At 40.3% G+C, this 72089-nt stretch overlaps 1 protein-coding gene and 1 long non-coding RNA gene across 3 annotated transcripts; both read left to right on the forward strand.

The window, feature by feature from the left end:
- Nucleotides 1-28800: 28800 nt before the first annotated feature.
- On the forward strand, nucleotides 28801-47882 carry RAB18 (RAB18, member RAS oncogene family). Of its 2 annotated transcripts, none has more exons than XM_026084163.1 (7): nucleotides 28801-29114; nucleotides 30914-30969; nucleotides 40293-40354; nucleotides 42090-42162; nucleotides 44020-44138; nucleotides 44219-44285; nucleotides 44894-45978. In XM_026084163.1, the coding sequence occupies exons 1-7, from the start codon at nucleotides 29047-29049 to the stop codon at nucleotides 45061-45063; spliced, it is 615 nt and encodes a 204-aa protein (XP_025939948.1). In that variant the 5' UTR covers nucleotides 28801-29046; the 3' UTR covers nucleotides 45064-45978. The 2 variants fall into 2 exon arrangements, with proteins under 2 accessions (XP_025939948.1, XP_025939946.1); XM_026084161.1 differs by lacking the exon at nucleotides 44894-45978 and adding an exon at nucleotides 45985-47882 and having other exon boundaries at nucleotides 28821-29114.
- A 5365-nt stretch (nucleotides 47883-53247) lies between these two features.
- On the forward strand, nucleotides 53248-67308 carry LOC112974814. The gene is made up of 3 exons (XR_003256391.1): nucleotides 53248-58796; nucleotides 64102-64445; nucleotides 66986-67308. It is a non-coding gene; the product is annotated as an uncharacterized LOC112974814 (long non-coding RNA).
- The last annotated feature ends 4781 nt before the right edge of the window (nucleotides 67309-72089 follow it).

Below are 72089 nucleotides of genomic sequence, written 5' to 3' on the forward strand. Positions count from 1 at the left end.
TTCTGAATGCTAAGAACACCATTGTAGTTATGGACCAAACTGCACATTTAAAATGCACGTTTTGTTCTTAAAGCTCATGTATATCTCCAATTAGAATTCGTACAAATTGCTTGAATGTGGTGTTTAAAGTCATGTGTCAAGTGTTCAAAGTCATGTGTCAAAGTCAAGTCTCTCTGAAGGAGTGATTTACAGCAAATGAAAAATAAACTCAGCCTTTTTATCTTAGGAACTCTCTGCCCCCTCAGCAGAAGAAAAGGAACTGAGTAGAAGATTACAAACATGCTCTTATGAAAACCAGTGTAAAATGTGTAAGAGGAAAAAAATTACATCAACTGCTAATATTGGCAATCTAAATCTTTTGGATGCTCTAATACTGAGAATTATGAGAATGTATGTTCTGCTGATGAGATATCTCCACCGATGGAGAAGGAACAGTCTGAAAATGTATGAAAATTTAGGGGGTACATTCTAAAAAATAATTTACCAGAAGAACCAAGTTTTGAAAAGCCCCATTTCCAAAGTCTGTTTTTACAATGAATTACAAAATTACTCATTGAGTGCTTAATCATAATCTTCTATAGTTTCTTGGCTTCTTGCTAATATGAGTCTTACCATCCAGACTGATTTAGTTGGCTCAGCTCTTCCCTTGATGGCCTAAATGATTTACTATCCATCCCTTTGAAAACACAGGCTCAAGGAACACTTCTTCCAGTCCTTAGGATATGCCTGCTCTAAGGAAGTTTGCCCCGCTTTTTTATCCTTTGGATCAAACTGCTGACAAAAACACACACATATGTTGTGAAATAGTTGTTGCATTTGCTATTTGATCCAGTTAAAGTACTACAAGTATGCTAAGGCTCTCCGAGAACTGTATATCCCATTGCACCTTGCAATGAGACTGAGTAAATTCATAGTTGGGCTGTGACATCTGGCTAGGGACAGCATGAATTTAGTAGGTACATACGACATTTCATGAAGAATGTAAGTGCAGTGGGCATAAGACTAGCAGCAACTCCATTGTCTTCTTGGTCTCCTTAGCCTGCCTTTGGTAAATGTGTTTCAGATTTCAGGGTTCAAGAGACCAGAAATAGCTCCACCCAGTCTGTAGGGCTAAAGCTGAAGCGTGAGGCATCTCCTTGCCTCTCCCTGCCTGTAGACCCTCTTGGTTTGCTCCAGGCCACACTGCCAACTTACAGGCAATGTAAACCACCAGGCGGCTTGGGTTTACCTGTGAGTTGGAGCTCAGATGATGGCATACCTGTGAGGAGACTCCACTCCCTCCTGCTAGAGGGGTTTCTGCATTTCTCCCACTTCACCCCATTAGGGCACAGTGCCTTTGGCATCAGCGCTCTTCTTTCCTTCAGTGGTCAAGGACCCGTGAGAAACAGAGTGAGCAGGCAGCCTTCTGTAGTCGACACATTGTTTTATACTAACAATAGCAGCAAAGCAAAACCTAAGATAAAAGGATTTTAAGTAGCAGAGGTTTATATTGTGCATATGTGCACCTGCAACCCTTTATCTCAAACAGACTTCACTTTTCTAAAGACTGTGGGCTGCTACCCTCTTCTCAGCTGCCCTACTCTAATGGCTCTGTGTGTCTGCCTTGCTTTTAACAGTCTCTCACCTGATTAGGACATAAGGCCTTTCAATCTCCTCAGGCTATCTTTCTCCTGTGTTCACATGAAAACCTATTCTGCTGAGTTCAGCAGCAGGTTAAGGGTAAGACATCTATCAGTGGCACTGGTACATTTGCAGTCTTCAAGTCCTGCTTATTTTTCCAGTGTACTATTAAACTCAACCAACAGATTTATACAGAAATAAATACATTGGTAGCAAGCACACAGTCACACCCTATTCAGAAAATAACAGAGAACAGCTGTGATTATAGGAAGAGTTGGTAATACTGCCTTTGAAACTGCTAGATCATGCTCTTTGTCATTATCTAACTTGAGAAATGAAATGACACTATGACATCTTCTTCAGGCTGAATTTGATAGCTTTTATATTTAAGACTTTCATGTTAAATGGGAATTTTCTCTTAGGACTCCAAACCGAGCTCCTTTTATTTTATTATAGAGATGAACTAAGTGAATGTTGGAATACAATGAACATATAAAACAACTGGAAGCTGCCCTGGATCTATAAGTGTAGTGCTGTATTTTCTGTGCTAGACTGTCTTCCTTAATATGTTGTGCATATAATTMTAGAAATTGCCCTTTATTCTGCGCAATTTGAACACATCCTGTATTATGCCTGCTTYCTCTCTTCTCTTGTCATATATTAGGGGTTCTAAAAATCACAATTAGAAAACCTGACCTTTTTACATTTTGTGTGTATGACAAAGGAACTCCAATGGTTATAATAGTTGTTCGTTTGTAGTGTTTGCAAAACATGGCCATAGTACTTTTCTTGATCACTGTAATATATCTTACATGCACAGTTTTTGATATCGGCAAGGGAATGTGCTTCATTTGTATCCAAAGGACCCTAAATACAGTCTTTTAGTAGCTATTCCAATAGGCAGTGTTAATCAGAATTTGTATTTGACTGCAAGACCTCTAGGGATCGTGCTTAGGCAATAGTATGGGTGACAATAGATTGCGCTCTGCCATCAGAGTAGACTGAGTGGGCATCCCAGCACTATATCAAGAAATGCAGTTCTGAGGGAGGCACTGTATTTTAGATAAGACATAAAACTGATACCCTCACTGCCTGTGGTCATTAGAGAGTCTAAACTACTTTTGTAAGAGCTGTGGCATCAATACCAATACTGTGACCAAGAGCTATTCATGTCATTACTTTCCACCTACCCAAATCCCCCAGCTGTTTCAGTGGTATATGATACTCCTCTTTACTTCTGGCTCTAAGCTTGTGTGAAGCGTAACCATTCATCGTTAAACAGCTACTACATTCCCTCTTGGAGTGGTAGTGTCTAACTCTTGGGGCTATTGTATAACGTATTTAATATTTCCACATCATCTAAAGGAAGGAAATATAGAAGGACAAAAGGGGCACATGAACGTATGTGTATTTTAAAGCTTGCTCCATAATTCCAGGGCCGAACACCTCCCACAGCTGGTAGAAGTTTAAATCAGGAGAAGAACTTCATAGCAATCTCTCAATAGTAATACAAATCAAATTTCTGAAACCCAACTGGTTTCCCTCCCCTCCCTTCAGAGGGTAAAATAGGTCAGATCTAGGTATGAGTGCACATTTTGTGGTTTGGCCTCTTTATATGGGGATATAGCGAATAATCAAGGAAGGTGCTTCCTCGGTCATAGAATCCAGTCCCACGGTGTCACAGGCAACTGTGTCATACAGCCTTTATTATAAATTGATCTTCAAAATCATTTTGGGTTCTTCTTCCTTATACCATTATAGGAAAGTCCCTCCTACCTTTAGCCTGTGTTTCCGCTATTTTGAGAGTTTATTCTTCCAAAGTCACCATCAGCACTATGGAAATGAAGAGAAAAGCGTGGGACAGGAGGCTGGTAGCTGGTTCTTCTTCTCTTGCTGTATATTAGAGCTAATTCTGTGGTCTTTGGTAGATTGCTGCTGGATCTCTTTGCTTTTTTTAAACTATTGCAACTTTCTGGATATTTCAAGAAGAGATGGTTGGATCCCTGTGGGTATTTTCCTGAATTTGTGCATTGAGTTTTGTGTATTTCAACCATATCTTACTGAACTTTTGGACATGCTATCCTCCATGAGAACATAATTTCAGAGGACACTCTTGCAAGCACCCAGTAATTAGTGGAGCTTTAGTTAGTAGTAACTGGTATTCAGGGAAAAACAGATTCACACTGCAAGTAGATGGGCTGCTGTTTATTTCTCATTCCCCTTGTACCTCCTGTTTTTTTTTGCCCTTTCCAGTTATTTTTTGTTTCAAATGGAAATAAGCACAGAGTAGCTTTCTTTGCAAGGCATCTTAGCAGCAATTACTTGGTTGGAAACTTAGATGGCTACTTAGGAACCTTGCTTAAGTGGAATCCATGGTGGAAGACATCCAGGAAAATCTATTGGCTGCTCATAGTGTACTGAGCAGTGTTAGAAGATTTAAGTCTCTCCAGCGATGCTTAAATCCCAACTGCATTCAGCAACAGCAGCATCTGCTGCAGCTCTTGTTAAAATAAATAAATAAATAAATAAAATAAAACAAAATAGAAGTCTAAATACCCTGAAATATTAATAAACCATGCTAAACTGAAACAGTAATACTCTGATATGACAGGTGGAGCTGGCAGCATGGAATCTAGAGAGGGAACAAGGGATGTAACTGAAACCATATCAGAAACTAATTCCACCAATGTCTGTCACCAAGCAAAGATTCTCAAATAGCAGGTCCCTGTACAGGTGCATGAAGCACTGGCAACAGAACAAGAAAAGTTCAGCTGTGACTCAGTTTCACTGTGAGAGAGAGAAAGTTATTGATATAATGAACATAATTAAAACAGTTATGTTTCAGCATTGTCATCCACCTTTTTGTGCATCTGGAACATATTTTCTTTGGAGCACAGTTAGAGGTAAATCCTGATTTGAAGCCCAAAGAAGTCAACAGAAGTCTTTAAATTGACTTCAGTGGGTTTTTGACCAAGCCTTTGGCTGGCACATCATACAAGAAGTCCTAAATAAGAATCAGACTAATTCCTGGGGCTTGCATGGTGTCAGATACCTTTCTGAACATGTTGGATGGTGAAGGAGCAAACTTTAATGAAAAGATTTTGCTTTGTTGGAATATATGAGAGGCCAATGGATTAAATACTCAGTGATGAAGACGACAATGACAGTTTCTTACAGAAAGCAAGGAGTAATAGAGCCCAGGAGAGATGTGACTTCAGAAGAGCTAATCCATGCATTTAATTTAAACCTGGATCATTTGCTAATCAGGAGCCTGAGTGCCCAACGCCAGGCAACAGAAAACCCTCAATGCCCACTCATCAGGAGGGTGCGCAGGGACTTACAATACAAACTTTAGGAGTTCAGAGATTTCATGGCATTATACACTATAGTTTTACCTCATTCAGCAGCGCTTAAGTTTCTTTTGGGCTTTCCATGAGCAGGCACTGACCCAGTATTTGGCCCTTAATGAAGAACAGAAGCATTAAATGCTCTGAAGTTTTCCAGTAAAGAAGCAAGCCATTACTGAAATTCACTCATTTTATCCTAATAACATTGCATTTCCTGCCAGTAGCTTAAAATATTCTGTTATTCTCCCTGAAAAGAAAAAGGTCTTAACTCTAAAATAAGACTCTGGAAATGATATAATATAAACATGTGCTGACATTAATTACTGTAATATTTATCTATAAAACAGATGGTAGTGCTTTCAAAAATGTGTCAGCAATGATCAGAATGAATTCATTAAGCATTTATACTGCTGTCATGTACTTGCATAGGTGTTGCCTTGGACTCTGCTACATGCTAAGGGCTCTTTCTTTTTACGTGAGGTTTTACCAAACAGATGGAAAACATTATTAACTACTGTTTTCTTTTCTTGTCAAAGATGTTTTGTCTAATCATCGCTATAATTACACATCCACATTGTAGTAAATCATGCTGTATAAACATTTAGAACAGAGTGGATTATTAGGGTGAAATGCAAAGTATTCCAGACATTAAAACAAAACAAATATGGACTGTACTGTGCTGAATAACAATTTTCAACATCAAGGACAGACAAAACATAATTTAATAGCTTTGGCTTTTCTTTCTTCCATTTACATCCTATTATGATATGTACAGTGTATCCTGGGTGCTTTCAAGTGCCTCCCTCCCCTTTCTTTGTGTGAATATTTTAGTGAGGAGACATTTTCCTTTTTACTGCAGCTGCCTTCAATATCTTGGTGTAGTGCTTTCTTCTTTCACTTTAAAGCATGATCACAAAAACATTCAGGAACAAAGTGGACAACAATGAAATCTAATGTGGATCCTTTGTTTCCAAAGACAGACATAAAATTTCCATCCTAGTTAAAATAGACTGCGACTGAGAGGGTGAAAAACTGTAATCAGCAAATGTGTTTGATCAGGATAACTAGCTGTTGTGGGCTTGGATCCACGGTACTCAACTTTTCCACCTGCAGCTCCACATCTGTCATATTCACAATATATCAGGGTGAACAACTCCACTTCCGTCAGGCTTGTGACCCCACTTTAAGCCCCCCATAACCCCATTTTGGTCGCAACCTCAGTACAGAAATTGCTGGCAGAGGTGCTTGTTCTGCGCAATCCATGCGAGCCAGCTGTGCTTGCTGCGTGGGGGAGAGAGGGCCAAATAGCCTCTGAATTGTCCTCTGCCATGGGGCCGGACGTCTCCGGTGGCTCAGCACTCGGAGGAGCACCATTGCACAGCCCCAGCAGCAGCACAGGCCTTCCTTGTCACACTGCCCAAACGTACAGATGTGTCCCCGCCGGTATAGTTTCTTTAGGAATAATGCCTTGGTCTTCTGAAGACCAGGCAACACTTCTTTCTGTAAGTGTTGTCTAGTTTTGTTTATTCACCTTTAATTTCTGACTAAATTCAGACTGCGCTTCTCATTGTCAAAGTAGTCTTTAAAGGAGTATCCAAGCTGGTTTCTCACCATAAATTTAGGGAATTCCAGTGTGGGCAAAGCTGGAGATATCACCTTTCAGATGAGAGGTCATACAAGGATGTCTTTTTCCTCTCTATCTGTCAGGGCATCTACCCTCTGTGCCTGATGCTCAAGCTTATTCAAAAAGTACTGGTGAAGGCATAATGATTTCCCTGTTTGCAGGGAAAGTGCAATGGGGATGCATCTGACATAACATCTGTAGTGTAGATGCCTACATCTCAGCACATCATCCTTTAAAGTCAGTGGAAGGAAATAGGTGATCGTAACATTGTCTGTACTGACTGGGCAAATTCTGCTCTGTACACCCAGATTTTTCTCCTTCAAGGCTCTCTGAACTTCTGAGATTTGAAAGGTGCTGCTTAAAACTAATTTCTTATTATTATCCCAAAGAGTTCTGAATATTTTCTTAAAAYGTCAGAAAATTGAGTTATGCTCCTACTGCAGGCATCAGGAAAGAAAATCTGCTTGGAAGAACATTTGTTTTATCTTACATATGGTTTGCATTCAGAAAACAACAAGTACCTTAATACTCTGTACAATTTAAGGACAATTTTCAAGCCTTCTCTTTAAAGAGACAGGTTGCATTCACATTTCCCTTCAAACTTAGTTAACGGTTGTGGTACCAGCTCTTTCTTGCAAGATGATCAAAAGTTTATGAAAGCTATAGGAGCTAGGGTCAGACACTGAAATACAAAAAGGTTCAGTTGGGTTTAGACCTTTTCTGCACACTTTTGCATCCAAAASAGAATTCTGCAGTGTCCTGCTGTTCCTGAAAGACACTATGGCCAACTGCAGAACTAGGAGAATATCAAAGAAACTGGGCAAATAAAGCTGGTTGATAGGGGAGCTGAAATACTGGTGAGGCAAGAGGTGTTTAACGTTGTTCTTTCAAAGTGTATTAAAGCCACTGTAGGTTTCCTGGTTCAGGGGATGCATTTCCAGCTTCTGCTTCACCCAGCCAGTATTGCACAAGGACTGGCCCATATATTCACCCTTTGCACCCACTGCTGCTCTGAGGTCACACTGACCAGATGTCGGCTCCCTATTTAAATGTGGGCACATGATTAGGATCGGACTGTTTGCAGTTGTGTGCCCCTAGGGCCATATCAGACCACACTCTAACTTTGCAGTACTCACTGTTAAGAACTGCCATGCCACTTACCTCTACTTACAGCAATGCAGAGGTCTGGCACATTGTGCCTTCTGGAAAAAGTGGATATTCAGCATGTCTTTGTGAAGAACCACTGAAGTCATGAAGTCACGAAAGGAAAAGCCAAGGAAGGTCACATCTGGTACATATATCTATACTACACTACAGGTAAAGAGCAGAAACTAGCTTATGAGAAAGCCAAGGTAAAAAACAGACTTCTGGCTGTTTTGAAGCCAACTGTTCGTACTGTGACAGGCTTGACAATTGGTGTGTCACCTTTGAGCCACGTTTTAATGCTGACATCACTGAGAGAGTAAAGCTATCTAGGGCACTGGGACTGACTGTGATGATAGCAAGATCTCATTTGTAAACCAGAATGTCTTTGCCACAAAGAAGACTACAGCAGGATAAAAAGAAATCAGCACTAACCACTAGTCTGACCACCTCGATGGGTTAACCTCATCAGGTAAGCACTGTTTTTGTATCACAGTGAAACAGATAGGCTGTAGACCCTTCTGGACCACACAGCTGTTACCAGTTTTCCTGTAATTGTGGTAGAAGGGTTTCTATGATGCTGCTGGACTTTTCCATTCATAAGCTCCTAAAAGGTGTTAAATATGGTGATATATGACTAGCGTTTAGGTTTTTTGAGTGCTAGCTGAATGTTGCTGTATTGGACAGATGTGAGCATCTAACTAGCTTTTTCAGTGTTGAAAGTGTAAAAGGGAGGTACCACTTGAAAAACAGAATTGTGAAAATGTTATATCTGGCTTTTCCCTGCCACAGACCTTTCCTCATTTCTTTCTGTCAACTGTCAGCCATAACAAACCCTTAACACAAACACATGGCTGAGGAGGTGGATCAGGAGCGGCGGAGGGGGAAGGAGCAGTGTAAGAACACTGCTGCTGTAAAAAGGCTCGCAGATCATCCAGTCACGTATCTCTGCCTCTCCGTTTCTGTCTGCCCTGGATCACCACTGTGACAACCCCCCTCCTTGTCTGACATGCTCAGACTGCCACATATATTCCTCCTCTTATCCTCTTCAGTGCAGCAACTTCAAATAGTATTACCTTATGCTGAAAATGTATTTGAGCTTTGTGATAATGAGACATCATTTCAGTTAGTTTGTTTCACAGTTGGATTAGTGCCCTGCTTGAGGTTAAGATTAGTATGTGAAAAAAGACAGTTCATCATATTGTTTGAAATAGATACATACCACAGCAATATATTTCATCAATGTAGCATTTCTTTAGGCTTTTTCTAAGACTGGAGGAGAAAAGAATAGGGAAAGAGTGGCAAAAAGCACAGTATTTCAGCAGTACTTAAACTCTCCTTAGGCTATACAGAAAAATACATAGTTTGGACCCTTACTGACTTTCCAGTACTTGTCAAAATTGAACAAATGGCAGACTAAGACACAGTAAAATAACTCATAAAGACATAAGAAATGCCCTGCTGAATCAGACCAATGATCCTTCCAGGTCGGCACTCTGTCAGTGGCTGCAGGAGATGTTATTTAAGGAGGGCCCACAAGCTTGGCCATGATTTGCACTCTGTACTTTCCCAGCAGCCCCAGTCACTAGGTGTGGGAGGAGGACAGATTCCCTTCTCATGAGTGACAAGCTGTGCGAGCCCTTCTCAGCTGGGAAGGACAGAGAACTGCATCTCACCCTGATCTCACAGCTGACCCAGCAAAGACTTTCTGTGGCCCAAGTACATGTAGGAAGGAAAGGAAGATACTGAGACAGGTCCTGGAAATCACGAGGAGACAAAAAGCCTTGCTGGAAAACATGCCCTGACAGTGTCTTTCTCCATTCGTGACACTTGCTTTACAGCCTGTACATAGCATATATGCTGTGAGCAGCTCTTTCCCTTCCAGGCTATGGCATGAAGTTTGGAGAACAGAGATTTCTGGGAGCAAGGGAAACTGGGTTTGACCTATCATTCCTGTTGATTCTGGATGGTTTCTGCTAGTAATTTCATAATTTATCATTAATTTCCATAAGGCAGAGGGTCTAGCACATGGATAAAGGACTTGTGGAATTTTTGCCCATAGTATTGAATGCTTAATATAAAGACAAATTTTGATGTGTGGAAATACAGGCTGATATTGCAGTAGGGGACAACTAGCAATCTAGACTCAGGTATAAGAGGTTGTCTGGTAAGCCACAGTGTAGTGCAGGTAACTGTAACCTTCATACTCCCTCAACCTGAGCAGACAGGCCCGGTGGCTCAGCAGAGCTGATTCTGCTGTCATTCCAATTCGTTTCACCCTGGTCACACTCTTTAGCTTCTGTAAAACGACTTTGGGCTTCTGCCAGAGTAAAATCAGGCCCAGGTCCTGGGAGGTGAGTTCAGAGGTTATTTGTACATACATTATTGGTTGCTGAGTCTACAGTAGTGTAGCTGGATTTACAGACAGAGAAAGGGGACAGAAGATGGGCTAAATTATGCAGTCTCACATAGCTACATCTCCATATTTGCACCAGTGTGTTGTGCTGCACAGCAGAGCCATTGATCTCTCCAGGATGCCAGTCACTGGAGCCCTGCAGGGCCAGGGCACGAACCCTGGGAGAAGAAAGGCCTCCTATTCCCCCTCAGCAGCTTCCTTCGCCTTTCTGTGCTCAGAACAAAGTCGTGAGCAAAAGGAGAAAAACTCTCCGTTGTTTTTCAGCTGGAAGGACACTTGTCAGAAGATGGGGCTCATGGCAGGGCTGTGGAGAAAGCAAACAGGAAAGAAGTTTTCAGATAGCAGTTGTAAAACAATCCCAAAGGGCAGTCTTTAGACAGATCAGTCCAGTGCACAGGAAACAATTTATGAACCTATCATGTTCTGTTTTTCAGTAGACTAAATGCTGAATACCCAGACAGTACATGGTCAGGTTACTTCACCAACATGTGTATACTGCTTGCTGTGATGAAAGGCAATGTGCCAAGCAGCAGGATTTCAGAAATGTAAAGGTATGGGGCAGAGAGAAAAAGTGTAAGGATGATATTGTTTATACAGTGAAAGGTTTACTGAGAGCTAGGATTAGGATCTGAGACTTTTATAATATAGGGTAGAAAAAGTCACATTACAATACTTTTGATAAGCCATCAATGCTAAAAGGAAGTATAAAGATTTTATAGAATTAGAAGGAAAAAATCCCATATTTTTAATGAAATATTTTGTGTTGTATTTCAGCTGCAGTGAAACTATAGGAACTATAGGAAGAAGTCCATCCAACCACTGATTGCTTACTTAGAAGAATTATTACAGAATTTAGATACAGATTTACATCACATCTCAAGAAATGCTGTCTTTCATTCAGACGTGCACTACTATAATCTATCCAGTCTGATCAAAGGTACTTTCTGTGGTATGATCAATATGCATGTTGGGCCTGCTTTGCAAAGAAAGTGCAAAGTCCAAAAGCCACAGGAACAATAAATAAAACATTACAGTACCAGGAGATGACAATTTTTATTTTGCTTGTTATTCATTCCTCATTTTATCCCTCAAGAGTTCAAAAATACAAGCAAGCTTTCTGAAGCAGAAAATAATGTGTGATTTTTTTTAGGGAGGCTTATTAGTTCAGACTTTTTGAATTTTGGATCATTGCTAAACTTGAAATATTTAAATAGCTGATACGAAATTCTTCTTCTGACATCTATGAATAAAGTAATAGTTAATCAGCTAGTCGACAGTGGTGAGGAATATCTGTGTTCTTAGAAAGTGGTTAGATTTTATCAGTCTTTGAACAACTTTAAAACTTTTCTTTCTTTCATTAAACAATCCTGTTTTCACTTGGATTGTCCACATCACCACTCCAGAAGATTTAAATAAGACAAAAGCTTGGAGCTCTATATACACCTGAATTTAAGAACAATGGAAGACTGTATCACCAAACGAAATATGATCTGCTTGCTATGAACTCCCATGACACTATAATGAGCCCAGTAGTGTGTGTGATGTCTAGAGAAGATGTCATCTACTGGCCGAAGCTGCTGGTTACTGTTTCATTTACCCAAGAGTACGATTAAGCAATGCAATTTTGATGATGCAATGTTTGCAATTTTATATCCTGTTTCCATAGCTTTGGTGAGTGGAATTTTYAGGCTGAAATTACCTTTATGTGATTGAAATAATCTCTCCCATTAAATAAGGCTGTTTTTATCACTTGTCTGCAGAATCTTAAATAGTGGTGCTCTGAGCAGATGGATATACTCTTTGTCACAAGACGCAGATTCTGAGTTACGGATTCTATTTATGAATCAAGACAGAGGTCGGTGGAATTTATCTGATTGTATTTGCACAAATTTTCCCAGAAATAAAGCTAAACTAAAAATGGAAGAAAACTAGAGGAGATAGTTTTTTTTTTTAATCTGCCTCATTTAGATAAGACAGAGAAGCACAAGCTATTCTACCAGTAGACTACTGTGGAAATAAAGGTATTGACATAAAGCTAATGACATAATACCGGTTTCCTGTTGTCTGCATAACCTATGATCATTTAAATCACACTAAGTGTGGACTGCMTGAATGGCTTAAGCTGACCTAAGCCTGTGCTCCCACTAAAAGTGGGAGTCTCCCTTCCCTTGGTGTGTGCTTCCACCGCTGAACCTGCGCCAGCTCTACCCACAGTGCAGCCATGGAGAGACTCAGATCAGCCTGCTGATCCGACAGAAACTTTTTTTTTGCAAGGTAGCTTTCARTCATCAGCTAGAGCTTGCCCTCAGAGGCTCAGGAGGCAGAGGGAGCATGGGAAGCAAGATAAGGGCTCTGCATTTGGCAGCAGTATGGTCTCAGCAGAGCTTCCGCTGCCTGTGAAGTGCTCCCTGAATGCCTGTGCTGTGGAGGATAGAGATATTCAGAATATTTGGGCAACTAATAAAGACATCCTTTAGCTTTAGTCAAAACAAGATTTTAGGAGCTGCACAATCTCTTTTCTTCATGTCATAGTGGCTGAATCATGTAACTCATTTGTTGTATTGGAAATATATTTTTCTCCTGAAACAGGGCTATTGGGGAGTAATGGGTTAGGAAAGAGGTCCTCATTTTGGGAGTTGAGAGAGAGAATGTAATGCGACATGCTTCTTAAAATGTAGACAGTCACAGTCTCAACTTTTTTTCTAGACCTATTCAATCTCTCAATATGAGCAAGTTAATAATTAAATCACACTTCAGCTTTTTACTTAAGATTCTATAACCCTTTAATGCCCATAGTTTCCTGTAACATCTACATAAACCTTATCTGTTCCTTTCACGACAAATATGAAAAATTGAATTGCACAAGGGGATGAAGCTTGTTCTGTTTAAACAAATTGGGTTGATAGGATATTTTTACTAGTAACCACAAATCTTAATTTTGCACATTTTCATGGGAGGAAATAAAACTCCTCTGATTTTATTCCTTGAAGGGATAAATCCTGGGATCTGCACACAGACTGATTACTCAGACTGGTAGAAGGGCTCTTCCGTGGGGACAGTGGAGGAAAGAAAGGAATCTTTTATTAGCTCATGCATCTGTCGCAACTCTGTTGGGTTGGTGAGGGAATGACTGGCACATCTGGCCTTTCCTGTCCTCCCTACAAGCAATAATAAAGTCAGGTAGAGCATGTCCCTGCACTGTCTGCTTCCGCTGCACAGAGATAATGTCAAATCTTTTGCTGTTCCTCAGAGGCTGCTGGCAGCACAGCAGAACCTTGTCTTCAACCTATACCGAAGAATAGGTACGAGCTGATTGAGTTTGACAAGAATATGATTTTAGCAGAAAATGCAATTTCAGATTAAAAGGAGGTTATGAAAAGTAGTTAGTATTACGTATACATGTAATATAGGAAAAGCCTTCCTTCAGTTGTCAGCTGGCAGCCATCTCCCATTGTATCACACAAACAGAAAGCTTATGGTGCCTAAACGCCAAAAGAAAGTTGCTTAATATCAACTTTCTTTATTTTTGTAGTTTTTCTAAAACATAATCCAGCTATATCAAGTTGAAGTCTCACACTACTAATGCCTTAAAGCATGGCTCTACAACAATGTCTCTTGCTTTCCTGATAATTTCTATCACTGAAAATATTCTGTAAAGGAGCTTGTTTTCTTGTTCCCAATTTACAGATGAAGAAAGAAGATCATAATAAAACAAACAGATAATGTTATTTCTATAGGTCATCCAGCCACCTGCACCAAAATTGAACTCAGGTCACCAAATCCCTGTGGTGTGACCTAGTCACTAGGTAACAGGGCATTTCTTGTGTGTACTTAGCTTAGCCAGAGCAGTATAGCTATTGTTTATATGAGAATCTGTATCTCATGAAACATCCTGTAACCACATGCAGGAAGAGATGATTTGTTTTAAACTGATAAACAGAAAGGGTAATATATTAAGAGCCTCTCAGCAACTTTAAGAACTGTTGACCTGCACATTTATCTAAGAAAATTTACAATTTTAGAACCTGTGCTTGCTTATTCAGGTAGAAATTAGGTCATTGCCCAGGTTTCAAGGCACAGGGATTTTCTGACCCATTCAGACCTATATATCTGGTATAAAAGCCTCTTCTGGTTTCCTGACTTAGCTTCTTCTGTATTATCTCCTATCCACAAACTGTTCTCCACAGTCACCCTTGTATCCTGACTTGAGGCCACAGCTTGCACTGTTTCCCAGATCCCTCTAATTAGGTGAGCTCTGCCAAGACTTCTCGGAGAAGACCTCTACTCTAATTCTTTCCTATATCCGTACTCCTTTCTACTAAGAAGCCAGCATTTTCTGATAATTGCCACCTACATCCTAGAAGCAGTACAGGGAAATACTGCAGTGCCCCAAATACCCCTAAATGGTGACTGCTGGTTACCATTAATAAAACAGTTTCTAGTTATTTTTGAAAGTAAGGAGAAACCACAGGCCAATTCTGCCTGTACAAGTCCATGAGCACATCCCGAATACCAAAATACGGCAAATATGTGAAAATACTTCTCTGTGTATAGCATTGCACATCCTCCATTCAGACACAACACACTGAATCAGATTAAATGAACCAAAGCTTACTAAAAATATATGTTTGCAATTGCTTGTTGACTGGGTCTTAAAACTAAGCTACATAAGTTGATGCACCAAGGAACTACATTTGAAAACAAATGAAAAAAGAAAAGAGAAAAAACCAAAAGAACACAGTGTAACAAACAAAGTATGGGCAAGGAATTGCTGCAGAGCGTGAAGGAAACACGGTGATGATATATGAGAGGAAAATGCTATGAGTTATTTCTGCTCATACAGAAATCACTGTGAGATTTATTAGTAGTTTCCCAGGAGCAGGACCCAACCCTGTATAAGCAGGTAGTGAATGAAAATAAGGGGCCCATTACTGGACTGCTAGCAATTTACATACTTTGATGCTCAGTGTGCTCATTTAGATATTAAGACATACACAAATTCAAAATAACAAAGGCTAATGACTTAATAGCTCTAGAAAAAGTTGCTCGGGTCCCCAAAAGACAATCTAACATTGAGCTTTTTTTCCTTTGGAGAAAATATAATAATTTCTTAATAACATGTCAAGAATTCTCTAATCTTACAAAACAGTACAGTTGCATGTAAACTCACTGAAACAAACTGTAAATCTCAGAAATAATCTACAATTAAAAATTTTTATAAGAACCTTGTCTTTCTGGCATTTCAGTCAAGAAGAAATTAWTTTCACTGATCTTAATAGGAACTGGATAAAGGTCAAAATGTGGAGTGACCATAATTTTTATATTAACTAACAAAGACAAAGAAGCACCACTACATTAACAGTCTGCTAATAACTGAATAACAACTAGGGACCTGAAATTCATTAAAAATCCTCCAAGCAAACCAACTCAAAAACCTACATAAACCCAGAATTCATGAACGCCCATGGAAATGCCAGATAACACATTTGCTGGACTGCAACAGCAGTAGATATTCAGCATTGTTAAATATTAGTCAAGACATAGTGTAGGCATAGTACCTCAAAAAAATATTTTGTCTGAGGAAGGTGCACAGATTATTAAAAGGTCAAAGAAAACAGGAAATGATTCATATCAGTACTTTGTAATCTATAGTCACTTACAGAAGTGAACATACTGTGCCTCAGCAGCTCAGATTATAATGGAGATGATTTAAACCTGGATTATCTTGTTAAAACAACTGTGAATGCAAAAGTTACATAAGATCAAAGGATCAAATATATGCAAGAAGATCTGCAAAAGTGCTTCCAAAGTTCAATGTGCCTTTAGGACCTGAAGTAGAAAGCTCAAATGACAAATGGAAACCAAAGACTTTAAAGTCTTTAGCAAATACTAAATATCAATACATAATTGAAACACTTCTGGGAAAAACTACATTGACACAGTGGATGGCACACGATGGAACAAAAGATCTTAAAGACAGAATACAAGACCTTAGGGGACTCCAGTGAAGAATATCCAAAGACTAAATGACAAATTTAAAAACTGTAACTTCATTCAGGTCACCGGATGCACTATAAACAGAGTCAAGCAGACGAAACCAGAGAATCAAGGGGAAGTATTACAGTGATGCAGGAAATCCAGTGGAAAAGTAATCTTTTCAAACCCATGGGATACAAAAAAAACTATGTGTAACTATATACATTGTATAACAGAGGAGGATTAGGTCAAAGACAAGGAATAATCCTCTCACGCCAGGAAAATTCAGTCATCTAATTCAAACTCCTGATCCAGAAGAAAATATTTTGGTTTGTTTACAAGTGGTTTGGCTTACTTGTTGTCATGAGAAGATGATAGTAGATTATACTTGATGTTGCCATCCAGGACATAAAGTTCTGATCACTATTTGGAGGCAGCTATCACCAAGAAAAACTCAATCTGTTATTGGGAAAATTTTTGCCTGTATAAATAAGGCTAGTTTTCACTTTTAACCAGTTCAGAAGTCCTGTGATTTTGTAGAACTGAATATATTTGGACCCAGTTCTAATGAAGGTCTCCAGGCATTTGTGCAGTGGAAATATAAAAATAATATGAAATCAGTACCTCAGCTTGGTATTAAAGAGGCTTGCTCATTTACTGGCACTGTTGTATCAAATGAGAGGTAAGAAAAAAAGATTATGAACATTAGCTGTAGATTCCTATTCCAGTTTTTGCAACAGTATAAAGGTATTATTAGCACCATTATATTCTGACTGTGTCTATCTACATTTTGGCTTCAGTTTCAAATGGAGATGGTAATTTTCTTTGGTTTCTCTTCTGAATTGTTCTGCAAGGTTGATGTGTCACACAGTTCTGGGTTCTACCTCAACTAGCTGCACTTCAACAGTTGTTAAAGAGCTTCCTATGAAGTTTACTGGTCACTTTCAGAAGAAAGGGATTATATAAATATATTATAAAWTCATTATAATTATTTATGAGAGACTTGCTAGTGAGAAATGCTGACTACCAACACATTAAAATGGAGTTGCAACAGTTCATCAGTATTCCTCAACAGAAAGTTTCTTAATAATAGCATACTCTAAATACAAGAGAAAAGTGATGAAAGAGCAAAAGAGTTACTCAGCCATACTGCTGCAAATCCTTCTAAGACCCTGATGTACTGCAATTTTTATAAGAAAAGATCTAATGATGCACAATGTTTGTTATTATGCTGCCATGGCCACCTAGTGAGGAAAGTGCTTCAAAGGAAGTTGAATTAAGGCAGCACAGTTACGCCAGTCTTGGCATAAGCCCTCTGTTGGACACAGAAACAAGGGACCTTTGCTGAGTATGTTGGTGGATAAAATAAACTGTGCTCCTGAAGGAAAGTCACATCTTTTAAAGCTATATTTCTTTCACAGTGCCCATGCATTCCCAGGGATGCCAAAACCTTGGGGATGCTGCAGTCCTGTACTCAGTCTGCTGGACATATCACCACGGGGAGATGGCCCATCCTGTGCCAAATGTCCCTTTTCACTGCCTCCCTTGGCCACCTTCATGCTCCAATAAAGAAACTGTTATATGGACTCTCTCAGTAGGTTCGTTAGTTCCTCACTTATCAGCTGGCTTGTGCTTTGGGGCAACCTTTGAGCCACATGTTTATTATGACTATGGTACAAAGGCTTTTACTGAGTGGAAACTGATTACTTAACATGCAAACAACAAAAATGCAGAATTGGGATTGTGTAACTGACTGCCTGAGCAAGGTGATCACAGTAACAGTGATGTGATGAGCCACTCAGCCATGGTGAGTCTCTCAGAGAGGCAGAGAGGATAGGAAACCCAAACAATAATGGAAAACTTCAGATACCTACAAAGTAGGTTACATAAAATATCATGTCCAGACATGGTGCTAGGAATGAATTCAACAACCTTGCAAAAGAGACAAAAGCAAGAAAATTCAGTACCAAAAAAAAAAAAAGAAGAAAGAGGAAAACTTAAAAATGAAGACAAGAGATCAATTAAAAGGGTAAAATGCAGGAAAAATGCAGAGTATTTAAAGATACCATACTTAAGGCTCAGTGTAGACCACCTATTGGTAGCAAGTTTGGAAAGATCCAAAAGGCCAACATGCATAAACAGCAAGACAAAGGAGTTTTTAGAATTAAGAAGGCATCCTTAAAAAAAATTCCGGCTCAGTCAAATGAGGAAAACAGAAAAAGAATATAAACATTTATAAACATCAATATATACAAAGCCTAATAATGCAGAGCATGGAAAATTTAAAGAACAACTAACAGAAGACATAAAAGCTAATAGTAACTTCCTTTCCAAGCACATCAGGAGAAGGAAACCTATCAAAGAATCCATAGGATCAATCAAGGAGCTCAGGCAAGGTATAGTATTGCACTCTGACCAAAAAAAAAAAAAAAGAATTTTTTACTCTGACTCATTCTATAGCAGCTGAGTCATGCTCTCATGCTGGAGCACTTCTTTTAGGGTTAAAATAGAGGTTCAGAATGAAATGTTAGTAGAAAAGGTTATGAAGCAAGTCAACAAAAAGAAAGCAACATCTCTTCAGTACTATATATCATTCACACAAGAGTTGCAGACTAATCCCATATGAAAGGCTTGATGAGTACAGGTGAACAATTAGCTGTAGTATATAACATCTCATTCAAAATGCCATCATACCATATGATGACAGGTTTTGGTAGATTCTAAGACAGGATCTGGGGAACTACCAATCAATAAATCTGATATTCATAGTGGGCAAACTGGGAGGAACTATAAAAAAGAATAGTAAGTACGGTCACATGGATAAATATGGCTTGTGCAAAGTTAATTCCTCCTAAACAAGTAAGAGCTCTTTGAGAAGCCAATGACACATCCAGCTGATGCATTCTATTTTTGAATTCAACAGAAATTCAACAAGAGATATCACCAAAGATCGTAAAGAAGCTAAGCTGCCAAGGAAAAAGAGGGAAGGTCTTACACACAGATAAATAACCAGTTAAAAGACAGAAAGCAAAAGACAGAACTAGAAGGGCAATGGTGGGGAGTCATGAGCAGCATCTGAGAAGGAAGCTGTGTGCTGAGGCCTGTGATGTACTGTGTACTTTTATGAACAATGAGGAAACCAGCAGGTGAAAAATTTTGCTGCTGATACAGAATTATTCAGAACAATGAAGATGAGGACTGACAAGAGTTACAGAAGGAGCCTGTAATACTGAGACACTGGGAGATAAAATGGAAGATAAAATTCAGTGTATGTAATCGTAAAGTAATTTACGTGGGTGAAAAAGTGCCATACAAGGAGAGGTTGACAGAGCTAAGATTGGTTAGCCTGGAGAAGAGAAGGTTTAGGGATCTTATCAATGTGTATAAACACCTGACAGGAAGGAGTAAAGAAGATAGGGCCAGACTCTTCTCAGTGGTGCGCAGTGCAATGGGCACAAATTCACATATAGGAAATTCCATTTAAACAAAAGAAAAATCTTTTTTACTGTAAGGGTGATTGAGCACTGGAACTGGTTGTCCAGAGCGGCTGCGGAGTCTCCATCCTTGGAGATACTCAAAACCCAACTGGACATAGTCCTGGACAACCTGCTGTAGTTCACCCTGCTTTGAGCAGGGGGGTGTTGGACTAGACGATCTCCAAAGGTGCCTTCCAACCTCAACCATTCTGTGATTCTGTGGAAAAAAGTCCTAAAGGTACATTCACGGTGAAGAGCTCTGAACTTGCTATTACCACTCCAGAATGAATGAGAGGGTACGTATTCAAATGTATAAATACTGGTTAAAATGTGGGAATTGAAGGATAGGAATAAATAAGTAATGAAAGGAAGCAGGTACAGTTATAATAGCTAGTTCTATGAAAATATCAGCTCAGGGCTGAGTTGTGGCTAATAAATAAGTAGAATGTTAGAAAATATTAGAGAACAATTGTAGAATAAAACAGAAATACCACTGTAAGCTCCGGGGGCACTCATATTTTGTGTACTTTGTAGAATTCTAGTCTTCTTGTCTGAAAAAGGATACTGTAGGACAGAGACTGTACAGTGAAGGGAAACTAGGATGGTTCAAATTGTAATGGCTTCCATATGAGGAATGATTAAATAGATCAGGATTCATCTGTCTCAAAAAAAGATAACTATGGGAGGATATGATGGAGATCTACAAAATCATGTGTAGAGAAAGCAAATAGACAATTGTTCACTGTCTCTTTTAATCTGAGAAGGGAAATCAAATGAAAGTAGCAGGTGGACAGTATAAACCTAAAAGAAGAATGTATATGTAGTTATGCTGTGGAACTCTGCCACAGGAGGCTCTCTGCACGGTATATGTTACTATGGGTTCAAAATGTATGGAAACAAAATTCTCTTCCATGAATGAAGACAATACAGTTATTACAAAGACACCACCAACATGGGCTCAAAAAGTCTCAGGTCAAAAATTGCTGAGGGCTGCAATAACATTCTGGGGAAGTATCATTAAATGCTTGTCCTGTTCTTATGCTCTTGCCCAGGCAAATACTACCTACTGTCAGTGGTGACAGATGGTCTTTGATCTAACCTGATACAATTTGTCTGCACTCATTTGAATTCACATTCCTCAGTGCATTTGTTACAATGACTGTTATAGATATTGCTGTTTAACTTACTTGGCAATCACTGTCTTAATATTATGTCTCAGTCCTTTGCCCACCAGCTCCTCTGATTTATCAAGATTGCTTCACACAGTGTTGTGCAAAGGGCAAGATGCTGATGACAGTGTTTATTTAATCTACTCAGCCCAGTTCTAATAGTTAATCCTGCAGGCACATGCAACCAAAGGCTAGATGAGGTATGTTATCCCTTTAGATGGGATTATGGATAAGATGGTCCCAAAGTAGGGAAAGAGTTATYGCTTCCCTTCCCCCCTTAACATTATCTATGTTAAGTACTGAAAGTAACTAGTGAGGGCTAAATAATGTTCTTTCTTAAATATAAAGTAGCTCCATTCCTGACTTTCTTCCCTTGAAATGATCATTTCACAAACACCCTACTTAAAAAAAGGGAAAGTTCATTCAGAACAGCTGTTTTCTGAGAAGGAATCTGAGTTGCCTTGCTTGTGGCAAATACAGATTTTGCACACAGATGCATGCCTACTTTGTCTCCTTTAGCAAGCTTACTGTGTTCATAAAAAGCATCTTTAGCTCTCCTACCAACACTGGATTTCTTGTGGACATCCTAAAGTAGCATCTGAAAAATCAATGAAACAGTGTGGAAATAGAAAAAGTGTGGGAATAGTGAGTTTTAAAAATATATGACTACTTTTTATTTCTTTAAGACCAAGAGGAAATGCTGCATGTGAACCTGGTCTGTCCAGTATTTTTTAATTTTTTGCTGCCTTCTGATCTTACGAGTAAATATACTAAAGATTTTGCTGCACTGGATAAAAATATACTTGCCATGAACAAAGAATAATTCACAGCACCAGTTGTTTCAATATGTTCACAAAGTACACATCCCTGCCCTTTTATCAACATGTTAAGCAACTGTGGGAAAACTCCAATGTCCAAACTCTGTTGTTCTTTCTTTGCCCTTTAAAAACTGTTGTCTCACTCTTTTCATTGTTGATGTGCAGTAGTTGCACTTAAAATCTCAAAAATGTTTTCTTCTTATTTAAAATGTAATGAATGTTTTGTAAAAAATCTGTTAATCATAAACAGGAGTGTACTTCCCTATCATTCTTACTTATGTTACATTATTATTTGTATTAGTAATTAAACAGTGTTTATTACTTACACTATTATTTATTTAGTGGTTGCTTTAGAGACATTTAAAAAAATATTTAGGTCAAGCTGTCCTTGGTTTAAAGGTTTCTGACACAATACTGAAAGACAAGCTATCATTTTTAAGAGTACTGCTTGCGCTAGTTGGGATTAAATGATTAATCAATTTATCTGAACAAAATTCAGTGGAACTAAGAGGTGGCTAGCTTTTTATACAGTTTTCCAGCAGAGAAATAAGGTGTGTGGTATTTAGTAAGATAACAACATTTGAAAGCATGCCACTAAGTCTTAACTTATCTTCAGCAAGCAAAATCCTTGTAGCACAAAATCTGGAATCTACTCACAATCATTACGCTAGGCTCATTTAATGATCTTCAAAATATATCCTGTTTTTCTCTGAAAAATACTCAGTTATATCAACGTCAAATATGACCTTAGCATTTTCAGTGGCTGAAAAATAATTTTTTGTGTTCTTCCCCAAATAGCTGATTCATGTGTGTTATAACCCCAATACTATATGTAATCCATTTTTTGAAACTGTGTTGACTATAAACAGTGTATTTTAATTGCTCAGAGCTAACGTGCTCATATTCTTAAAATCCCTTTACTCTTCACAGAAACTCACTGAACAGGCATTGAGAGGAACAGCAGATGGGAGTGCCCAACTCTGGCTGCTGTAGGAGTGGTGAGAGAAATGCTATTATGCAGTCGCTTCATAAAAATAGGCCAGATTCTTTAGGAAAGGAGTGGCCAGCCACAGCAGGATCATTTACGTTATAGTGTGGTCTCCAGAGAAGTCCTGCCCAGAATTCAGAGACTTTTGTAGCATTTTCATTCCTTGCTATTATTTGCTGAATGCAAAATCATACAGATGCGCTCACTGTGCTTAAGGATGCCACACAGAAAAGGAACTTCCTTGAATCTGACACACATGCTGATTGTCACCCTTACAAACTTTGCAAATGTTATTACTGCATGAAGAAGAGAAAAAGGATGAGTGAGTGTGTGTGTGTGTGTGTGTGTCACTTCTGCTAGTAGGGACTAATAACCTTAGTGATCATTCTTGTTTCACTGTGAATCATAACTCCTGACTCACTGCCAGGATAACATATGGGTCAGCCTCACAATCTAGAGATGGGACGGCAAGATTATTCTTTGCAACAGACCTTTAGACTGCTATCAGCCTCATCCTGATGTGTCTGAGCTTATTCTCTGCTTTTGGATTCTGTGCATAGCTGGCATAACTGAGAAAGCTTTGCAAGTACCAATGAATTGGGGACTTCGGCCCTGGAGACTTAAATCCTCCAGAGACTTTTGCATGTAGCCTAAACAGAACCTATAAATTTCAAGGCCTGGCTTCACTTGCAATGGCACCTGGTGATGGAAGAGAGAGGAAGAAAGCCATGCAGTTATGTAGCCACTCTACCACCACGAGATGTCCAGTTCAGGCCAAACTAGCCAAGTCCTGCCCGGGAAAATACAAAGCTTTAGCTCCCTTGGCAAATCCACCCTTGCTGTTTCTGCAATCATCCATAGTAAATACTATTATTACCCTGTTTAAGTTTTCCCGTGTGGAAGATGGTTTAAGTGAACTGACCAAGGGATCGGAGGAGTCTTTTAAACACAGCATTAGACTGAGGGAGCCCTTTGTTGTTAATCTCAGGTTTTCTCCCACATTACTGCTACTGACTCACTCGTCTTTGTTGCTAAGGTTACACTTCAGCTAGTTCAGCAGAAACCAATTGGTTTGAGTCTTTCGAGTGGTTACTGTGCTCTCAGTGGCAGCCTAGTGTACTGTACACAGTACAGTGCCCTGTACTGTGCAACTAGCCTAGGTCCCCTGAGGATACATGAACTCCATTGACCCTTTCATTATAGATGCCAGCTCTAGGGGAGAGACTGTGAATAGTTCCCAATCTTTTGAATGAAAAGCCAATCACAGTTACTCAGTTCCAATGACATGTTTTCATCTTCAAGGATACTGCTGAAAACAAAAGGGCTACGATCTTTCTCTTCATTAAACTGAGAATTAAACAAATGGAGACTAAGGTGTTTCAGTGAGTTCCACTGATTTATATTAGCTGGTTCTGATCTGCCATTTCAATGTCCTGAAAAACTTTGAAATCTCTGGGAAGGAAAATATCTTTGGACACTTCTGAATTAATAGGACATAATCTAACAAGGCACTTTTCTTTTTTATACTGTTACTCCAAGAATGCTTCAGGTATGTTATCAGCGGCAGAATACTGGGCTAGGTGAGTCTTTTGGTCTGACCCAGTACAGCCATTTTTATGTTATGTTTTTGTGTATCTCCTCAAAGACCGTTTAGAGTAAATGCATCCAGAGATGCTCTTCCTGAGGAAGGCCCTTCAGAAATCACAGCCTTGTCAGGTTCTGCTTTGGCCCTTAAAGGCATGTAGTCAATAAAGAGGGTTTCCGTAGCACCAACATGTGTCTCTAGCAAACCAAGGACCATTAGCCTTTTCCACCYGGTAATTCTCAGGCCACAGTTGAGACTATAGGCCATTCTTATATGCTCTCATTAAAAATTGTCTATTACCAGTCTGTAATGATATGCAAAAAGGATGCTCCTCCTGTAAATGATAAAAAGGGCAAGAAAAACGGAAGACCCATAGAGCTCTCAGTCTTTTCCAAGAGCCACAGCATGCCCCCAGGCTCAGTGCGTCTCTTACCAACTCCTCTTCCCTGCCCTTGATCCACCACTGCTGGGTCAACTTGAGTAAGAGCCCACTGCTGGTGTTCAGGATTTGAAGGTGCCCCTTCTGGGTCTGTCTACACAGATGCAGCCACCTGACTGGACCCTCTTTTTAAGGGTCACAGAAGCCCACAGATTTGATCTATCCTGTAGGATAGAGTTGCACAGCTGAATTTATGTGGCCATGTACGGTAGCTATGAACATCTCTGTACTCCTGGCTGTTATATCCAATATCTTGCTCTGTCAGATACTGCTCAGAGCAGTTCTCGTCCTCCAAAAGCTCCTGCTCTTTGTGATTGTCATAGAGTCACTACAGCTGGGTGAGGTGGATTTCTGCCTGCCCATCCTTCTTCCAGGCAAGAAAACTCTTTCTTTCCGGTGGAAAGCTCTGCTGTCTCTTTGCTGGAGCCAAGACATTTAGGATGTGACACTTCTTCTGTAGCATAATCCCTCCCTTATGGGGGTTATGTTCCTCTCAAAAGAAGCATCTCATTGACAGCACACATCCACACTGTTATTATGAGTCTCACTAATGGTGGATGCCCTGAGACGTTGTTGTGCTGAGTTTTGCTGCCATTTCCCCTGTAAGTATCCACAGAGGTGGAAGCCTGGGTGTCTTCTGATTCTGTTCCCTCTTACTGGGTGATGAAGTCTTCTCCTCGAGGATGTAGTTGTGCAGGACTGTACGCTGCACAATAGTCTTCCTGCTCAGGGTGTCCTGAAATTGCTTGAAATTGAGGCAGAACCATTTCTCCTGTCTGGAACAATATTTGTCACCACTGATCTGCTGCAAACCTTCTTCACTCTTTTAGCTACTTGCTTGCCCATATGTAGCGCTTTGGAACAAACAAGCATTATCTGCTCATATAATGCTAGTTTGGGAGGCCTTGCTAAYGCTGTCATGTTGCAAATACTTTGCTTTTATAATTTAAAAGATATAAATCTCTTCACGGATGATGCTCCAACCTGCTGGCGTGAACATAAGAACACCATGTTATTACAAATGAAGGTCTGTGTTTTTTCTAAGAGAGATGCTGCATTTAGAACTGCCAAGCTATACCATGAGGGTGAGATGGTCAGGGCATGCCAGGTGACTTTGTGGGAAACACGTCAGCAAATTCAGGGTACACCAGGAAAACACATGTTAATGCATGGGATATTCTGACTTCATCTAGAGAGGCTTTGATAGGTACGATAAGATCTGGATGCTCCAAGACTTGGAGGAGCATAATTGTGACAGAGGTTGGCCCAAGTTCCTAACAAAACAGACAGGGAATTTTGATGCTGAAAACATGGTTAGAGGAGCTATCACAGTTAAGATGTTTCTTCTTCTTTACAACACCCCCAAAGTAATCAAAACCTCAGGAACACTGATCTCATAATATTTGCTCTAGCTCAGACGGAGCAGACACTTTTCTATTTCTCTCAGTCTGCATCTGGCCAGGAACTAGAAGGTCTTCATGCAAGGCTATAAATGCATGAAAGGAAACTCTGAAATGCTAATTTCATCTCTTTCTCCCTACACACCTCTGTACAGGGGAGGAGCTGACTTGGAACCAGTTATGCTAGTTTTCTACCATCTGACTGTTTCCCTTAGCAGTGGCACTGACTCCTGGAATAGGGATGATACATGCACAACACTGCTGGCTCTCTGGGGTTAAAATAGGCAACACAGACAGGAAACAGGTACAGTGCAGCAGACAGATGCAATCTCAGAGTGAGAAGACCACATAGCTCCATCTGGAGGAGGTCAACACAAAGAAAAACCTATTCTCAAAAGGGCGTGCTCAGGAGGGTCTAAGGCACCATATCCATAAGCATGAGCTATGGAACTGCTCATGTAGGGCAGATTTTTACTTTCTTCTGTCTGCTCATCATTAAGGTCAAGGATCTGGATGCCATCATGGCTACTCCTTCATTTCGAGTGAGATAAAGAATTATAATCTGAGTCAGGATCAATATCCATATTCAATAGATGGATTCTATGGTTAAAATGGAAAAAATCAGATCCCAGAATACAAATACCCTCTGACTTCAAGGGGTTCAATATCCTTAGTAGAATACTTACTTTGCTGTTTGGGTCCATATTCCAAATTCAAATTCAAATTCTCATCCTGTTATATGCTGAGACCCCACAGCTCCTATCCACTTTAATATAAATTACAGAGTATAGACACTGTCTTTTTGCATGACTGTAAAACATAATCCACCCCATGAGAACTCTATCACACCTTCAACAAATCTCAGACTTTTACTAATAAACAGGCACAGTCCTGGTATAAACATAGCCAGCTATTTGCACAGGTTTAATTATGGAATATGCCTACATAATCTAAGAGGATAATTATTGTTATTGTACACATTCTGGGAGTCAGGCTTCTGAGGTAAATGAGGCAGAAGAGCAGATCCTGAAGGTGGAAGGAGTGAGGCACCAGAACTGTTTACTACAGAAATCACTATTTTACTAGGAAAACTGTGCCTTCTGTAGCCAGCATTCTCACAAAAACAACTGTACAGTCTCACAAATACACCTGCCATTTGCAAAATGCTGACATGGCTTGATCTGTCTTATTTGGTGTGACTACAAAAGAGCCTAAGGCATTTTATGTATGCTGTGGAGTTAGTACCCAGAGATGAAAAGAGACAGTCTAGCTGGGCCAAGAACTCTAGCAAAGACCGAGGACAATTTCAGATCCACATCAAATGCGCATTTGCTTAATTTAAAAAGAGGCAGGTCTGAGGTAGGGTTTTGAGCCCGTAATAGCAGGTTAGCCAAATTGTTTATAAAGAGGCTTTCTCATTGGAATGAGTTTTAGAACAGCATTTAGGATTTTTTAATGGAGAAGAGAGGATTCTGCTGCATACATTTTTCTGCAAATTATTTACAGCCTATCTTTCTAAAATTTCCCTCAGCAATACTGTCGTAGTTTGAGATGCACTAGTCAGCTTTCACTCACTAACACTTTCGAGAAATATAGGCATATCCTGCAAGTGTGTTTACTGAGCAAGTGCTTTTTAGAGATTATACCATTCTACTCTCATTTGCATTATTTTTGTAATGAAGCGTGTCCAGAAAGCGGATTCATGTTTATCTGGAAACAAAACATTATCCTCAAAGTGCACCAGATGTATGAGATAGGAAATAAAAGGTGACGTAGAGAYGAGCAGCAAATCAGTATTGTCAGTGATATGCCAAGAAGTGCTACATTGGCAAAAAGGATATATGTCATCTGGTCTACACTGCTGGACATAGGGTGGTTAGTGACCATATGTTCCAGGTTTTTTGGTTGTGAATTCTTGACCAGCTGCTCTGCACTTCAAGGGGTGGCTTCTTTCTCTACCTAAGTGCAAATAGCTGGCTAGTCATCATCGTGTAGCTGAGTCTTTCACAGAGCCACAGTGTAGTTGAGGTTGGAAGGGACCTCTGGAGACCATCTCATCCAAACCCTGCTCAGGCAGAGTCAGCTAGAGCAGGCTGCCCAGGAAAAGAAAAAGGAAAAGCAGGTTGCTTTCTCCTTCCTGCCTGCAGTTTTATCTGATCTCTTCTTTTCTCCACTGATCCTGACTTGTGATGCTAACAGAAACTGAAAACACCAACACAGTCCCCTCACACAACTTCCCTCATGAAGGGCACTGGGCAGAAGTGGAGTCCTCACTGTCATATACTAACTGTGCTATAAACCAGCAAGCTAATTTATCCTCAGTTTAGAGGGTGAGCCACTGGGTAACTCTGCTTGCTCTGAAGAGCTGGTGAGCCCTTTGGACTGGGTGGATCTGTGAGGAGGAAATCAGAAGTGATGTGGGTACACAGGTGCCCGCAGCTTCACACGCACCTTGCACGTGGCGCACAGGGCAGACCACCATCAACCACCGACCTTCCTGCACAGAGCCAGTGGCTTCGGCCTTTAGCTCCCCAGGGGMATGTGTAACTAACAGACGTAATCAATACGCTCTGGTAGGCCCCTGGGGATGAACAGAATGGAAGAATGATAACAAGGAAATGGATGGACGGACCCGAAAAGCATCTAACCCCTGCAGAAGAGAGGCCCCCTCTTAGCGCCCGCCCCGTCACAAGCCTGCCGCGCGCATGCGCGCACTGACCCCGCCCCGCCACAGGCCTGCCGCGCGCATGCGCGCACTGGCCCCGCCCCGCCACAAGGCCGCCGCGCGCCGGCCGCCCCTTTCCCCACCCGCGGTAAACAAACAACCGGCTCCTCGGCTCCCGGCCAGTGCGCATGCGCCACCCGCAGGGCGGGGGATGTTTTTCTCCTTCTCCCCGGGCCACTGGCACACCTGAGGCGCCCGCGGCGCATGCGCGGGGGAGGTGGCGAGGGGGCGCGTGAGAAGGGTCGGCTGGACGCGCAGGCGCAGGGAGAGTCGGTCGGGGCTGGGGCTGGGGACGGGGACGGGCCGGGCGCGCTGGCAGGATGGACGAGGACGTGCTGACTACGCTGAAGATCCTCATCATCGGCGAGAGCGGCGTCGGCAAGTCCAGGTGAGGGGGCGCCCGCCTCCCCCGGCCTCTCGTGCGGCGGCGCGGCGCGCCGGCCGGGCCCGGCCTAGTCCCACCCGGCGCCGCGTCGGACCCCCCTCGCCCCCCGCCTCCGCCGGGAGCGGCCCGCCCTGCGGAGGGCCAGGCCCCGGGGCGGGGGGGCGTCCTCGCCTCTTCCTGGGCGGCCCTGCTGCAGGCGGGGGGCTGCCCCTCCTCGGGGCTGTCGGCCTCCTCCTCCTCCTCAGCTCTCCCCCATGGGGAGCAGAGCTGGTCTGACCCAGTTGGAAGCTGAGGCGCGGCAGAGCTCTGGGCCGGCCTTGCCGGGGGGGTCTGGGCCTCCCCGTGTCCTACCGTGCAAGAGCCGTCTGTCTCAAAGCCCTGCGTCCTGGAAAGACGTTTGCATAGCACTTCGGGTCATATCTGGTTTTCACACACACGCATATATTTATATATGTAGAGTCTCTTACGTGTCCCAGCAGTGGGTGGAAGGGGATAGGGGAATATAAGGTAGGTAAGGAGTGAAGTAGTTTTACCACTGGCTTTTTTGTTGACTAATTACTCTGTTTGCCAAGTACTTCGAGGTTGATTTTTTTTTTCTTTCACCCTTCTCATGGGTTGTGTCTAATCTGCCTTTTTTTGTCTCTTATTATTATTTTCTTTTTTTCTCTTCCTGATAGTGCCATAGGTGTTAGTAGAGGAAGTGGAACATAAATGCAAAAGTGCATCTGGGAATATATCACACACATCATGTTAAATTTAATGTTTTATGTCAGTAATCTGAGTCTCCTATCATGGTCCTAAATAACGTAGAAGTTTCTAATTAGCAAACCCTGTATTTATTAAAAATCTGCTGGTCACTTCTTTCTGTTAGCTACTGAATCGATAATCTGTTGTAATAGTCTTTTGGTGTCAGACATGACTTGAGCAAATTTCTTCTAGGTGAGGTCATCTCTTGTATATGTGGCAGAGTATACGATGAATTTTTTTTTTTCCTTAGGTAATATGCAGAAAGTTTTTCTATATCTGGTTATATATTTAATCCTTTAAAACAGAAACACTTTTGAAAGAGACTTTTCCTGTACATAGAAGGAATAAAACTGCTATGAGAGGATGATGCTATAGCTATTCAGGTGGAGGAGCTTCATCTTAATATGAAGCTGTTCTTGGTTTTGGATCACTTACTGTTCCTTGACTAGACAGGGTCAAATGTTAAATTTGTGTTAGCCTGGCCTACTACTTGGTTGAGTCCTGACTTCTGATCCAAATGCTGTCCTACACCTAGTCTCAGGGAGTATCCTTTTTCTGATGTGTAGTCCTTAGTGTTCTGTGTGCTCAGGTCAAGGAGTTGCTCCCAGAAATACTACGTGAGCTTACAGAAATACTATGTGAGGCAATATGAAGCCCCAAAATGTCTTACTTCTGTACTAAATTCTAGAAGAGTAAAAATAGAATCTGATAGAAACAAAACACTTTGAGAAGTAGAGCATGTGACTGTTCTGGGCAACTGATCTGATAACTTGAGTGGTACTTTTTTTCAGAGACACATACTCGGCAGTAGATGGTAGAGGAAAAGGCCCAGGTTCTTCTAACTGAGCATGGCTACTGCAATAACTGCATTCCCTTCTTTGGGTTTTACAGGAGACAAATGATGGCAAACTGAGACCTGTCTTTATTTAGCTATCTGATCTTCTGTTACTTTCACACTTGTAGTGTATGGGCTTCTGGCAAGCTATGGATATGCTGCAATAATAAAATGCCTGGTATTGTAATACTATATCTTATTTTTCTCCCCTCCCTATCAGCCTTCTGCTACGGTTCACAGATGATACATTTGACCCGGAACTTGCAGCAACAATTGGTAAGTATGTGCTGATGCTACTTGAGAAATATTTATACCAAGTTCAGTACAAAATTGTAGCTTGTTCACACTTGCTGAACTGGTAATGAAGTTCAGACATGTCTGCTCTTCTGTAAGAAAAGAATGATGTGGGCTTAGTTTTAGTATACAACGTTGATTGGTATAGAGTATTGACTGTACCAGGCTGTAATTGTCCCCTTAGTTGTCCCCTTTATGCAAAACTCTATCCTTGGCTGAGAAAACAGATGTAAATGTCACCCTTCATCATGAAGGTGAAAGTCATGAGTGAACAGAGTGCTCTAGTAGAACAATCTGCAGTTCAGTGTTTGTCAGCATTTTGGGCTAAAATGGAAGTGTAAGAGCTACTATAAGAGTCTCCTGCTCATTTATCTGTGGAAGATAGCTATCAAGTTGTTTGAATAGCAATATTGCTGTCCAGAACCCATATCATGATATGATACCTACATAGCTACCTTAAGAGGACTTAAGACCCCTTAGAAAGGATGTTGGCTCTTGCAGCTCCAAAGAATGCTATAGTGTACTGGGCTGCTCTGTGTGGCCTCTGCTTTTCTTCTATAGGGAGGAAATTGCAATGTGGCTTTTCCTCTCCTACTTAGTAGTTATTTCCTTGGCAGCTAGACTTTGAGAAAAATGAAAGAGAGCCAAGAATCTAGAGCTACTGAAAAAGAGTGATGTGTCATTGCTATGTTGGTATGATATCTACCAACAGTGAAATCAATTGTGCTAGAAGGGAGTGACCCAGAATGCAGGATATAGTATGTACCTGGTTGTGAAAGGAAGCAAAATGAAACTTCTAAGAACATCATGCAGCTCTCTGTGCCAAATGAATTACTAGAATAATGGAGAAGAGAGTTAAATATTTCCACACAATGCATCTTAATTCTAAAACTTTTTATTTTCTCTGTAGGAAGAGATCTGGCTAAGGACTTGCATCATGTTTTTTTTTTTTTTTTTTCCCCCTTAAGTTCAGATGCTGGTAAACAGCCAGCTCTGCCTAACTGCTTAAGAGAAGAAGTGAATAAACTGATTTCTTTTTCACTAATGTTAATAAGATATTCGAGTGGTACTATTTCATGTGGGGCACTGATAAGCCTAGTCCATAAGAGACTTCTTAATACTATCTGTTCAGCCGCCTTTTACTTTGCTTCACCTTTAAATAGCTTCTGCTGGCTATGACTACCACCTGAGAATCACTGGTATAAGCATATTAAAATTGGAGAATGATCATTTGCAAAGACAGTAAACAGGCATATGCTACTAAGTACTCCTAAGACTTTCCTGGTAATGTTGTATAACTTCATGAGTAGGTGTGGAGGTTGTTTTAATAATAATAAAAAAATCCAACTGGTGTTATTGATGCAGTACTACCCAGTGGCCCAATTGAAATCAGGGTGCCATTATGTGCTGATCTCTGCAGAACAAAATCATGGTCTTCAGGAAAGACTGAAATCCACTTATAGGTGGAGATATTCTTGGAATATCAGTAATCTAACTTCACAGGCCCGTCTAATGGGCAGTGGCAAAACTTCAGAGCTCTGTTACTGAAGTTGTAAATGGTAGCTTTCAAGTGCTGTCAAGTCTAAACTTAGTGTTTCATCAGCAAAAGAACTATTTTAGTTTTTCCTGGAAAGGACAAAACACTCATTCATGTTTCTGCTACTTTCCTTTAACTAGTGTAGGCCATGAGGAAATACTTGCTGGTTTGTGTGTTGAGGATACAACTCCTGATGCAAGATAATTTAAAATAAAAAAACATCTTCAGATATCCCTGTGTCACTCAAGTCAATTAAATTTGACTTTTTTGTGCTGTTTATAGGTTATCTTTTCATTTAATATCTTAGATGCATCTGTCTAATATTTCTGTGCTTTTAATACCTTCTAGATACCTCAGCATCCAACACTTCCTTTATAGTTGTAATCTTATCATAAATGTAAGACTTACTAGCCTCAAATTAAATGTCTGCTGCCTGTGTCTGTCTTCATCCATAAGCATACAGTGATAAATACAAACAACATGCTCTTCTTTCATGTGGATATTTTCATCTGTTGAAAGTCTGCATTACAAATCCATCTCGGCTTGTGGTTGGAGCATTATGAGGAGGATGGGGCAACAGTTAAGTCTCTAAGTGAGGAGAAGAACGCATAGTGTCAGGGTCATAGCTGATAACTTGCTCAAGTGAAAGGCCAAATTTTGACTCACAGTCCAGTTGATTGTTAAGTCCTTAAACTTGCTAACTTTAGATGAAGGTTTGCTGTCTAAGAATAACAGATAACATAGTGTGTTTTATAATACTGACATCAAAACCTAATCTGAAGACTACTGAAGCTTTTTCATCAGTGCTATTACATTGGTAAAAAAGCATTGGTGATAATGCTTTGCAATTTGGTATGATTACATTATACCATCATAAATTGTAAAAGCTCTTTTTTTATGGCTTCAGAATAATGCCTATCAAACAGTAGCCGTAATAATGTAGTCTTGTATGTGTTTGGTGTGTTTATTTCAAAATGAAACAAATTTCCACGAATGAATGAAACCGTATTACATGTTACCAGAAGAGTTAGTCATGATGCAAGTTTGAGCCAAAAGGAAGAAATAAAAGAATGTACGCAGTCCTTCAGCTGACTAGATGATAGAATCATGATAAATTGCTAGGCTGAGCAGGTTGGTCCCATGGCTACAGTGTTGGCTTGGGTCATGAATCTTCATTAGTTCATTTTCTTCCCACTTAAAAGAGCTGCTGTTGCATAATACTTTTCCAGGCTGGGAGTGTACAGGGGGATTTTTGCAAATTGTTGATTATCATATGGATTTATTTTTTCTGCTTCCCAGTTGATTCAGTCTTGCTGGGGTCTGTCCCTGGGAACTAATCACCAAAATGAGAACTGGATCATAATGAATACTGGGTCCTTTACCATGTCCATCCTCTAGGTTAAAGAAGCCTCCTCTCTTCTGGACTCTGAGATATAACTGATGCTCTCTGCRCATGGCATATCTGCTTTTGCATCTCCTGCAGTGTTCACCCAATAGAGCTCCTGTCTCTTCCCAGCTGAGGGGAGGAGCATGGCCTGTTTTTGTTCTTTCCATTGCTTTTGACAAGGGACCTGAGGATTCTTGAGAGAGGAGAGGGTAGAAGGAGGCAGGGCTGGAGCAGGCTATATGGTGAAGATGGCAACCTTGTATCCTAATCTAGTTTTGGTACTGAATATACTTAGAATCACATTACTGCCTTGGTATGTCACCTGTATGGGTCAGGCAGTCAGTGTGGAATAGCTATATTAGCTTTGATATTTCAGATGCCAGTAGGCTAGCTCAGTCTTAATTTGWGCATCTTTATAAATGGGTTGTTCTCATTCTGCTGCTCTCAGGTAGCCTTTTTACCAGCCTTGAAAGCTGACATCAGTGAACTATTTGAGAAACTAAGTAGTTATTTCCTGAAGTAATTCTACCTCTTCAGGCTTTGTCAAAATACAGAACAGCGTGTGTGGTAGCTAATTATTGGTAATTAAATAGCAATACCTCAAGGCTTACTACTGGCGGAATAAGATGTCTGTGTCTTATGTGGAGAGGGTAAAAGAGTATACAATATGAGCATTAATTGAACAATTCAGAGTTTGAATTCTGAAACAAATATACTAACCTGGAATGTACATGGTCATTTGGCGGAAAAAGGAAAGGAAAGTTCCATAGACTGAGCAAATACTGCCCTGGATCACCATAGCTGTTAGGTACCTCTAGCTGATGTTTGTAGTAGTATCATGCAGTAGAGCTAGGAGGGCCCCAATCATGAAAGTTTTAGAACATGATGTGGATTTGTGGTTGTCCATATAGATATAAATATTTGGAGCGAGGTCTTAGATATAACTGTTTCCTAGTATGAATCACAGAATAGTTGGGGTTGGAAGGCACCTCTGGAGGTCATCTGGTCCAGCCTCAGGCTCGAGCGGGGTTAACTAGAGCAGGTTGCCCATAACTGTGCCCAGTCAGGTTTTGAATATCTTCAAGAATGTAGATATTATGAAAACAGATCCTAGATGCCAAGTTCAAACCTTTTGTCCTTTAATGTCATTGGTACATACTGACTGTTGATCTGGTTGAGGTGGCTATAGTTTTTATTTGGGTTAGGAAATGATGAGATGCATATGCTATATGTAATAATGACATCGTGAGTAAAGCCTTAACTGCAGCATAATCGGTCCCTTGCGATGACCTATTGAGACATAAAGATGCCTTGTCTTTGTAGCTTGTGAAAACCTACAGCTAGTGGGTCCAATTTAATATTAGAACCTAATCTGTCAATTTGTGTGTGTGTGGTTCTTTTTGTCAGAATTTTCTAATAATCCTATGGTATTTTCAGGAGCATGAGCAGCTTTGAGCTGACAAATACTTTGACTCCTGGTAGCTTCAGCTGGACTAAATGTGTCTTGCTGTTTCATTCTGCCAGATCACCTATCTCCTCCTTGCATTTTCTTGAGGCAAATTAGTTCAGTGCTTTATTACAAGGATCTTATCAGACTATACCCCAGTATTTTGTCTGTTGTCCTTGCTGCTTGTGCATAATTGCTTGTTCTTTGTATGAGAGCTTCTAGATAAATTTTCAGTGCAATCCTTATTTTATAAATGAAGCAATGTATTGCATGCATATTTGTATTTACATCTGATGTCTCTTAGCTTTTTGGCCTTCCTTGCACTTAGTCTTGCAACTCTTAGCTGCCCAACTTGCCAGTTACTTACAACATAGATAATACACTCCAGCTGATGTTGCACTTGGGATAAATTCAATGTGGCATGCTGGCCTAAATGCCAGAGTAGCATGACAGTGACAGAATTGTTTCTGCCTGACTGTAGGTCTGCAGTATGTTAGTGTGCAATGCTGAGTCTGTTTGGTGAAGGCAGTAGGTGTCAACACACAGCAGCATAGTGTAATAGTGCTTTCTTGTTTCTGGCTGCCTTCCAAGGCACAATGTAAAGCTCTGTCAGCTTTCTGTTATCAAGGCTAGAACCATCACTCTTCTTGCAAGCTCTGAGCTGATATTTGTCACACAAGCAAATCTGTGCATTTCGCTGAAGTATTTAGAGACCATAACTGCTCTGTTTGTTCAATTTAGTGAGATTTTCTTGAGCTCTGTAGTTTTCCGCTTGTCCTATCAATGCAGACCGATTATCAGAGACCTAGTTATTTAAACAACTTTTCTTCCTTAACTGTTTTTTTTGCATGTGTTGAAATCCTTGCTATGCCAGAAATATATTTCCCACTTCTTGATCACTTTTCAAAGGATATATTTTAGTGTGCTTTTAGCTAACTTTCATACTCTTATTTTTTCAATAACCAAGCTATAATACATGGAATTTGTTCACCATTTTAGTTTCGAATTTACTTGTATTGCTCATGCAGAATTTGAAGTGATATCTTTGTGTTGCTGTCAGCTTTGAGTTAAAAGTGTGTGTGCATTTTCTGTGCAATGAAAATTGCATAACTATCTAGGCACAAGGTGTTGTGTCTATCCACTGAAGGGGAGCAGGATACAGAATTGCTGAGGTTGGAAGGGACCTCTGGAGATCATCTAGTCCAACCCCCCCCCGCTCAAGCAGGGTCACCTAGAGCACATTGCAAAGGATCGGGTCCAGGCAGGTTTTGAAAATCTCCAGAGAAGGAGACTTCACAACCTCTCTGGSCAACCTGTTCCAGTGCTCTGTCACCCTCACAGTGAAGAAGTTTTTCCTCATGTTCAGATGGAACTTCCTGTGTTTCAGTTTGTGCCCGTTGCCTTGTGTCCTGTCGCTGGGCACCACTGAAAAGAGTCTGGTCCCATCCTCTTGACACCCTCCCTTMAGATAYTTGTACACGTTGATAAGATCTCCTCTCAGCCTTCTCTTCTCCAAGCTAAACAGGCCCAGCTCTCTCAGCCTTTCCTCATAAGAGAGATGCTCCAGTCCCCTAATCATCTTTGTGGCCCTTCGCTGGACTTGCTCCAGTAGTGCCACATCCCTCTTGTACTGGGGAGCCCAGAACTGGACGCAGCACTCCAGATGTGGCCTCCCCAGGGCTGAGTAGAGGGGGAGAATCACCTCCCTCGACCTGCTGGCAACACTCTTCCTGATGCCCCCCAGGATACCATTGGCCTTCTTGGCCACAAGGGCACATTGCTGCCTCATGCTTAACTTGGTGTCCACCAGCACTCCCAGGTCCTTCTCCGCAGAGCTGTCTTCCAGCAGGTCAACCCCCAACCTGTCCTGGCGCATGGGGTTATTCCTCCCTAGGTGCAGGACCCTGCACTTCCTTTTACTGAACTTCATGAGGTTCCTCTCCGCTCAACTCTCCAGCCTGTCCAGGTCTCTCTGAATGGCAGCACAGCCTTCTGGTGTATCAGCCACTCCTCCCAGTTTAGTTTCAGCAGCAGACTTGCTGAGGGTGCACTCTGTCCCTTCATCCAGGTCATTGATGAAGAAGTTGAACAAGACTGGACCCAGTACTGACCCCTGGGGGACACTGCTAGCTACAGGCCTCCAACTAGACTCTGTGCCACTGATCACAACTCTCTGAGCTCTGCCATTCAGCCAGTTCTCAATCCACCTCACTGTCCACTCATCTAACCCACACTTCCTGAGCTTATCTATGAAGATGTTATGGGAGACAGTGTCAAAAGCCTTGCTGAAGTCAAGGTAGACAACATCCACTGCTCTCCCCTCATCTACCCAGCCAGTCATTCCATCGTAGAAGGCTATCAGATTGGTTAGGCATGATTTCCCCTTGGTGAAGCCGTGCTGACTACTCCTGATCACCACCTTTTCCTCCACATGCTTGGAGATAGCCTCCAGGATGAGCTGCTCCATCACCTTTCCAGGGATGGAGGCGAGGCTGACTGGCCTGCAGTTCCCTGGGTCCTCCTTCTTGCCCTTTTTGAAGACTGGGGTGACATTGGCTTTCTTCCAGTCCTCAGGCACCTCTCCTGTTCTCCATGACTTTTCAAAGATGATGGAGAGTGGCCTAGCAATAACATCTGCYAGCTTCCTCAGCACTCATGGGTGCATCCCATCAGGGCCCATGGATTTGTGGGTGTCAGGTTTGCTTAAATGATCTCTAACCCAATMCTCCTCGACCAAGGGAAAGTCTTCCTTTCTCCAGACTTTCTCTCTTGCCTCCAGGGTCTGGGATTCCTGAGGGCTGGCCTGAGCAGTAAAGACTGAAGCAAAGAAGGCATTCAGTAACTCTGCCTTCTCTGCATCCTTTGTCAGCAGGGCACCCACCCCATTCAGCAAAGGTCCCACATTTTCCCTAGTCTTCCTTTTGCTACTGATGTATTGGAAGAAGCCCTTCTTGTTGTCCTTGACATCTCTAGCCAGATTTAATTCCAAACGGGCCTTAGCCTTCCTCGTCACATCCCTGCATACTCTGGCAACGTTCCTATATTCCTCCCAAGTGGCCYGTCCCCCTTTCCACTTTCTGTATACTTCCTYCTTCTGKTTGAGTTTTGCCAGGAGCTTCTTGCTCATCCGTGCAGGTCTCCTACCTCCTTTGCTTGACTTCCTACTCATAGGGATGCACCGCTCTTGAGCCTGGAGGAGGTGGTGTTTGAATATTAACCAGCTCTCTTGAACGCCCCTTCCTTCTAGGGCCCTAACCCATGGGATTCCTCCAAGTAGGTCCCTGAAGAGGCCAAAGTTTGCTCTCCTGAAGTCTAGGGTTGCGATCCTACTTAGTGCCCTGCCTCCTCCTCGCAGGATCCTGAACTCCACCATCTCATGGTCACTGCAGCCAAGGCTGCCCCCGACCTTCACATCTTCAACCAGTCCTTCTTTGTTTGTTAGTACGAGGTCCAGCAGCACACCTCTCCTTGTTGGCTCCTCCACCACCTGTGTCAAGAAGTTATCATCAATGCTCTGCTGTAAAATACAATCTGAAAATCATAATTCATTAGGTTTTTACTTGTTCTTGACACTTCAGGGAAACTACCTAGCTGTGGCTCAATGGAATAAAAATTGCGTGGATTTTTTTTAACCTCTCTTAAATCACAGTTGTAGTGACTTCATGAGTCTGCTTGCAGTGTGCATCCTGAATACCCTCTGTGACTTTAAGTTGAGTGTCTTTTGACAGGCATTTGCATTATTCATAATCTGCATAGCCTTGGGAACCTAGGTGCGACATAGTTATGAGGCACTGTTTAAGTGTTCTGTGTTAGAATAATAAAACAATAATTCTTATTTTTACTGTAGCAAATATGGCTACCATCTTAAGTCAAAATGTATAAACTTTTTGTCTGCTGTTACACTTGAAAATTGTTTGTATATTAAGGTATCAACTTTTCATGCTACTGTTGACTTCATTTCAGGACTACTGCTTGGTGGGGAATGAGTCACCCCCAAAAAGTTTAAACCTACTTCCAGTTATTTGCTATTAGTAATTTAAAGATTAAACTACAGTAAAATGGAACATAACATAACTGTACCCAGTCTCAAATTGGTATGTGTTGCTGTATCCTTTAACTGCACACTCATTAACATCTTCTTGTCCTTGGCTTGAGTTTTGTGCAGCTTTGTTCTTGGCCACATAGTAGGCTGTTATTTATTTCTTCTTTACTGAAACTACTTCTCATATGTCGAGATAGGTAGCTGTTATCAACAAATTACCACATTGCCTTTGTGCTTCTCACTTGGCAAGAAGGTGGTAATAGTGAGTTCCTGATGCTGCTAGAATCTCTGTAAGATGCATACTTCCTGTAACCCAAAGCTTATTTAACAGATCTTTGCTAGAAGGACTAATGTTATCTAACACTATTTCCTGCAGAATAGAGGTCATGTATTAGATGAATCTCTGTTCATACCAGTTTACCTCAGGCTAACTGCCTTGATGAGACTTGGTAAGCTGTTCCAAACAATCTGACTGCTTGCTCTGTTTCCGTATCTGAATGCTGCTTCATCCTTTATTTTGAAGTATGTTGTTCTTCAAGACCACTAACTCGCCCGAGGAGGTAACACACATTTGAGTATTGAATAGAAAGTTAACCCATTTGAATGGTAAACTTGAATATTTGTCCAGGAATACAGTGCTTTAATACACTTCTATAAAATATTTGCTGAGTCAATGGCCTAAAAGGTCCTTGGGCTTTTGCAGAAGTCTTTCATTGCACAACCTTAAGTTTTGAGAACAAGGTTTAGAAGTAACTGACAAAACTTACTCATCCTGCTCCTGTCAAAGCACAGCCTGTTTTTAGAGTTCTTTTTTTTCTTTTTCTTTTTTCTTTCTGTTGTAAAAATGGTTGTAGTATATGCTTGAGCAACCAAAATATTTTTCCTCTTCTAGGTGTGGACTTCAAGGTGAAAACTATTTCAGTTGATGGAAATAAAGCTAAACTGGCAATATGGGTAAGTTCCCCCCAAGTTCCTAATGTGTTACTTTGTTTTAGGAATAGTTATGGTTTGTATAATCTAGCTGTATAGAACCAGTATCTTTCTTTCTTATTTAATGAGGGCAATTTAGAGGAGTGGGAGGTTAAGAATATTCATCTTCTATTGCATATTCAATTTATGCTCAGAAACTTCTCCAAACAATTTTTAGCCGAAAAAGCTTAGTACTTCTCATTTAAAGAGAGGCTTGTATATGCTTGAGTTCAGTTTTACATAATTGATGCAGCTGGAAGAGGGAGAGGTAATATTTGCGGTGTTAGCCTTAGAACGCTCAGCATCTACTCTAGTTGAAAGTAGTACTTCTGAATTCGTGTCAAGGATGAAAAAGTACTTCCAAACTTATTTGTTTTTTATTTAATATTCTCTGATCTTCCAACTGGCTTTCGTGTTTGTGTAACTTAAAACCTGTTTTGAGTATTTTAACTCAACTGTGACTTCTTGTAGGAAGCTGGAATAAAACCTTGTTTCTCATATCAGGATAGCTGACCTTTTCTGCTTGGAAGGAAGTAGTGAAACGTGAAATTCGTATTACAACTTTTTCTTTGCTTTGAGGGTGCTTCAAATTTCAAGTAACAAACATGACTTCTGTCTTAGAAAGATGGCAGTAATCATCACAGAAATGAATGGGTTTGACAAGGAAAAAAATTGCAAGAACTTCAGAGACGTCTAGACGTGTGGGAGGAGAAAGATTGATAGCAGAATGATCAGTGATCATGGGGCAGAAATTGTTACATAGGACTCTTTTAGGGTTTGTCGTYTTTGGTGAATAATTTCTCTCCTTCTGAAGAAATAATTCTGTGAGGACAAAAGCTTGTAAAGGTGTACCATGACAGAAAACTAGTTTGAGATTGTGTGGTTGATTGAGTTGTAGAAAGTTGGAAAGCCTACTTCAGATACTTAGGCCCTTTGTCAGGGAACCATTTTGAACCCATACTCTGTTGTGTGCGCTGCAAAGGTTATGGGATTGTTTGCTCCCTTTACATTTGTGTTCATGAAGGTGACCTCAGTTGACAAAAATGAGAAACCTACCAGCAGCAAGCTTCTAACCGGGGATAACTCAGAGGAAGCTATTAAAGTCTTTGATGCCGAAGTCTGCAATGTGTGTAGTGCTGAAGATAGCTTGCACTATAGCTTAGTCTCGAAGAGGACATTGGCATTCTTATCCTTGTTTTTGTAGAGCTCTTGACACTGTAATGTATTTGAGGGTGTAAATCCAACTTCACTTAAAAAACAGAAAAACTCTATCTTCTCTGTCGCGGCATGTTAAATGCATTTACTCTGGCTCTGAATCAAAGATGATACTGTTAAAAGTCAGGGAACTGGTTTTGTTGCTGCAGGTTCTGATGCTTGTTACAAGATCTTAAACCTAGTGCTGCAGCTACACTTGTTTTTGTGGTTTTACAAGCTACAGAGCAACTACTTCAGCAGAAATAACTACCTTATTGCTATGTAGTTGTGTTACTCACTACACTTAACAGTTTAAAGCTGTTTCCCAGGGCATGCTATGTAGGGTCTAAAGCTCACGTGCAGTAAAATGGCAGAGGAGGTTATAAACTCAGTTATTCTGGTAGTTGTATATTCTAAATGACTTTGAATCTTATTTTGTGTATTTGTTAGAAGCGGAATATCTGTGAGAGCTAAACTAGATTTTGCTCAAATTTTGAATAATGGAACTTTCTGAATGGCTTTTTAGGATACCGCAGGTCAGGAGCGGTTCAGAACATTAACACCCAGTTACTACAGAGGTGCACAGGGTGTTATTTTAGGTAAGTATAACTTTGCATGCTATTTTGAATAATGCTTGGTGGTTTTCTAGTGCATTTGAGTTATATGAACTCTGTGTAACCTTTCTGTAATATCTAATTGATTCTAAAAGTTACTGGTTTCTAAACTGGTGTGTTCAACAGCTGATATTAAAGCATCTTGAGTTTGATGTCTGACCTTTCTCATGCAGTCTGTCTCACTAGTCTGAGAACCACTGATTTAGCATGAAATAGAATCTACTGTTTTTTCAGTGGATAGCTTGGAGCTGTCCCTGTACTGCTAAGACTTTGCACCCTGTTTACTACCTCTGCTTTTTGCCTGTGCTTAGTAAGCCTAGAGTCAAAAGATTTTCTTTTATCCTCAGAAAGTGTTCTTTCTCTATGGGTATGTATGCAGCCTTCTCTTTTCCTTCCCCCATTCCTTTTTGCTAATGAAATTGCCTTAAACATTGTGGAATCTGTCATTTTTTGCTATTTGTGTTTCTGTACTGATGGGGTATTACACAGTCAAAATCACTTAGAAAAGACTAGTTGGGAGTATAAAATCCACCAGTCAGTAGAAGAAACCTAGGCCAAACCACATAATTGCAACTTTCTAGTGAAATATCTCTTGCTTTTCTTTCGATATGAAAACCTATTAACTATGCACTGAGCTCTGAAGTTCTGCTTCTCCACTGCTAGAATTGAGGGGTTAAACTAAAGAAATTAAGGGTAGAGAAGGTTATATATTTTTTTAAGATTTTGTTTGTATGTTTGAAGTGCCTCTGACTTCAGAGAATTCTTGGTAAGACTGGCTCTACAATTACTGTGTCTGGTTAAGCTCTTAACTTAAAATAACTTGTGTTATGAAACTGTTCCTGGTAGGTTTTGTGTGTACTGTTTCCCGACTTTGAGGTGCATTATCTTGCAAGTAGAGTGAGAGATGCTGTCAAGACATGTCTTGTCAGGTCATTTGCTTCCACTTGCTGGCACTTAACTTGCTACTAACTGATGAGAGCCCTGAAAGTAAACAAGCACAGTCTGGGAGCCTGAAAGTTCTACTGTTGATTGTTCTCTAATTTTTTTCTTTTAATAATCTTCTCTTCCTGATTATGTCTGTGTTAAACAGCTTCCTAAAGATAAGGTTATGTGTTCAAGCCAAGCTGTAGGTTTGATTTTTAAACCAGCTTTTTATGCCAGCCTGGTCATGGGAAATGAGTCTATGAAGGAAAAAATAGCTCTGTAGCTTGAAATGGTGTCTGTGCTAGCTGTAAATTTAGATGGTCACTTGGGTGGTAGTTTTTAAGGCTAACAAGGTCTGCTTTTTGTCTGAAGTTTCTGCTTTTAGCTTGTCTTATTGCTTATACCTTACACAAATGCTAAATAGTTTGAAGCACTAAAATACTGAGAAACCTATAGTAGGGTTCAGTAGTTCACTGGGATTTTTTGAGGACCAGATGATGCCAAAAACCCAGTTTACTTCCTTAGCTAAATCCGCAACACAACAGTAGCGTCATACAAGTCTTAATTATCACAAGTGAGAGAGAGACTCAGTGCAGAGAACTGTCATCCTTTTGGCATATCTTGTGTATAATGTTGTTGCTAGTATGCTACAGCAGAGGTCTGCAAGCGTGTAATTCTTCGGAGAATGATAGTCTCTAGCCTGAAAACTAGGTTGTCTAAACACAGATTAGTCTGAGAACAGAAAATCACTGAATATTAAAGTTGCTCGGCAGTAGTATCATCAGTGATTGCTGGAATCCTTGGAATTCCTCTTTGTTTTTTTTCCTATTCAAAAAGCTATTATTCTTGCTCATTTTGTAATGAAAGCTGTGTTTCTTGGAAAAAATGTTGCAAAATAATATTGCTGATATCTTTCAGTTTATGATGTCACCAGAAGGGATACCTTTGTCAAGCTGGATAACTGGTTAAATGAATTGGAAACATACTGCACAAGGAATGACATAGTTAAAATGCTAGTTGGAAACAAGATTGATAAGGTAAACTGAATTCAACTGTGATGAATAGTCTGTTACTGTATATTGGTCATAGTACATATTAATATTATGTCTTATTGTAGGAAAACCGTGAAGTTGACAGAAATGAAGGTCTCAAATTTGCAAGAAAACATTCCATGTTGTTCATAGGTATGTTACAGATATTTGCAAAGATAATCTTGATTTTTCTGTTACATAATGAAAACTACTACTTCGGCAGCACTCCTGGTAGTTTTTATACATACAGTCTAATTAATGGTACTTCTCAGCTGCAGTAACTGCAAGGGTTATGGGTATTCTCATCTTGTTTAAGAATGTCTCTAAATATGTCCAGATTTCAAGTCGAATTGTAGATGAGTACACTGAGATGCATAAGGATTAAGGGTGGAGTACTGGCCCTATTGTGGTCTGACAGAATCTGTTTTAGCTTTTTTGAAACTTTGGTTAATTGTCTGATAACTAGCTCTGTCCAGAGCTAGTTGCTGAATTAATAACAGTAGCAAAATGAAAGATGGCAAACTGGTACTAATGGTCAGCTTTCAGTATAGCAAAGGGGCTTGTACTTGACAGAAATCCGCATTAAAACTGGGATGTAACATCATTAACTTGTAAATGGTGGGTGGGATGGAATAGTAACATCGTGACTGGAGGAAAGATGTTGGTATCATCTTGCTGCAAAATGAGATGGGTCTTGTAGTCAAAGCCTTGTGATGATAAATGACTCTTCATGCACAAGTTTATTACCTGTTTCATTTAAGGATCAGCAAGGATTACTTTAAAGGATGACTCCAGTGGCAAAGCAGTTCATCGAGAATTCCTGTACTTTAGATTGTGTTTCTTCTCTCTGATTAATGATGTATCTCCGTCTAGTACCTTGCTGTGTTTGCTTCAGGCTTCGGTGTCAGATGTGGAAACGGAGGAAGCTTGAAGTTGGGGCACAAGCTGTTAAGTGCATGGAAAGTGAAAAGAAATACGAGGCTTAAAATATATGTAAAAATGAGCTAGATATCTGCAGAGCTGTATAGAAGAGCAGGGCAATCTTGCAGTGTAACTGAACAGTTACAGATGGTATTTGTTTGCTTTCATAATATACCCTGTGAACAAAAGTTTCTTGGATTTTACTAAAGATCCTGAATGAAATTACCTAGAATTCTGCTAATTGCAAAACAAATAAGATCCTTTATTACTTTATTACTGGATGAACTATATCATGGAGGCTGATGCAGAATTGCATGCTACAGAGTTCCTTGCTTCTTATGACCTGTGTACATAAGACCTTATGATCTTGTGTACTGTGGTCCTGATCAGTGTGGAGAACTGAAATATGGAATGGTGGCCAGATTCATCAGACATCTTGAGGTGGTAGAGCCTGCCTGCCTTTCTACTGAAATGCTTTCTGCATGTTTATAACAAGCGGATAAAAATAAAGCTAGGGTATAGTTGTCCCCATGTAGTCCAGTGATGTTCATCTTGGAAGCCATTTTTTATAGGAGAGTCTTTGAGTTATTGCCTTATGTGGCAATGTGAGTCTGCATATCTGCTAATTTTGGTATGATTGCATTACTGTAGAATGTATTGTAGAAGTACAGTGGTGTGTTCTGCAGCATAGTGGATCTTTTTTCAGCTGTTAAACTTGCTAAAAATTATACTAATGATGAAGATAATCAGAGCTTATGATTGTGTACAGTTTGGTAATAAGTCTCATGCTCCAGATGTGTGTTTCTATACTGATTCTAGAACTTGTGAATAAGTTGAGGTTGTAGGTTAAGAGTTATCTGAAAGAAGAACTACTGAACAAGTTATTGGTGGAAGCTATGCTAACATCTGATTTCTTGCATCCCTTCTCCAGAGGCAAGTGCAAAAACATGTGATGGTGTACAGTGTGCCTTTGAAGAACTTGTTGAAAAAATCATTCAGACTCCTGGACTGTGGGAGAGTGAGAGCCAAAACAGAGGTGTAAAGTTATCAAACAAGGAAGAAGGATATGGAGGAGGAGCATGTGGTGGATACTGCTCTATGTTATAAACTTTGGGAAGCTTATTCTTTGCATATTTAAACAGATAGTAACATCTTTCTGTAAATAAATTCRTTAAATGCTATTTTTAGGGACCTTGCAGTTTGCACATATTTGTTTTGTATCATGGCAGTGAACACTTGTAGGAAAAATGTTCTGCAGCTTTCCCAGTTTGAAAACATTATGGTAAGCATGCCCAATTTGCAATCTTCAGGTTTTTATAAGTAGCATAAATAATGTGCAAGAACAAATGCACTCAGAATTTTATGCTCATATACATTCATCATGTAACTACTCTAAACAAATCCATCTAACACATAGACATTACTTCATTGTCTGCTTTTTGTCTCATTTTTAAATACTCTTGAAATTATAGAATTATATAGTATGCACAGATCCTGAAAACCGTGCGAGCTATAAATACTACATTTCATCTCTTCTAGTAAATGCTTTTTTATGGTATTAAAAACAGCACGATTATACAATTTTTAGACAAATCTGCTAAATTTTTGTCTTTCTGCAGAGCTGTCTAAAATATGAACTGGCACAGGCCATAGTTAGTTTTGGCACCTTTTTGAAGAGATGCTTTGAAAGCTTCCTTTGCAAAGCTGGGGGATGCCCTTTTTTTCTTTTAATCATTGCTTCGGTTGACTGCTTAACTGGAGTTTTAATCCTGTGATATTTCTATACTAAATTCATGGTACTCTTGCACTGTAGGTTTTTATGATGCAGTCTACTCTAGACCTGCCACAGAAAGTCTTCATTTTGGCAAAAGTTTCGAATGACGTCTTTGTTCTTTCGTTGTGAATCGGTTTGCCACACTTCAGTGCAAACATTTTGTTTTCCTAAATGTTTGTAATGTAATTTAATCTTAAACTGTAGCTCACTCTGGCTATGAAGATTTGTATCCCGTCTGCTTTGTGTGGCTACTTGTTCAGAAATATAACTTCCTGTCCCAGATACTAAATGGGAAGTTATATGGCTTTTGGATCTCTGTATGGAAAATACTATTGCAATGAGTATTCACTTGAATTTACTGTAACGAAGCCAATGGTTTGTTTCAGAAGACTTGTATAGACTAATAAATTTTTTTTCCACAGTATTCAACTTTTCTAACCTCTTCCTATTGTAGAGTTGTATATTTTCTAGTACATACAGTTTAAAAAAAGGTCAATTTTTAAAGAGGGATTATTTCTGATTTCTGAAGGATAAGACAAAGATGCCATGTTAATTTTTAAAAATAATCACTATAGTGCAATGGGAAACTGCACTACTTGCCAGTTTCTTGTAAATATAGTGACTTACAGTACCTTTTATTACTGCAAGGTTTTGTGTACATGTCAGCATACATGATATGTATTTTGCAGCAGATCTGGCTGCATATATTAAAATACACTTTATTCTTCACATGGAAACTTTTTCTATTCTGTTTTACACTTGATAGAAAACAATACCAAAATTTGAAGACTTAACCATGCTAGTTGTTTTTACCAAATATTGTAACTATAGTATTGTTAATGTAGTAGGATAATTTAAATATGTAAATGTAATTAATATTGAATACGCATACGTGTTGTATTAAAGTGTTAGATTTGTATTACTGTTTCATGATACAGCATATGCGGGCTAAACAAGTCTTACTTTTTAGCACTGAGGTTACTGTGGATTTCTGTCTTGTGTAGGCTAGCAGCTAGAGAAAACTTGTAGAAGCATTAAAACTCTGAACAAGTGGCTGTCATTTTAGTATTTTTTCAGTAATCTGGGCAAAGTGTCATATTACTGGCAGATTCCTGTAATTTGTTTCCATACCTATTTCCCCCCTAGTGTGGGTGCATCCTTATATCAGGAAGAAACTTAATAATTTTCAGTTTCTTGTGAAAGGTCCTTTTATCACAGGACCCGGATTCATCTTTCATTCTGCTTTTGCCAGTTTTGACAGCTTCCCTTTCCAAAGGAAGGAACTGCAGGATGCTCTGAACAGTGGGTATTGTTCTGCAGAAGAATCAAGTCACTTGCTCACTCTTTCCTTGCAAATTTTTTTGGGGGAGCGAGGGAGAGGAGTATCTTGACACAGCATATTTAGCTAGACTAAAAACACTTAGTATGGTCTTTTTATTTTACTTTTTTAAGCAAACATTTCCTAATTGATTTTTGCAAGTAACTTTTCCATCTTCTTCCTCTCTTAAGCATGTTTGATTATGTACCTGAGGAATGGCTTCTCCTGGAGTCTTGTCTCCTTTCTCCGTTGCTCTGTCAAGCTGTGTGCTGGGGGCTGATGCCCTGTGCTTCTAATATTTGTTAGAGCAAATATTGTATCAATTGCCTTATTACTCTGATATTTCTATTAACTCTTGCTGAGACTCAATTTTTTGGGCTGCCATCTTTCACCTGACTGTTCCTCTACTTTCAAAACTGTTTTTCCTCATTGCAGGTCAGCACTTTATCACCATTTTCTCAAAGTAGACTTCCACTGTTGTGACTGTAATACAAGCATCTCTAAAACTAGTGCTAGCTGTATCATAACCTCTGCTTAATACTGACATAAGGGTTGTTTCTTTGCTGTGAATTATTGGATATTGCTGTCAGAAAAGTACACAGGAGAGAGACTTTGTTCGGTCTACCTCAGTCAGTAGCTGAGGGATAATGGGGATTGCTATTGTCTGTTTTTCATCAAGTAATGCAAATGTGTCCACTTCTGTGGCAGTAGTTTTATAAGAAAATACTAAAACAGAATAAGGCATAACTGAGAAATTTCATATAATCACAAAAGATAAAAACTAAGTTATTTCCAGTTAACTTACTACACCTATTCAGTATTAAAAATCTTGATTAACAGGTTCTGGCAGCTGACAGAGGTTGTCCATAGCCTTTATACTAGGCTGGAAGAATATGATGGGACAGTTGAAGCTTCTCAGAATTTACACTTGAAGAATATTACTGAACGTTGGTATGATTTTTTTGTCTTGAATTTCTTCTCCTTTTTAAAAAAGGAGAAGTTTTCTGATGGAGACTTCAAGATGCTTTTTTTATTTCATAGTTTTGTTGGTGAGGCTTTTATACAAAGGACAGCATCACTTTCCCACTTTCCTACTGCAATAATGAGATTAGCAGCTGGCTGAAAGTAAGTCTTAAAATGAAAATGAGCTCAGTAAGTACCCAGACAATACCAGCAACTGTCTCCTCAAACTTGGCAGAACTTCAGGAAGTGGTGGTGTTCTTGCTGGCATTATGTACCATAGTGGCAACTGCACTGTATGCTTCATTTCATTAGTCTCTTTGTCTGCCAGTAGTCTAAAGGGTATATAGTGAACTACAATAATCCCTATAGTCCTGTCCTACAGCTTTGTGCAGTATAATAATTTGATGTTTTGAGGCTGAACTTTTTTTTTTTTAATAAGCACTTCAGGTGAAACTTGGCCAATGTCTGTTGTAATCAGCCCAGGTTACTACTATTTGGCTATTGGGGAACTGATTTGAATGTTCAAGGCACTGCATCCAGTCTATCTGTGCTATCTTGTTCAAAGCTCCTGTAACAGTTTCTGTTGTCTCACTGTCTGTGATGAAGGTGTCAGGAATCAATGTTAGCATGAGAAGGGATTCCTTCTGTTGCCAGATAAGTCATTACGTGGTTTGTAGAGCTCGTTGAACATTCAAGAGCAAAATATAAGGTGTTTTTCCTGGTCATTTTCCAACAGCCTTGGTATTTGGGAAAAGAGGGTGCTCCATTAAAACCTCTCAATTTTGTAAAGTTTTCCTATACCTTCTTTTGAGTACCTGAGGCACCTTAATAATTAGCGAAGGGTTATACAGGCAAAAAAACATAAAAGAGTGTTTCCAAATGTACTGTGTGCTTACCATCTATGACTGATTTAAATGCAAGAGTAGGAAGTTTTGTCCCTGTCCTCATGCCAGAGTAACATCTGGTCCTTTCTTTTTAAGCTAAAATGGTCATGGTGGTTAACTACTAAAGATTTTTCTGTTGCTACTAGTTTCTCTAATACCTATGCATATTTAGAATGATAACAAATTTCCTAGTGAAAGTCTGGAACTTTTGGGCTGTGGTGTGTGTCTGTGTGTGGGCTGGGATGATCAACTCTGGATTTACTTGGTTCTGGTAACATATCTTCTGCCTGGATCTCTGACAGGAATGCTTGGTTCCCAGTTCTCTTGCTTGTCAGGCTGGTCTTTCTGATCTGAGGAGTGAGGCTGTCATGATGTTCATACTGTGGAACTTGTTCTTTAGCATATCTGGAGCTTGAGCCACTCATTGCTTCCTAGAATTAGGAGCAAAGTCTTAAACTGGCATTCTGGGATTCAAGGAAGAGAGGTAACAACAGCTGAAACTGCAAAGGCAGTTAGTCATCTTTTATATTGGTTAGGTTATATATTGGTTCTAAGATTCAGCCTCAAGTGTAATGAATTATTTTAATTTAGGGTGGATATGGCAAAGATGTATGGTGATAATGCCTGAGATTTATTGGGCATGTCTTATGGGTAAGTAGAGAGATTTCATGGTAAAACGTACTGTGTTTTTTTTTTTCCTTAAGTTTTATAGTTTCTTTATACCTCAAAGAAACTACTGATAACTTTCATTTCTAGTGGGCATATGTATTTTTCATGGTCATTCCATAGCCATGAAAAGATGGGATATATAAAGGGCCCCTCTCACTATGTGTGCCCTTTATCTATAGATGGAAGCCAGAGGTTATGAAATACTGAGAAATATGACATAGCTGAGTTCTGTTCAGTTAATGAATCTGTATTTTTGTTTTTATGTTGGCAGACTAGTTAGTTTCTGTCAGGAAACTATCTGTTGTAGTATCTTAGACTTTTTGTTGTTTCTTTCCTAAAGAAAACATAGGAAAATGCTGGCTTAAAAATGATAGGATTGCCTTTAAAAGTTTAGGAAGCTTCATCTCACTACAAGATTTTGCTTTGGAGTGCTGCTGACAATGTTTTTAGTGAAGTCCTCCTGGAACAGCTACTTAAACATATGTAGATGTGTGGGTAATTGTTTTAGAATGAGTGAGTAATTTCCTATTGGAAGGATAGGGATGCTAGTCAGAGGAAAAATGTATCATCAGTGGTAACAGCATACAGTACAGAGCTAGTAATGTAATCTCTTTCTGAACCTCCTTTTTATATCTGTCTATCTATATGTATGTATCAATCTCTGTGGAAAAGAACCATACCAAAGAGCTTAAACCTAGTAAAAGACTCAGTTCTTGATGTGTATCTGAGGAAAGCAGCTTAACTGCTTTGTATCTCTGTGGCCCTATTTTATATACAGGAAAACATCTTGAAGGATTTTTTTTTTTTCTTTTCCCCCCTCATTAAAAAGAGTTTTTGCTTAATGAAAGTAGGTAGTCAGAATATTCCAGAATGCCTATTGTGGAGTTTTGCCTTCTAGCAGAGCCCTAAAAAACCATGATATCGCTGCTAGTCACTCTGAGCTTAGGCAAATCCTTGGGGATCATCAGTGCTAGCTGTGCCCTGCTGCAGCATGGTAGGAATCAAGTAAGTGGACTTGAAACCACATGAAAATATGTTAAAGGAAAACAAATGCAGAGGAGCCCCTAATATCTCTGGCAAATGGAGATTTTTTTTCTTTCTATTTAAGTATATMATATAATTGAGAATTGTTACACTTCAGTTATTTAAATGCATGTTTTCTCATTTGTTCTGTGCTTCACAGAATCACAGAATCGCTGAGGTTGGAAGGGACCTCTGGAGATCATCTAGTCCAACCCCCCTGCTCAAGCAGGGTCACCTAGAGCACGTTGCACAGGATCGGGTCCAGGCAGGTTTTGAAAATCTCCAGAGAAGGAGACTTCACAACCTCTCTGGGCAACCTGTTCCAGTGCTCTGTCACCCTCACAGTGAAGAAGTTTTTCCTCATGTTCAGATGGAACTTCCTGTGTTTCAGTTTGTGCCCGTTGCCTYGYGTCCTGTCGCTGGGCACCACTGAAAAGAGTCTGGTCCCATCCTCTTGACACCCTCCCTTAAGATATTTGTACACGTTGATAAGATCTCCTCTCAGCCTTCTCTTCTCCAAGCTAAACAGGCCCAGCTCTCTCAGCCTTTCCTCATAAGAGAGATGCTCCAGTCCCCTAATCATCTTTGTGGCCCTTCGCTGGACTTGCTCCAGTAGTGCCACATCCCTCTTGTACTGGGGAGCCCAGAACTGGACGCAGCACTCCAGATGTGGCCTCCCCAGGGCTGAGTAGAGGGGGAGAATCACCTCCCTCGACCTGCTGGCAACACTCTTCCTGATGCCCCCCAGGATACCATTGGCCTTCTTGGCCACAAGGGCACATTGCTGCCTCATGCTTAACTTGGTGTCCACCAGCACTCCCAGGTCCTTCTCCGCAGAGCTGTCTTCCAGCAGGTCAACCCCCAACCTGTCCTGGCGCATGGGGTTATTCCTCCCTAGGTGCAGGACCCTGCACTTCCTTTTACTGAACTTCATGAGGTTCCTCTCCGCTCAACTCTCCAGCCTGTCCAGGTCTCTCTGAATGGCAGCACAGCCTTCTGGTGTATCAGCCACTCCTCCCAGTTTAGTTTCAGCAGCAGACTTGCTGAGGGTGCACTCTGTCCCTTCATCCAGGTCATTGATGAAGAAGTTGAACAAGACTGGACCCAGTACTGACCCCTGGGGGACACTGCTAGCTACAGGCCTCCAACTAGACTCTGTGCCACTGATCACAACTCTCTGAGCTCTGCCATTCAGCCAGTTCTCAATCCACCTCACTGTCCACTCATCTAACCCACACTTCCTGAGCTTATCTATGAAGATGTTATGGGAGACAGTGTCAAAAGCCTTGCTGAAGTCAAGGTAGACAACATCCACTGCTCTCCCCTCATCTACCCAGCCAGTCATTCCATCGTAGAAGGCTATCAGATTGGTTAGGCATGATTTCCCCTTGGTGAAGCCGTGCTGACTACTCCTGATCACCACCTTTTCCTCCACATGCTTGGAGATAGCCTCCAGGATGAGCTGCTCCATCACCTTTCCAGGGATGGAGGCGAGGCTGACTGGCCTGCAGTTCCCTGGGTCCTCCTTCTTGCCCTTTTTGAAGACTGGGGTGACATTGGCTTTCTTCCAGTCCTCAGGCACCTCTCCTGTCCTCCATGACCTTTCAAAGATGATGGAGAGTGGCTTATGCTTCTGTCTTGTCCCAGGCCTGCACATTAAGGTGCTTGATGGCTCTGAGCACTCCCTGGCAGAGTCAGGGCACTTTCCTGCAGAGTTTAGCCCTGTCAGCACTGTATGCTTGAAATCCTTTTGAAATGGCTCCTATTAATATGCTAGCAACCACATGTAAGTGATTAACATTAGTGTGGTTTCCCTATACTTAGTGGAAAGTTCTAGGTCTAACATTAATTTAGTAATAAAAGGATATTAGATTGGAAATATTTTAGGGATGTTCAATTTTATAGGCATGGCTGAAGTTGAGAAGGGAAGACATTGCATAGCACTGAGACAGCAGTGCAGTTAAATGGAAGCTTATTCTAAAGAATACTGTGGTATTTGGTAATTACTTGCAAGCCCTCTGTGTCTGCATTGGAAGGGGGATTACTTTGAGGTGTTTAATAGCAACAGCTGTGTTTAAATAGTTCCACTATCCATTAGGCAAGGGGTTATGTACCTTCTGAAGACTTACATTGCTCAAATCATGCTCTAGAAACATATACCTTGTTGAACCACAGTGCTCAAAAATCCATCCTGCGCTGATCAGAACGATCAATGATAATAGAGGGGCTGGAAGAGACGTGCTCCGCAGCTTGACCTGCAGCTGCAGTGCAGACAGTCTCCTGTGTCTGTCCTTGTAAGCAGCATGCTCTCTTTTCCCCTTCATCCCTAGGCATGTTTACAGTGTAACCGATATGAGGAAGTGAGAGAAAATTAGGAAGGGAAAGAGGTGAAAAAAGTAGGCCTGTGAATGTGCAAGATAGTCTGCTCTTCTCTCCCTCCCCCAGCCCCAAACAGCTAGCCAGACAGATTAGCATAATGGTCTTTTTTTTTTTTTTTTTTGACTATGCCATTGCTCAAGTGCATGTGTGCCTTGTATGAAAAATGGTACCTAATCATGTGTAAAATAACTTTAAGATGTGAGAGTTTGTGTGTGTTCTCATGCTCTGTAGCGTCTGCCTCCCTTGCAGACTTTCCTGTAGGCTTAGCAAGGGTTACAGGAGTTTGCCACCAAGCACAGAACTTTCCTCTGGAGCTTTTGTCTTTTAACTGAGCTATTGAGAAATCCCCCCTTTGCCTGTGTGCAGCAACTTTTATGAAGTCCTGTCAAATCTCCTAATTCTGTTTTGGTCTTTTGGTGCAGTTTTCTTTTATCCCCAAACCAGCTCTCCAAATTTGCCAAAGAAAACACCAGGCACTATAGAAGCTTTTAAATGAAGCTGTGCAGAGGAGCCTTTTAGGAAAGAAAAAAAGTTAAAATGACAAAGTCAGTGTGTTTTTTCATATCTTTTTTTAAAATCTTTTTTATGCTCTGATTAGAGACTAAGTGGACCCTTGAAACCACAATCTCTTTCCTTACTGAATTTTTATATTGCTCAGTTAATATGGGGTCATGAAAACACTGAAATCTTTATTTAAAAACCAACATGAATATTGAATATTCAATAATAAAATGTTTGCAGGATTAAGTAAAAAAAAAAAAAAAAGCTGCAAAATGAGACTTTGTAAACTGATATATGAGAGAAGGAAGATGGTATATTTGTCTTTGGCACCTGCAGTTATCTGTTACCATACAATGTTACCATACAATGTGAGCTTTCCACAATCAGTAGCTCTCAGCAATGCTTTGAGATAGGCTTGCTAAGTCACTGAGAGATAGGTATTAATTTCTGTAGCACTTAAATGGCAAACTTCTTTTGAGTATCTGGGCATAAACTATTGTTGCAAAATCCCACAAGAAGACAGAGACAAACCTGGAACTTGAACTGGCGTGTCTGAATTCCTACCCACCATCTTTTCTGCCAACTGGTTCTTTCCCTCTAGTAGGATAATAGTTTCCTCTTTAAAGTTCAGCGTTAATATGTATAAGCTACACTTAGTAGAGGCACTGAATGTAGAGGGAGATAGGGATTATGGCCTGACCCAGAAGTTTGTGTACCGAAGTTTAGCTGTGCACTGTTCTTAGTGCTATGGTTTTGTTTTGATTCTTGGGTAAGAGAGAGCATGCAGTTATGTTTCTTCTGGATTAGAGCAGCTCTTAGTTTATGACTGAGACTCAGTTCAGTCCTTGTTTTGTTACAATTTAGCTCTTGGAAAGAATGATTTACAGATAATTTGGTTGATGTATAGATAACATGGTTGAATCTTTCAATGGACTCATTTTACCAAATGATCCTGATGTCTCTGTAGAGTTTCTCTGGCCTTCTCCTCAGCATTCTGTAAAAATCTGTATTTTTTTTGTGAATGTTACTAGCAGTGACTTAGAATTTTTACAAATTCTTGATGAAAATGACAGAGTGTCATGTCTGCACTGCTCTCTGAGATACCTGCTTGACACTTACCTTGTCAGTAATGTCAGTTTAATCTATTGGAAATGGGTTTTACTGATATCATACRGGGTTTTTTTGTTTTTTGTTTTTAGACTGTCTGATATGTCAAACTATGGAAAAACTGTTTTCCTTATCACTTGTCACTTTGTGTTTGCCTCAGAGAAGGAAAATAGATTTGCTTGATAAGACCAATTTTCAACAAACTGTTTAAAATGTTTTACTGACTAATTCTGTACTGCCATCTATCCCACCTTCTGGCCAATCCCATTTAAAGACTTGTGCTCCTAATGTGTCTCATGTTGCCATATGCCCCTCTCAGCCAATTTCGTACAGTTACATGCAGTTCTGAAAGATCTGAAAGCCCCTAGCAATCTTGGCAGGATGTCTATAAATAACTCCAGTCCCTGGCATTGTTCTGTTCTCCTGTGCCTCCTAACAGCACAGTGATTAAAGTATGCTTTTGTTCTTTATTATTTGAATACTGTATCATCTTTCTACTGTGTTGTCTGGGATTGGTGTCTGTATAGCTGGCCTATAGCAAGATCTTGCAGCTTGCCTTTTTGAATACTGATACAGCATTATAACTTCTCTATTTTTGTGAAACATTAGTGGAATTTAGGATTTATTAGACAGTTATCAAATGACCAGACATCTCCTCAGCTAGCTGTTGTAGGATGTAAATTATCTAAATCTAGATAATCTCACTTAGAAATCTAGGTACTAAGAGCTGTTTATTCTCAGTAGAAATTCCTTCACATTCTCCCCAGTTATTAATGGATTGGAAACCCTTTCATGGGGAGGCGAAGGGAGAGTTCAGGCTGGGTTAGACAGAAGGAAGTAAACGGCCTGACAACTGAATAATTTTGCCCCTCTGTGCTAGCCCCAGAAAGGCTCGGGAGCTTGCTGGTAGTTTCCCAGCATTGGCTGCTGCAGCAGGTGGGAGTAGGAGAATGTTCTCCTTCTCACGTGTATCTTGTTTCTCATACTAATCATATTCCTCTCAAAAAATGATTTTTGTTTTAAATGCTCCAACTGGAAATAGGGTTCTAGGGCACAACAGAAGTTGTAAACTTCTGGGAGTCTTATGTTCACACAAATACAGTCTTTCAGCCCTGTTGACCGTTTCTCCTCTCTTAGTCAGTCCTTGTCTGAAATCTTGCTTTCCTGTTGGGCAGTAACACAGAGGCTTGGGGAGGGATTTCCCTTTCACATCACAGGCAAAATCTCTCAGCAGAATTCCCTGAAGGCTGTAAATGCAGCTCTTCCTGCTTTACAGATGGAGAAACTGAAGCCTTGCATACACAGTGACTTCAAGCGTAAGCTGGCATATTTTCTTTTATCTTAGTAACCATGTTAAAAATCCCACCTTTAGTTAAACTGGTTCAAGTTGGCCATGTAGAGAAGGCCAGAGAGAGCACAAAGAGCGACTTCCTTAAGTCCTTAAATGATTCCTTAAATGATGATTTTATCTTGTAGAGTTGAATGACTCCAGATGGCTTTTGTTGTGTAGTGTAAGAAACCTCTGTCTGAAGCTGTGTCAGAATTAGCAGCCTGGCTGGTTTGTTTGCATTCTCAGCACATTGCTCCGTGTGAATTCCTGGTTGCTCTGAAGATTACTGTAAAATCGTAGATGAGAAAGTAACTTCCACAAAGAATAACTCACCACAACAAGCAGATGTTTATCTCTCGCGGTTTACTCTGGTTAAAGAAAAGCAGCAAGGGGGGAAGAGCAGAACTGATTTTAAATTACATGCTTTACAAAGTCTCTTCCATAAGATGGCAGCAGGTTATTTCGTGAACTGGGCTGGGAGACTGATGTGAAAGGCTATCTGCTGGAAGCCCTCTCAAACAGACACTCGCCCTTCATAGGTTTTACCTCTGTTTGCTTGCTACGTGTCCCTTATAATAGTCCAACTGTAGATTAGTCAGGAACATTACTTTGTGATAAAACATTTTCTGTTTTTTTCTGTCAGGGGTGTTTTTTGGGGTGTTTTGAATGCAGGCACAGATGCTAGGAGGCAAACTCCATGAGAATCGTTAGTATCAAATTACATTTCAGCATGCACAGGGGTTCACTGTACAGTATGCAGAGGAAAGTGACAGGGTGTGGCCTATTTTGGATTTTTAAGTGATTTACTTTGTGCAGTTATTTCATTAATAACTACCCAAAGCAACTTTAATTCTGTGAGCAAAAGAAGTAGGAAAATAGTTGGGATTTTCTCCCCCCTCAAAATGGAGATCTATTTCATGCTGCAGTCTAACCAAGCACTTACTTTCTTATTAGGAGGAGACAGTTGAGGCAGGGGGGGGATTTGTTTTGTTTTTGTCCAATAGAAGGCAGTATAAGAAAAGCATTTCAGAAAAACTATTTTCTGAAACCTTTCCACATGAAGAATTCTGTATTTCACATGTTTTCATTTTCTAAAGGTTTTCTGTATTTCCAGTGACACGTGGTTATATGTGCAGTGCATATTTATGCAGTTTGACTGATTCCTACTGTTCTGGTACAATTTCTCTGCAGATAAGCATCAAACACTTCTCCAGTTAGTACCAAATATTTAGTAGTCAGAAAATGCTCCGATACTCTCAAATAGAAGACTAAGTGCAAATTATGAATTATTTTCTGTGTGGTTTTGCTTATTCTGAATGGCTGGAAAACATGGGAGGAGCTGAAAACAACCTAATTCTGGCTTTCCCCGGTGTTTACATTTACTGGTTAATGTTAGTCATCTGTTTTTGTTTCCTGTGGCCCATTAGAATCCAATCCATCAAGTGCACAGGAATTGGCTACAAAGTTGTAAACTTGAGTGGAAGGAATAAAACTCTGGTATTTATCTTCCATTCACTTTTAAATAAAACTGTTCAAGTTCTGCGATTCTAATTTCTGTGTGTTGATGGAGTAAGGCCATTAGAGTACACTCCAAATGGGGTCAGTCACAAGCAAGCTCCAGTAATGCTCCTGTATCCTCCTTCGCAGTTCCATCTTTGGGTTGGCGATGACCCCAGCACTGGGTCTTGTGTGGAAACAAATGAGCCAAAGTCAGCAAATATGAATGACTTCTGTAGGCATTCTGCACTTCAACCCGGATTACTGACAAGTGGAGCCTCATAGTCTAATACCAGAGGTGAATTTAGGGGCATTTTGGGCCTACTTTTCCACCAGCTGTGATGGGTCACTTTAGCTCCCTTTTCTTTCTATGCATCTTGCCCCAATCCTGACCAGTAAAGAAGGACTTTCAACTGCAAACTTTGGCCACTGGCAAAGTTAAAAGTCTTTGAAGAAGTTAGACTTGGCAAGAAATGCAATATCCTAAGGGATCATTTCATTGTTACTGGTCTGCAGTGTGTGTGCTGCCTGATTTACACCAAGGAGACTCCTGGAATATGCCCTGGTGACTTCTTTCTTTCTTTCTTTCTTTCTTTCTTTCTTTCTTTCTTTCTTTCCAATTAACTTGAAGGAAATAAAAAGAGAGATGAAAGGTTATTAGAATAACATTTAAAATGTTTTATTTATTCTAGAAATGTTCAAATTCCTTCCATGAGTCCACTTTCTTCACTTTTCAGAAGGGAGCCTTATTCACCCCAAATTGTTGGTATGGTGATAGCATCCAGAGCCTCTGATCAGGATGGCTCCAGAAGGCTTGGGGAAACAAGTTGGGTGAAATGAAATGGAAAAGTAAATTAGTGCAGCTCAGAGTGTAGGGGGAACAGTGGGTGTGCGAAGTTGGCTTGCAGTGCTGAGCACAGGAACAGATCAACACAGAGCTGGAGCCAACATCTGGAGGACCGAGTTCAAAGTGAAGTGTCCAGTTTACTCAGCTTAGGTGGCGTGGATGTGACCGAAGGGGGATGGCCCAACATTTAGCTGTATATTAGCCTGCATAGGGCTTTTAATAGCCACACAGTGCTTTCTTTTTCTTTTTCTCTTCGCAAAGCTTTGTTATGGAACAAGTTAATGACAATAATTTTAGTTAGTAACTAATTCCTTAGAGTAAATAGCTTTAAGTAAATCATGTTTCAGATGTTGCCACATACTACTTTGTTTTGGTGTTTAGCCACAAATAACTCATGACAATATTTTTGTATTATAATACACCATAATTTACTTCTAGCAAGCATGTAATTCCTAAGAGACAGTGATATTCAGCATATATGTTCTTTGGTCTGCTTTATATTGAATCCAACACAATGGGTGCAGTTGAATGATTAAATGTCATCCTGAAAGAATTCACACAGGCTGCTGAAAAAGAAAACAGGCCATGGAAATAATATGTAACTAGATGTGTTCATAAATATAGGGCTACAATGCACACAGAGGTTGTATAACACTGTCCCCTGCTGAACTTTTCAACAGTCCTGGAACTCTACCCTCCTGTGGGATAAGGAAAAAGTATCCTGTTGGGTAAATTTACACAAGTAGTGAATTCTGTGAAACGCTCCTTTCATGTAGGACAGGTGGAAGTTTAAGATTCCAGGACAGCTCGGGAGAAAGATGAGATTCATACCAAGCATTAAGGTATTCTGTTTATTGACATAATGCTGGTTTGAAGTAAGAGTGAGAAATCCAAGAAATCTACTAAAACATCCCAGCTAAATGTGGGTAATGAGGGGAGTTTTCAAGTCTGCTGTGTATCAGAACAAACAGTATGCTAGCTTGCTGGGTGTCCAAAGGAAAAACTATTCATTGGGCTGAGCGATAGCTCTAGTATTGATTGGCCTGTGGGGGTATATGTGCAGCTGGAGCTGGCACTTGGAATGAAGGTGGCTGTTCCTGTGACGGGATCCTGATGTGACACTGGCAGTAGGCACTGACTTGCATTGCAGCTGAATTGATAGAAATTCAACATTTTATTTGATCAGCCCAGTCAGCTGAGCCACATAATGGCATGATGCTTGTTTTATAAGAATTAAAAAAAAAAACCCAAACTTACACAGTCACCCCTGATTAGCACCACTTTAACCATACTGACTTTGTTTTGATTTTTGGAGGGTTATATTTCCAAGTTGTCAATTTTCAACTTGGAGACTATTCTCCTTGTATTTACTGGAGAAGTCATGTGATTCTGTGCATTAGGATGTTCATTAATTCTGCTCTGTTTTAACTATGTCATAAACCTATTAAAAAGGGTTTAGAAAATTTCCATGCCAGATATTTCAATATGCTTTAGACCATTTATTCCACTTCTAGCTTATTTTATTTAAAATTATATTTGAATGCTTTCCTGAGCATGGGCCTAAATAAATTATTTTCATTTTAAAAACAGTGAAAGCGACTTCAACCAATACTCAGAAAGATATTGCTAAGCAAGTGTACTGCTTGTTATATGGCTTCATATGCTATTCCTGAATGGTATGGCAACTCTAATCAGTGGTGGGTGGTGGGTGTGTGTGTTTTTTTTTTTTTTCTTCTTTCCTTTTAAGTAAAATTGTCCCTAGTGCTGCAGCAGGATCTGCTGGTTAGAAGGCTTACATGCCCCTGAATCCCGCTGAAGTCAGGGGGACTTTGTGTGAGGTTAAGGATCTAAGCTGGGTGGATTTTGGTGTGAAATTGAGGCTGCAGTGGGGAAAAGAGAATTCAAAATAATGCCAGTCCTCTTGTAGCATGTCCTGTAGAGGCAAAAAACATCTTTATGACTGTAAGGGTTTAAGCAGCTTGCTATTTACTGCTTTTCTGGTATCTTAAGGTAGTAAAAAACAGATCGAAGAGACAGAACATAAGTAAGAGTTTTCCTTACCCCAGTGCATTGGTACAGGCTGATGCTGTGTACCTTAAAGGTGCCAATTCTTTGAGAAATCAATACTAATAAAACACATACCAAGAAGAAGCCAATTTATGTACCAGAAATGACTACATGTGTTACATAATTAGAATACCTGCCCCGACTTCTGAAAACTATCACCAATGGGCCTGCTTTTAATCTAGTGTCGTCTCCTCAGCTTATGAAATGAAATGTAGCTCAGGAGCGTTATGAGAACCAGATGGAGGGCCTGGCTCGAGAGCGCTGTGCCTTGGAAACAGCACCTTGGCCCACTCGCCGCCCAGCCTACGGTATACCTTCGAACGATACCTTAATCCGTGATAAAGACAGCTCACTTTTCCAAAATCAAAACCATATTCATCAATGGTAACCTCTTTCCAAAAAAGCCCAGGCTACTTGCTCAGATATATGCTCTTTGGAACAGCTTGTTATGAATAGCCCTAGATGACTACACATGGATGAGATAAAATCATTCAACTACCTAATAAATAAATCTGAAAGATGTTCTAAGATGATACAAATTCAAATACTAACTTGATTTATTATCYCAGAGGGATGTTTGCTCCACCTTGCAGTCACTGGATCCTGATTTATAGTACAAATTTTTAGGCTTTATTTTTTAAGGGAGAACACCTTTAAAATATAGCTGATTGACCTAGCTGTCTCTGCCCAGCTAGCTTCATGCTGCTTAAATTAATATAGCTTGTTCAAAAATGTAGTCAAATGGATGGGGTTTTAAGTCAGCAAGGATTCAGTTTTGGTAACTAAATGTTATTCCTACATGGTAAAATACCAGTAGAAGTAAAGTCAATAAACTCCAAAGGCAAATATATTAAAGAATTCTTATGCATCATGATTTTCCTCTTGCCATCGAGGGAAAAGATTGTATTTTACACAGGAACTGAGATGTTTCCCTTTCTGTAGTCCTGTGTGGATTTAACTAAAGCAGCAACTAAGAGAAACAAGATGTTTCATAAAGAAAGTCTTGTTGATAATTATAGAGTGGTTGTAAGCGTATGTTCATAGCCTTTATTTTTCTTGTTCAGAACTTTATTATGAATCTTTAAGTTTCAAATGGCTCTTGATACTTTGCATGTGTGAGACAGATTTTAGGTAAATAAACATGACTTATTATTTTGGGACAATACTTCAAATATATGTTTTAAAGGGTGAGTTCTTTGTTTGACCACATATGATTCTTAGAAATATGTAAGCTAACTCTTCTAAACCAGATTATCAAATTGTAAATAGTACAGGACAGAACAAGAGGGAGAAATAAATGCTGTTTCTAGTTAACAGATTTAGTTTTAGCAAGTTACCCTTACATTAAGCAGGGATAATTTAGTTATTCCAAGTGTTCCAAAGTTAAGCATAAAAGCAAGAAAATGCCATGTTCATTTGTCATATCACAAGCCATGTTTATATTTGCTGGAAAATAAAAGTCCTCAACAACCATCTTTTGAACAATGTGTTATGCTTTTTATCTTCTGGTCAGGAATAGAGATTAGTTGAGGAAACTTAGTTTAACAGTTTCTGTCTTTACAAAGATAAAATACCTTTTTTGGCTAGAATTTTGCCTGTTGTTTGCAACCTTATTGCTTTTTTAATACCTCTCCAGTGGTGTCATTTTTATAATGTAGCGCTGCAGATGTGAACAATTTGGTAGTAGCAGAAACCTTCAAAACATAAGGCATTCATTGATCTAAAAGAAAAACTCTAATCTGTGCAACCTCTTTTCTTTCCAGGTAGGGGCCTCTTTTGTAAACAATTTATTTTAAACCCACACTCTTCTGAATACCACGTGATATGACTGATGCAAGCCCATGTGCTGTGTTATGTGTCATAAGTGTTTGAAGCATTTTGTGCATTGGGGAGTTATTTTCACAAACCATTGATTCAAAAGACTGTGGACCTCAGAATAGCGTGTTTTGAAACTTTGAAAGGCTTAGCAAAAGACCTTTAATCCACCAGGAGGGTGTGAGCTTATGCTCACAGTTTACAWTGCTGCTGTTTACAGCAGGAACACATTTGATATATATCCAGATATAAGCTCCATATTAGTTCTCTTTGCTGCCATCTATTACCTCTGCCTTTTGCCAGAACTGCTAGCAAAATTAACCATACCAGTGCTTTAAGTTCATATTTAGAAGTCTAAAATTTCAAGAGAGCCAGACCTTAAGCTGTATTCCCTCTGTTTTGAGCTAGTACTATTTTAGTCAAGGAAGGAAGAAAAGAAAATTTCCAACTATTTTATAAATTATAACAAATAACATTATTGATTTCTTAGATGCTGAAAAGCCAAGAACCTGTAGTCTGACCAGTTCAGATTTGTTCTGTCTAAAAGTGTCATGCTACTCCTTATTTATGCTTTATTTGGGATTCCAGCCACTTAAAGAATGTTAGCCTGCTAAGTGTATACAATGTATTTATTTTATTACACATCATTACATTGTTATTTGATGCCATACAGAATTTTCAAGGTGGCTCAGAGTACAAGCAAAAGGGCAAGTGTCAACCATTAACAGCTGCGACTAAAACCAGACCTGATACAGTAAAGGGAAATACTTTTATCGTGAGACGCTTGAGTGCCAGCAGTGAAACTTGCCCTTGCATGGTAAGACAAGTGAAAAGGGCTGATACACTTTTGTTGTGGTTTGACTCCATGTTGTAGGTCTCGAATAGCAGGTGATCTTCTGGAAATACTGCAGTGAAAGGAAGGTGGTGGCAGAGCATCTCTAGAAGGGTAACTTGGACCCAAAACAAGTGATGGACAGGAGGGAGGGATGATGCTGTGTGACAGGAGATCTACCAACAGGGAGAGGCAGAGTCTTGGTAACAAATTTAAACCTGATGCACTGTAAAAAGGGAGCTGTGAATGAAATCAGATGTGGAGCCTGACAGGGCCAAGGCTAAGGTCAGTCTAATTTTACATTTGCAGCTGCACTGTCTATGCCTTGAAGGGACATTTTGCATGGCTTAAGGCAATGATGAAAGCAGGAGACGGTGAGGACAGGGGTGAGTTAATGTTATCCTCTGAGTCAATGTTCTCTGCCTTTCACTTGCTTTCTCTACAATATATATATCACTAGGAGAGCCCAGCTAGAGTGAATTGTTCCATAAAGAAAAAAGCTAAGCTTTTCACCACCAAATCAATATTTCCTTAAATTTTGCCAATGTCTACTGAACACAAATATGATCTTGCTGTTGTAAATCATGTCATTTCTCACCCTAAACCATCCCTGCTGATATGTCCTCTCTCCCTCATGAGTGACATTTAGAAGTGGAATATTAGCAGTTGAGACAGGGACTGTGTGTTCGACAGAGCACATACTTGGGTGCTGTGCAGATAATAATCTCTGAGTTACTTGTGATGATAATTTGGGAGAAACTTGGAATGCCTCAGTACATATGCCAGATTCCTGGATTCTGAACAGGAGGGTATTATTTATAATAAACATCAGTATCGTTGCCCTCCACTACCATCTTGGATGCAGATTAGTTTGTGCACTTGTATTGCATGCAGTTATATACAAAATCTAGATTTCTCCTCAAAAAGTTTGATATTTTGGTAACTAACTAAATGAATAAACATATAATCTTTCAGAAGCTGGCAGAACAGCATCTAGTTCTTGTTACTCTCTTTGTTTCTCTCCACCTTTTGGCTCTCACCATAATTGAAGACAACTGCTCTGGCCACTCAGCTCACCATCTGCAAGATGAAGTTATACATCTTAGAATTAAGGTTTCCAGACATGGCACCCAGCTGCCAGCACATTTCTTACCCTCTGGCATGCTCTGGGCCTCTGCTTTGGCCTGAGAGTTGTATACCTGTCTCTGAGACTGCTGAGGATGCTCTTTCAGCCGTAGTGGATAGTACTGGATTCCTGTGTTGCTCTCTATAATTTTATGGAAAGGGAAATGAATGGGGGATATTGTGAGAGCCAATTTTATGAAGCTAATAGTAAGCTCATTTTACTTGCAATCATATCCAAAGTAATTAGGTTATTCCCAGAACTTATGTCCAGCATTTTTATGTGGCATAGACACAAGCTGAAGAGTACTCTCTGCCATTGTGCCATGGTTCAGAATACCTGCTTGCTTCTGTAACAATAGTGGTTGATTTGCTGTTTCATTTTATTTTTAGTAGAGTGGAATTATCAGAAAGCTGGTAACATTTTCATAGAGAAGGTTATTTCTTTCAAGTGGCTTCATGCCATTAGGTAGGAATGTAACCACTCCAGTATAGCAGTTTGTCCACAGAGAGGAAAAATAATCCTTCAAAACCCTGGCACTAGTTCCACATTAGAGCTAAATTACTGTAGCAGATTGAAATGAAAGACTCGCATTTTTAAATATGCATGTAAATGAGGCACATGCACAGATTGGCRTAGGACAGGCATCCTAATTTGCAAGTAGGCCTTGGGATTTGCACACACACAAAAATACAATTAAAAAATAATCGAGCAGAGCAAATATAATGCAAGACTGAAGGGAAGAGTTCAGTGCTCTTACACCAGTGGTGTGTAAGAAGACCTAGGCAGACTTTAAATATTCAGTGTTTTCTTTAATAGACAGGTACCAGGACAGCTGAGGACAGCTCTTCACAAATGACCAAGAAAGCCTGTTATGGCATGCTCTCCAGGCTTTGCGTATGAAGTAAGGGCCCCTCAGCTGCTGTCTGCAGCTTCCCAGGCACAGTGCAATAGCCTGGACAGCCTGTCTTTACTGGGCAGGTGCCCTCCTGTCCCAGCAGCTGAAACATGGGATGTCATTTTGTCCTGTACTTTGGCAGAACAATGCATAATTTGATTTAGATTTAAGACAGCTTGCTTGTCTAGTAGAGCTGCTGTATGAACAGCTCTTCTGGGGCCCGTGAGGTAAGGCTTGCCAGGCAGCAGGCTGCGTTGTGCCTCCCTGTGTGCTCGGTGGGAGAAGCGGGGCAGTCCTGGTGCGCTCAGGGCCGCCGGCTGTGTCCGACGGGAGCGTAGTACCCTGCCGCGTGCCATGGCCTGGCGCACTGCTACGCGCCTTGCGGTTAGAAAAGCACCCATCCCCTTGGGGACTTGTCATCGTGACTAGCACAGTCAAGATTTTCTTCTCATTATTTTTTTTACCAGCCATGAAAAAAATGCCTCTTTTAATTGTGGAAATCTGCTTGTCCTAGAGCGCTGCGTGTGCAGTTAAAGGTCATGTGGTCAAAGGGGGTGGCCAAGCCTGGTGCCATATTAAAGACCCATGTCTGCCGCCACGGCCAGCCTTGCTGTTGATGGGTACAACGGTTACTGGGGCAGCAAAGTGAGGCTAGCCACACTGCAGCCTCAGGACTAGTCACTGCAGTATCTTATGGCTTGTTTCAGAACTACAGTGTCTTGTTTCCACTCTGGTTTCATGTAATTTATTTATATACTTGAAACTTTGATGACTGGCTGAGTTCAAAACTTTCTCTAAGGTAAAATCTGCATACCTCTCAATGGAAAAGTTGTGTTTTAAAGTACTGGTAGGTATTAGTTCACTAACGTCAGGCTGTCTGACAGCATTACATTTTATTGTTCTAGGAGGTGACTTTCAAATGTGATGATACTGCGAAATAATCATATGTGTGATTTAGTAGCAAAGTGTGAACACTGGATTGGGACTTCATTGATCCGTATGTATAAGCACAGATGAAGTGACTGACCCCGATCCAGAGGCCTTTCAGTCGAGTAGGTTCAAGAGCTGTGCTTTGTCGCTGCTTAGACCCAGCTTCTGTATCGTATTTTTGCTTTTTTCTGCTGTCTTGGAGAAAGCTGCACAGAAAGTTTGTGCTGTCATTTATGCTCTCAGTACATGTGTATATATTCTTTTCCAGCCTGATCGCTGGCAGTGTTACAATGTACCAAATAATCACTTTTTAAAAGTTGGTTTTAAAGATGATTAAAAAAAAAAACCATAAAAAGAGTCATGGGGTGGCTTTTCCAATAACATCTTGAACTTGTAATTCTGCAATGTTGTCTTTGAGCCATTAATGAAATCCATATTGCAGGGATGGCCTTGAAGTAGTGGAGGAAGGACAAAGCAGCTGTATTTGCTATCCTTTGCTATCCTATCTGTGTTTTTCATTATCTTCTCTTTTATATTTGTTTTGGGGTATACTTTCTGGAGCAAACAACCTGCCTGGGGCTAGTGCGTTGCAGGGAGCAGGATAAATGCTTGGTCCAGGTTCTCTGAAGTGTCAGTTGTGACCCTGCAACCTGTTAAGCCAAGCACAGAATTGCCTCAGGAGGGAGCAGTGTTTTCTGCCAGTGAAAGTTCTGGCATAAATATTTGACTGAATTATTATGAATATATTACCAAAAAAAAAGAAAAAAAAAAGAATAACCGAGCCAGCAAGATACTGCCAGAATTAGCCTAATGATCCAAGCATTTTACACAGCTGATGACCAGGACGGTTTTATTCTCTCTCCAAATGACACATTGGAATAATATTAGCTGAATGTCTGTAGCCTGGTTGAAGTGTCTCTTTCCAGACACATAATTGTTACTGTCACCTCTCGTGCTGTATGGTATGCAAGGCGGATGCCTATGAATTTTGCCCATATGCTTTTTAAGTGCACTGAAGGCAGTCAGTCTTGAATTCTGAGCAGATAGTGATGGCTCAATTAGTAATGGACTGAAAAGCACAAAATTCAAGCATGTGCTAGAGTGCATGCATTAGCTAGATATTTTTTCAACAAGTTGTTAGCCAGTCTATGTAAAAAAGCAGATATGCTACCATCATAGAGACAACGAGATTCCACTTAGGTAACTGAAGTACAATTCCTCTTTGATCGGGTTTGCAGAACTGGATTCACTGTGCTTTTTCCTATTTCATTCAACATCTGACTGTTTATAGTCATTGTGGAGTGGAGGGTTGGGACTCAGATGGAAGAAGAGAGCTGCAGAGAAGGGTTTGATCCAAGTCAGCTCTCTATAGTATTCAGACAAATCTTCCCCCGATGAAAGACTACAAAACTGAAACAAAATTTATTAGACACTGGCTACATTTAAAAAAGATCAAAATAAAATAGGCACATCTCTGCCTGATATTTGGCTCTTCTGATAACTAATTTCTCCCAAACTGAATCTGCACATTTGTAATGCAAAATGTTTTACTTCACATTAAAGTAAGAGTGTTTATTTATGCAGTTTCATTTCCAATAAAAGCTATGCTTTACAGTGCATTATACAGAATGACAGCAGTGCACTGAATTACAAGGTCATGCTATAGATCATACTCACCCTGCCAAACACCCAGTAAGGAATTTTGAAGTAAGCTGTAGTAAGGGGCTGAGCAGCGAGCAGAGCCAGAAACAATACAGGTTAGAAAAATGTTTGTTTTATTTAGTGAAAGAAGAAGGAGTTTGACTTATTAGAGAGGCTTTTCTTACTGTAGTCATTCTGGGTCCAGGTCCTGGAAAGAACGTTTGGGATGGGACTTCCTGTAGTTGACCCTGCTCTGTCCTCAGAGCCTCATGTCTTGCTCTAAACTGTGGAATACTGGGTGTGTTTGAAGATCTAACTAGCAGTTTGTGCTCTGCACTGTTACATTACCACATTCTTGCCTTATTCCATAGTGTGTGTGAGGCTACATGTCTTGTGAAACGTGGGAAACTGTCATCCTATGCATATAGATTATGTGTGTGCTATTGTGCATCTGAAAGTGGTGGATCTGAATAGTTAGTGCTTTATTCCAGATGTTTGCAAGGGTAATTAACACTCCAGAGGGAAAATTTACCCGAGGGTAACAGAGAGGGTGACAGAGGTAACCCTGCACACTGCATGGATTTGGAAAGGGCACTGTGCACTTGCTGTTTATGGAAAAACAATTTGTACATGAACTTATAGGATGTATGGAAGGCCAAGGAGTGCCAAAGCCAATGTGGCAAATAACTTCTGCTTAGGAGGAGTGCAGTTCTAAAATGGTAGTATCATTTTAGAAATCTCTCTTTTGGCCCAGGCTCTACCAGGTTATTCCCTTCAGAAGAGAGATGGAATCTGACGGAGTGAGGAGCACCTTTGGTGCAGTTTGATTTTTTTTTTCTTTTTTTCTTGATGCAGAGAAAGCACAGGAAACTCTTTCAGGGATTAGCAGGAGAAGAGATCTCCAAGTCTCTTGTCAGTTTGTGACTTTGTCAGGACTGCCTGCTCCCTCAGACCTATTTTTTAGGGCCCCTGTAGCAGTGATTCTCTGACTGTGGGTTTGATTTGCTGTTGCCTCTCTCTGTTTGCTAGGCAACCACATCCCTCCGTCTGGTTTTGATTGGTAGATCTTGTTATAACACGAGATTGATTCTTGCAGTGCCCCGGTGACCTTGTCCAACTGTTCTCAGTACAGATCACTGTTCTGAAATCTTTTAGTGGCTTCATCTGTGGAGCTGAGTGCTTGCTGTAAATGTGGTAGAAATGGAAGTGTTCTTGCTGTATTTTCCTGAACAACTACATTGTTATCATCTTCAGATGAATCAAGATCAGTCAAGGGTGAAGGATGGAAAACTGGGGTAGAGACAACTTGAACAGAATATTAAAGGATTGGCAATTGAACTCCAAAGCAATGAAGTGACAGTGGGCTGTGCTCTACGAGGATCTATAAAGGAGCTAAATGGCTTCTGTAGTTGATCCAGAGGAAGGCTGGCTATTAAACCCAGAACTTTGATGAACAAAAACAGTGGTGATATCAATGGCCCAAGATAAGGAGCTTTCATAAAAAAAAAGTTCTCCCTCACCTCTCCTTTCTATTGTAGTTCTTCATGCAGACAACATGCTACCTCTATACACTTCTGAACAGGGAGCTAGTGCTCCTCTTGCAGCTACAGTGGTCATCTTTTGGCCAAAGTCCTTCAGTCTCATCATGCAGGAGGGCAGTGTTTTTCACCCAGCTTTAAGGGACTCTTCAGTGCTCCCTGTGGAGAGCATCACTGCCAACAGAGTCTGGTTCAGACTTTGTTGACGGCTCTTCACTGAATCTGTCACACTAGCTGCTCTCCTTATTCCAGGCTGTTAGGTGACTCAGGGCCGTGGTGTCAGGTCAGCTAGTCATGCCTTTGCTGTTTTAGCCCAGTCATGCTCTGGGAGATTATCATGGTGCCCAGCAAGATATTTACACAAAATAGCATTTACGGCTCAACACACTGAAAATATAACCCATGCTGTCTGGAAACACAAGAAGCTGTTAAGAAAGGGCAACTACCATGCAGAGCTGGAGTCTCACTTCCCTTCTGCAAAAATAGCTGCATTCATCTGCTGGGCCAGACGATCAGATTATGACATGACCCTCAGGTAGCGTCCAGCTACAGATAGCACCACAGTGCTGAGCTGGCCATTAACATGTAACACGTACAGACAGCGACCAATGTTTTGAGCAACTAGATCCTAGTCCGATTCCAAAGGCAGTGGAAAGTTATTGTGGATGGGCTGGTCAGCGTCCACTAGGCAGTGGCTGAAGTTACTGCTTCATTGAAAGCTATGTGTTCTTCCACACCATGTAAAGCAAAAGCAGTAAATGTCACCACCTTAGGGGACACCAGTCTGTGTGCTGGTTAGAGATGGATGGCTTTTGCTAGAAGGTACTATAGTCAAATTTTGAGGAAATCTCTCTCTGGAAAAATTCATATTTGTGTCACAGTGGTTAGTGCTGGAATTTCACTAACTCCTCAGTAAGTGAAGAAAAAGCAGATCTGACTGGAGCAGAATAGATTGTATTTATTGAATTCCTCTTTAATTAAAGTTCTTACTGGCTTCATGCTGTTTCAGTGTCATAGTTTTAAATTTTTACATTGAATGACAGGAGAAGGGGGAAAAAGAGGAAATGTTTATTTAATTCATGCTATAGAATGTAATGACAAGAGATTGTTTCCATACGTACTGTTTTTGTTGACCTTTTAACATTTGGAAATGTCAGGAAATACCATTACTGTAGGTCTATCCAGCTTTAATGCTACAATAACTTTATAGCTATTCACAAGGGAAATTATTATACATTGCTTGAAACAGTGAAGGTGTATGCATGCATACACACAGATCTCTTTCTCTCTCTCTCCCTCCCTCCCCATAATATGGACATCTGTGGCTGCATGCAGTCTCTGTTAAAAATACAGCTTCTGCGTCCCTGCAATTTTGACTTTGCTTTCAAACCAGCCAGATTTACTGAGACAGAAAAGAGGAATGTTTCTGGGAAGTTTGAAGGAACTTCCAATATTGTAAAATGTATTTTAAACGTACTTTGATTAGACAATGGCCAAAATTTCATAGGTGCTTCAAACATAAATATTAACCTTGTTTTCTTTTGAGGAGGCCTGTTAAGATTCAGAGAGGTTCAGATGGAGGCACTTTGATCCATGCATGGCATATTGCCTTTAAAACTGAGAAATAGGTTCCAGTCATGACTTTGATACTTAAGTTGTAAAAACATTGGAGGGTTTTGCTGTGTGTGTAATGCACTTCACGGCTCACGTAACTATGCAAAAACATCTGTGTCTTGTCATCAAGTCATCTTCACTGAGGCAGAGCTCCATAAGGACCGTTATTACCTTGGACAGCACCACTCAATCCTCTAATTTATTAATCTAGGGACATGTCCCATCTCATTGCCTACAATTATTAAAAAAAAACAAACAAAAAAAAAACCAAGAGAAAGTGCTTAAC

This window comes from Apteryx rowi, unplaced genomic scaffold (assembly GCF_003343035.1).
Source record: "Apteryx rowi isolate R43461 unplaced genomic scaffold, aptRow1 scaffold_628, whole genome shotgun sequence".
Lineage (NCBI taxonomy): Eukaryota > Metazoa > Chordata > Aves > Apterygiformes > Apterygidae > Apteryx > Apteryx rowi.

Excerpts from the sequence above, each read along its gene's own strand:
- RAB18 (XM_026084161.1), top strand. The coding sequence starts at position 29,047 with ATGGACGAGGACGTGCTGACTACGCTGAAGATCCTCATCATCGGCGAG. Across the intron at positions 30,970-40,292 it reads GGAACTTGCAGCAACAATTG|GTGTGGACTTCAAGGTGAAA; the intron begins GTAAGTATGTGC and ends TTCCTCTTCTAG. Across the intron at positions 44,286-45,984 it reads ACATTCCATGTTGTTCATAG|AGGCAAGTGCAAAAACATGT; the intron begins GTATGTTACAGA and ends TCCCTTCTCCAG.